The sequence below is a fragment of the Mesoplodon densirostris genome, chromosome 7 (genome assembly GCF_025265405.1).
Source record: "Mesoplodon densirostris isolate mMesDen1 chromosome 7, mMesDen1 primary haplotype, whole genome shotgun sequence".
Taxonomy (NCBI): Eukaryota; Metazoa; Chordata; class Mammalia; order Artiodactyla; family Ziphiidae; genus Mesoplodon; species Mesoplodon densirostris.
Genome location: NC_082667.1, coordinates 59,660,875 through 59,731,850, shown reverse-complemented (window position 1 = coordinate 59,731,850; position 70,976 = coordinate 59,660,875). Strand labels below are relative to the sequence as shown.

The 70,976-nt window shown below is 50.5% G+C and overlaps 1 protein-coding gene across 6 annotated transcripts; it reads left to right on the top strand.

Annotated features, from left to right (window-relative positions):
• Positions 1–46,821: 46,821 nt before the first annotated feature.
• P2RY2 (purinergic receptor P2Y2) lies at positions 46,822–64,111 on the top strand. Of its 6 annotated transcripts, none has more exons than XM_060104029.1 (3): positions 46,822–46,906; positions 56,941–57,222; positions 62,187–64,111. In XM_060104029.1, the coding sequence occupies exon 3, from the start codon at positions 62,191–62,193 to the stop codon at positions 63,319–63,321; it is 1,131 nt and encodes a 376-aa protein (XP_059960012.1). In that variant the 5' UTR covers positions 46,822–46,906; positions 56,941–57,222; positions 62,187–62,190; the 3' UTR covers positions 63,322–64,111. The 6 variants fall into 6 exon arrangements, with proteins under 6 accessions (XP_059960012.1, XP_059960013.1, XP_059960011.1 ...); XM_060104030.1 differs by having other exon boundaries at positions 46,866–47,067; XM_060104028.1 differs by having other exon boundaries at positions 46,866–47,142.
• Positions 64,112–70,976: the final 6,865 nt, after the last annotated feature.

The window sequence follows — 70,976 nt, the reverse complement described above, 5'->3', positions numbered from 1 at the left end:
GTTGTGGCTGTGAGATCAGTATTCTGGCCTGATCACGAGTGGATTTTTCAAGAGAGTGTGGAGATAAAGGAACCCTCCTACACTGTTGGGGGGAAGGTGAATCGGTGCAGCCACTATGGAGAACAGTATGCAGGTTCCTTAAAAAACTAAAAACAGAGCTACCATATGATCCTGCAATCCTACTCCTGGGCATATACCCAGAGAAAACTCTAATTCAAAAAGACACATGCTCTCCAATGTTCATAGCAACACTATTTAAAATAAAGATATGGAAGCAACCTAAATGTCCATCAACAGATGAATGGATAAAGAAGATGTGGTATATATATGTAATGGAACATTACTCAGCCATAAAAAGAATGAAATAATGCCATCTGCAGCAACATGAATGGACCTAGAGATTATCATATTAAGTGAAGTAAGTCTGACAGAGAAAGACAAATATCATGTGATATCACTTATATGTGGAATCTAAAAAAAATTGATACAAATGAACTGATTTACAAAGCAGACGTAGACTCACAGACATAGAAAACAAACTTATGATTACCAAAGGGGATAGCAAGGGTGGGGGGAGATAAATTAGGAGTTTGGAATTAACATATACACACTACTATATATAAAAATAGTAAACAACAAGGACCTACTGTATAGCCCAGGGAATTATACCCAATATCTTGTAATAATCTATAATGGAAAATAATCTGAAAAAGAATATATATATATGTATAACTGAATCACTTTGCATACTTGAAAATAACACAACATTGTAAATTAACTATACTCCAATAAAAAAAAGAATGGATTTTTCCAGAGGTATATTAATCAGGATCCTTTTGGTTGCAAATTATGGAAGTTCATCTCTAATGTATTAATCAAATAAGCAAAACCCAAAAACATAAAAAGGGAGGGTGGAATTATTGGCTCACATAAATGTGAAAGCCAGGAGTAGGTCTAGCTTCAGGAATGGCTAGATCCAGGCATACAAATCAAGTCACCAGGAATTTGTCTCCATCTCACCACTCTGCCTTCTTCTGTGTTGGCTTCTCTCTCAGTTTATGTCCCCCATGTGGTGGCAAGATGGCCCTCAAAAGTACCATCAGGACATCATCAGCCCTACGGGAAGGAGCTTAATTTCCTAATAGTTCTGAGGAAAGTACCAGGGTTGAGTCCTATGGGACTGGCTGGGGTACTTCCCCAACCCTGGAGCTAGGAGAATGGGGTGAGCCACACAGGAACTCCTTGAACTGAGAGCACAGGCAGGAAAATCTCCCAAAGGAAATCAAGGTGCTGATACCAGAAATGGGAATAGGAAAATAACAGTCAGTGAAAAATGGAGATATGCACCCTACAAAATGAGCTCAATAGACTGATGTCAAACCCCCTCCCCCCCAAACATCCTTCTGTGACCCCGGGCTGGAAATTGATGTTTAATCCAACCTTGAAGGACACATGACTTATTAAGAAACCAGAGTATCTCCAGGAAGGGGCGAGGTGGACTGGGGCAGATACCCTTGGCTGATTTGGGCCCCCACTCCCTCCCCTTTTAGCCTGAGGTTCAGAGACAGGATTTCCTGGAGCTGGAGCTGCTGCTGTAGAGCTGGCTACCAGATAAGCACTGAAACCTCTGGTCAAGGTTACGTGCTACCAGAAAGGAGAGACATTTGCAGGGAGTGCAGTCCCAGGGAAAAGAGAGGAGGGTGCTGAGTTGTGGTTAGAGCTTCCCAATGAAACGTTACAGGATGGTGGTGGAAAGAGGGAGAGAATTGGCAAAAATTAAGAGGTTTTAGGCTCTAGCAGTAGGGACCAAACATGGATTCAAAGCTGCAAATCAATGCCTCCATCTCCGTGCAAGACTGACCAGTGCCACTTAAAGGGATATGCATTGCCAAGGGGAGGTGCCAGGATTCATATGTCTTAAAGACAACAGGAAAGAGACAAGTGCTCCCCACATGCGTTAAGACTGAAAACTTGTGCTGTGAGCCATGAGCTATAGGACAAGATGTGCTTGACCACGGCTTGGAGAATCTGGCCCTGCTAGAACAGATAATCATGGGTACAAGTGATAGGGAAGCCTTACAGAAAAAGGCAGAAACTCCCCAGACACTGGATTCCCTATGCTGGATATTTTCCATTCTCTAGCCTTCTCCACTCTGCTTTCTGCCTCAGGAGGCTGATCTGTGGGGACTCAATTAACAGGAGTCCTGTGTTTCTGGCTTCAGGCTGGACTAGGCCAATGGAGATCCCAGGAAGGGAGGAGAGTGAGGTCAGGGTATTTATTCCCTTGACTCCCTTCTTGTGGCAGTGCCTTGGCTCTGTCCCTCAACTAAAGGTCACTGCTCCTCTCAAAGAGGCTGACTCCACATGAGTCTTTCTCATTCCAGGTTCCAGTAACTGCTTCCCACCCGCCTTGGCCATTCAGGCCATTCTGCTATTACTAGTTTCAGGATATTGCACTTGAAGTTCCCCTACACTTTGTAAATAGGCCCTTTATAAATAAACCTCCTTCCATTTTCCACTGAGCAGGCCATCTGTGACTTGTTGGGACCGTGAATGATGCTGTTCCTGAAATTCTCCCTGTTAACTAAGTGGGAAGAAAAAGAGGGAGAGGTGAGTTGGGCAGTCCTCAGAGAATAAGAATGAGCAGCAGAGTTCTGGCTGGAGGAGCCAGTACCAACTGGGGAGGCAGAAGGGATGCAGATATACCCAGCCTCCTGAGTCTGCATTCCTGGCAGGAGACATAGGCTGATGCAGGCAGGAGGCTAGCAACCAATAGAAAGTTCTGCAGAGCCAGTCTGAAGCTCAGGCTAAAGCCCTGGGCATCCTCTCTTCCACTGAGGAGAGTCTGGTACCCAGGAGGATTGGCACTTGGGGGCACCTAGCTGGTCCCTGCACTTGCTAATCAGATTGAGGGGCAAACTAATGAATGCCAATGACTCATGAACTTGAAACACTCCAGCACTTATTTTCACTGTGACCAGGAAAGCCATCTTGTGGTAGATGTACCTCTGAGGAAGCTCAGTAAATGCACCATTTTTTTCCCTTTACAGGAGATGAGGGGCTTGGAGCTGAGGCAGGCAGGGGCTTACCTAGTGCTGGGGAGTTGGCGGGAGGTCAAAGATGTGGGCACAGGGCTCTTCTCTGAAGTGAGAGAGAAGATCCAGGCTGAAAGCCCACTGTCTCTCCAGGCCCCTTTTAATACTAATGCTTGCACATTTCAACCAACAGTGGCTCCAAATCTCCAGAATTTCTCTTCCCCATCAAAGCTAAGTGTGTGTGTATGGGGGGCAGAAGAGGGAGAATGGAGGCATCCAAGAGGCTCCCTTGAAGAGACTGGGGTGCCTGCAGAGGGGGAGAGGGGCTTCTCCCCCCTGGACACTCGCTGAGCTAGAACCCTACATGCTCATCCTGGCACTACTGCTGGAATAAAGTGTAGTGAGAAAGCTGGGCTGTGGGCAGGGAGTGCCTGGGCCATGTTACCATGAGACTGGGGTTGTTTGTGAACACAGATAGTGGCTTAGAGAGTTCTGAAGATAAGAATCTCATGGAAGGGCCTGTGTCAGCCAGCTTGTCAGGACCAGGATGTGGCAAGGCTGGGAGGAAAATAGGGCCACCTCTCCCAGTTCCTCAAACTTCCCACGGCTCCATTGTGAAAGAGCGTGAGGGTTAGAGGTGGTGCAGGAACCAGAGGGCCAACCAGCAGCCACTAGGCCAAGCAGTAGGACTCCTAATCTGGGAGAGGGGCTCGGGACAGACCAATGGTAGGGACAAAGGAAGGCCAGGTGGCCCCTATCTGTGGGAGTCCTTGGCAATGAGGGGGCCAATGTAGAGCTGAATAGCACCCAAGAAACCACACATATCCCCTCCATGGAGACCACCATATCACAGAGGCCACCAAGGCCACTCAGAACCAGAGGAAGACCAGGAACCCCTCTCCACTGCAGAGTGAATTTGGGCTGGCAGGAGATCTCATCAAGCTTCCTCCCCAACCTCAGGAGCTAGTGACCAGAAAAGAGCAGAGTGTGTCATTGGCATATCATAGTTCATTCCCATACCAAGTCCCTCTAGTCACAAGTCTAGCCTGGGTGGTGTAGAAGAATCACTAAGAATTGGATAGGAGATTGAAGTTTTAAACTGGGCCGGTCTAAGTTTAAATAAATGAATGAGACCAGAAAGTTATAAAAGTCTACCCATGAAGAAGAAGGAGGAGGAGGAGGAGGAGGAGGAGAAGAAGAAGAAGAAGAAGAAGGAGGAGGAGGAGGGGGGGAGGGGGAGGAGGAGGAGGAGGAGAAGAAGAAGGAGGAGAAGGAGAAGAAGAAGGAGGAGAAGAAGAAGAAGAAGAAGAAGAAGAAGAAGAAGAAGAAGAAGAAGAAGAAGAAGAAGAAGAAGAAGAAGAAGAAGAAGAGGAAGAGGAAGAGGAAGAGGAAGAGGAAGAGGAAGAGGAAGAAGAAGAGGAAGAAGAAGAAGAAGAAGAAGAAGAAGAAGAAGAAGAAGAAGAAGAAGAAGAAGAAGAAGAAGAAGAAGAAAGAGTAAAGGGAGTAATTAGGAAGGAAAAAAGGCCCATAATTGCTTATGTGTTTACCTCAACAGATTGAATGAAACTCTTCGACAACCAGTTGCGGTAACAAAATGGCCACAGGCCTCCAATCTCCATAGGGATGCCTTCCACCCCCCTGAGCAAAACAAAGCACCCGTGAACCAGAGCACCTGCAAAAGTCCCGAGCTTCACTCTGACTGGACCACCTTGGGCGACAAGCCTCTCTTGAACCAATCACTGTGGCCAAGAGATGGAAGGTGCTGATTGGTCAAGCTTAGGTCACATTTCTTTTTATAAATTTATTTATTTATTTATTTATTTTTGGCTGTGTTGGGTCTTCGTTGCTGTGTGCAGGCTTTCTCTAGTTGCAGTGAGTGAGGGCTACTCTTCGTTGCGGGACACGGGCTTCTCATTGCGGTGGCTTCTCTTGTTGTGGAGCACGGGCTCTAAGCATGTGGGCTTCAGTAGTTGTGGCACACGGGCTCTGTAGTTTGGCTCACAGGCTCTAGAGCTCAGGCTCAATAGTTGTGGCTCATGGGCTTAGTTGCTCTGCGGCATGTGGGATCTTCCAGACCAGGGCTCGAACCAGTGTTCCCTGCGCTGGCAGGCGGACTCCCAACCACTGTGCCACCAGGGAAGTCCCTTAGGTCACATTTCTACCCCTGGAGTTGGCTTCCCTGGGACCACAGGGTTCCCAAAAGGGATGTGGTAACTGCAGGAAAGAAAGAAGGGAGGATGAATTTGGGGGAATTTTGTGTTGGGTATTTTCCCCATTCACTCCTCTGAGAGCATAACTTTTTTGCCCCAGGAAGAGAGTGGAACTAAAACTAAAATTTCAGGTGTTTTATAATTCCCAGAATAATAGTCACTGACATGCATAAAGATGATGTTAAAATGGTGGGTTGGAGTGGCAGGGCAGAATTAAATATCCCTGCAGTAAGGAAAAGGAGGGAAGGGGAGACATGAGATGGACGGGAGCTCCTTGGGGCATCCAGGGGCCTGAAGGCTGGGAGAGGCATCATGGTGAAGGGAGAACAGGAGTGGGCTGCTCTGGTGAGAAAAGTCACGTCTACGGGGATTTTCTGAAGTGAACTTGTGAAAGTGAAAGTGAAGGAAGCCACGAAAAAGTCCTCTCCTCTGTTTCCCCTGTGAAATCATCAGTTAAAAAGTCAGTCTCTCCTGCTATAGACTGGAGTAAGGGACATGATGACTAAATGCAATGTGGTACCCTGGATTGGATCCTGGAACAAAAGAGGACATTGCTGGAAAAAATAGTGAGATCCAATTAAAGTCTGGAGTGTAGTTAATAGTTACTACCAATGTCAATTTCTTAGTTGTGTCTGTCCCATAGGAATGTAAGATGTTAATGGGAGAAACTGGGTAAGGGGTATATGGGACCTCTCTGTATTATCTTTGCAACTTTTACATAAATCTAAAATTATTCCAAAATAAAGTTTATTTTTAAAAGAGTTAGTTTCTTATGGTGTAAATTCACTTTCACTATGTGGAGGAGTACTACATCTATGATTATAAATATAAGTAAACACTAGTCTGCCTCTAGGTATCATGACATCACTGGTACAGTGTGGGGACAGTGGAAAGAGCCAAGTGGCGCCCTAGGTCCTCTAGGATCCCATAAGCCAGGCATGGGTGGATCAGATGGAGTCCATGTTGCACTTGGCAGAGGGCTGGGCACACAAGTTGTGCCCAGAGGAGGTTAGCAGTCTTCACTCTGCCTGTACCTGGAGATGTTATAATGTGCCTGCCCTCTCTCCTTGGCCTCCCATATCCCTGGGCCACTCCTCCCTGTGCCTGGGAGGTGAGGTGAGGTGTTCAGTTGCTTAGCGGAGCTTTTCCACAGGGCTGAGAACCCCAGCCCAGAGGCCCCTGCATCTTTGGTGCAGGTTGGCTATGCCTTACCTCCTGCCACGTGTGTAGACAAGTGCAATGACTCCGTGCTGGGTTCTGACCTGACTAATTTCATCTAATTCTCATATCAACCTGGAATGGTAGGGATTGCTGTCCCCATTTCACAGATGGGGAAACTGAGACTGCAGAGGCTGGTATTTGCTTTCTCTCAGAGCAGCCTCCTGAGACAGATAAGACAAAGAGCACTAATAGCTCTGGGGCCAGGTGAGCTGATAAGCAGAAAAAACTGGGAGAACATGGAGAGGACAGGTCACCTCTGTGTCCCACAGTCAGTAGACTTTGGAGCCAGGAGGGTTTCCAGAGAAAAGGAGATGAAGAAAGCGTTCAAGAGGAGGAAATAGTGAGAGGCCTGGCACTGAGATGGTACACCTAGAAATCTGGCAGTTCACAGGCAGTGTGTCTGGGTGGGCTGGAGCCCAGGACGCAAGCAGAGAGTGGGTTGAGACCAAAGCAGAGAGACTGTTGGGACCCCATAGTGCTCTTTATATCCCACTCCACAGTCCCTACTTCCCCTTCAGGATCTGCCCTGAGGCCAATGTTAGCTTTCCATCATTTGTAGCTAAGGACTGCCCACTCCAAGGCCTCTTTGTTTCTCTTGGAAGGAGGTCCCTGCTAGGACCTTTATGGGTCAGTGCTGGTAGGACTCAAAACACGGCATAGATGGGAGAAATGATTTAGTATCTATTTTTTGCCAAGCCCTAACGTGGGCCATGGGGATCAAGATGACTCAATCCCCTTTCCCCAGAGCACTTGAGCTGGGGAGTATGCTGACTGCCATGCACAATGCGGTCAGCTAGTCCATGAGGGCTCAGGACTGTGGATGCCCAGAGGAGGCCCCCGGCCTTGGGGTTGGGGGGCAGGTGTGTGTGGAATTCCTGGCCAGACCTCACCAACCTGGTAGCAGTAGCCAACACGGCCAGCAGACTCAGTGGGAAGGAGAACCCCAAGTTCTACCTCTGGCTGCCTCTCCAGGAGGAAATCAGATGCAGGAAGTGGTGCGCCCAGCAGGGTGAACCAGGCCTCCGCACCTGGGCAGCCGTCTTCCTGCAGGGGGGCAGTATCTGGGCACAGCCCCATGGTGACGCTGAGCAGGAGCTTGGCTCCCAGCAGAGTGATGGCCTCTTCCAGATGCCCTCTAGAGCCCACACATTGGTTGTGAGGCTGTGAACTTGCTATTTGCCAGCTGTCTGGAACGAGACCAACTTAGTCACTGCCTCTCACCTCACGTGCTAGGGCTCGTGATGCCAAGTGCAGGGCTCTCTCAAGTGCTCTGCCTACTTCTCCGAGGAGGTGCAAAGTGTAAAGTCCTCTGGGCCTATAGCCCAACCTGAAACATGCGTTTCTGCAGAGCTGCAGGAAAAAGGATGCCTCTGTGATGGTGGGAATTCAAGCAGTGTGCTTGCGTGCTCCAAAGTGCAGCCATCATTACTTGGGGGCTTTTCTGCAAGCAAGCATTCCTTCTATTCTTGTGAGATGAGTAGGAAGGCATCAAGATGATTCCCTATTGGAGGAAATCTCATGATTTCAGGGAAGAAGGGCCCAGAGAGGCCCGGTGGCTCATGGGACACTGAGCACTGAGAAGGAAACAGTGGGGTAGGAGTCCCAGTAGCTCTCAGGGTCTTAGAGGAGATGTAGAAGGAAAGACCATGAGGTTGAATACAGGGTGGATTCTGCCACGGAGAATGCGGGACTTGAGATTTTTGCTATAGGTGGGGAGGCGGATGGCAGTGCCCATGGACAGGGGACCTGCCTGACCCATGGGGATCACTGGATCCTAGATCATCAGAGCCAAAGGGGCTACAGAGCCCATGGCATCCAATCCATTACACTAAAGGGAAGACCAAGGTTCAGAGGAGAAAAGGGCATGTCCTATATTATCTGGTGTGTCAGGGCAGGGTCCAGACTCAAACCAGAGTCCTGCCTCCCAGCCAGAGCATTTCCCATCCATGCTCAGGAAAATCAGTGCTCTCTCTGGGTCTGGGGAAAAGGAAGGGCCCCTAGAGAGATGGTCTGGTGTCCCTGCCTTATTTCTCAGGTAATGAACCAGTGTCAGAGAGGGCCAGGGACTTGTCTGAGGTCAGGCAGCCAGTGAACAACAAAACCCACTCACCAGACCCAGAATGTCCTGACCCCCAGTCCAGGGTCTCTCACTACACCAATGTCTCCCAAGGAGAAGAAAGGGTGAAGAGAAAGGAGCCCACATTTGCTGAGCATTTGTTATGTACCAGGTCCTTAGCACATATTCTTTCTAATCCCCACAACCTTGGAAGCAGACATTCTTGACCATGTTTAACAAATCATAGAACAGAGGTTCAGAGAGGCAAAGCTACTTGCCTAAGGCCACACAGCTGGTAGATGGTAGTGCAGAAACTCAAGCCCAGGTTTGTTTACTCCAAAGCCTGTGTTCTTGACCTTACCCAGGCTAGGTTGTGTTTGAGACCCAGGGCTGACAATGCAAGGAAGTAGCAGGAGGGGGAAAGCCAGGGGCCAACTCCAGGCACTGCCCCGGCTCCCAGCTGCCTGGTTGTACCAGTGACAAAATCAACAGAAATGACCTTGGGACAGCAGGAACTTGCCTCCTGCTGACCGGTTTTTGTTTTTTGTGTGTTTTTTTTTTAAGGTATATTGATCCACACCCTGCAAAACAAACAGAGGTGATGGCATGGTTTCTTGTGTTGCTGAGATATTCACTACCAAGTGGCTTTAGGCCAAGGCACCACTGACCTCAGAAACTCAGATTCTTAGAGTGATTCAGGAACTTAGACTCTCTCAAAGCCCTACTATGGAGGGGCCACTTAAGTTTTCAGTCCACCCAACCAGGAGAGGAATCCTCTCCACACACTTCCCATATGGGCTCATCCAACCCCAGTCTCACACCCTCACTGCCTATCTCTAGAAGCAGCTCCTTCTGCTATGGGACTGCCTTTCTCATTCTGAGCAGAGACCAGCCTCCCAGGACCACCCCAGATCTTCTATGGGGCCCAAAGTCAGTGCCCTATGGCTCCGAATGGCCTTATTAAACTGGGAGGACAGTGACTCTGCATCTTCTCTGCTCTGGGTGTAAAACTACCTGGGCAGGGGCATCAGTGCCGAAGCCTTTCCTGAGAAATGGGCACAAAGCTACATAGAAGAGCTAGTTGGTCACCTCCCACGTTCTAGGCTTTATGCCTCTGCTAATACAGCCAGGCATCAAATCCACCTTTGTGCTAGTCACGTTCCACTGTGTTCCTCTCATCTCAGACCTCAAGCCTTTATAAATCTGATCCAGGTACAAGGTCTTTTTAAATTTTCCATCTTGTAAATATTAGCAATTCATGGTGGCATATACAGTTTATGTACAACCTCTTCTCCTGCATCATCTCCTTTCATGCTTAGGGCAGTTTACTGGACCTCACAAAGATGGCTGATGTGAAGTGTCCCGTGGGGAGCCTGGTCACGGCAGGGGTCCCAGCAGCAGCTGCTGAGATGACCATGAGCATTAGGTGGGCAGGATCCTGTGCTCCAAGTAGTGATGGATATAAGACCATGGGAGCCCAGAGAAGGGGAGGCTGTGCACAGCCCACATGAGCGTCCAGAAGGGCTTCCTGAGGGCTGCCTCAGAAGCAGCTCAGAGCCTCAGGCAGGGTTCCAGGGGCAAGTGTGATTGGGAGCCCACAGGAGGGGAGAATGAGTGGAGACTGTCCGGTTTAGGTGGAGTCCTTCCTGAGGCAGACGGGGAGCCAGATGCATTGCAAGTCCTCCCCACCAGCATTTGGGTCCCCTCAAATGAGTATTACCACCCCTCCTTCCCTCTCATTGGCAGAGGAGGAAATGCTCAGCCAGGACTAGAGCCAAGGTCTCCCAGATGGGCTCCCTAGCCAGCAATCTTTGTCAGACCTGAAGCAGCCTGGCCCAACAGTCTGTCCTGAGCTCCCTTAGTTGGCTTGAGGAGGAGAAGACTTGCCCCTGCCCTCCTGAGGCTCCCATCTGGTTGGGGAGATGGGCTTTCTCATTTTGTGTGAGGTCATTTAGGCAAGCAGATTCCAGGAAGGCTGATGGCAGAAATTCAGGCACAGGCAACAAGCCTGTGGGCATCACTCTGGAGCTAGACTGGGATCCCAGTCTCTGGGTCTAGGCTGAGTTGTCTGGGAGCTGGGTCTGGCTGCAGATCAGAAAGCAGGGCCCACTCCAGCCCAGGGGCCAGGCACGCAGGTGGGTCCAAGCTAAACCTCCACACAAGGGTCCATTGTGGTTGCTCAGCTTGGCCCTGGGCTCCGCCAGCCCTTCCGGCTTGTGGAAAATGCTTCCCATCTGGCAGCTCCTGGAGCCGTCTGTCCTTGGCCAAGGCACTGGCCCCACACCCAGGCTTCTCTCACCCAGTGGGATCCTGGACTCCAGCAGCTCAGAGCTCTTGGGTGCAGCCCGCGTTTCACAGCCAGTGTCCCTGAGGCTCAGGGGTTGGGCACTGGCCAGTCAGCACTCCAGGACCAGAACCCAGCACTCTGGCCATGTTTTTAGCTCTCATTGGCCCACAGGAGGCTGTAGGACTTGGACTCAGAGAGGGGAAGGGGCTATCCCATCATATAGTTGATTGTGGTAGAGTCTGGGTGAAATGACTGTACCTAGGCAGCTGCTTGCCCACCCTAGACCTCTCAGGAGATCTGGGCATTCTTGGTTCAGCTGTGTGGCCTTGCAAGGATCGCTGTTCCTCTGTATCTGGGCGCAAGAAGGATCACCGCTGTCAATCTAGGCCTGACATCCTGAGCTTTTAAATCAGATATGGACACACTGGATAGGATGAGGAGAAGCAGCTCTGGAATTTGAGGGTCTGACAACCCTGCACCATCTCCGTGTGCCAGGTTGCACCAGGGCCAGAGGCTCCGGGGCTTGAGGGTTCTCAGCTCTTGCCTGGGCTGACAGCGCCACCTGGGGCCCAATTGGTGGGACCTGAGTCCAACTGGGGTTGCCACCTCCAGCCTTCACTCACTGAAGGAGCTCTGTGCTGCTCTGTGGTAGGTGCTGAAGGAATTCTGGCCCCAGCCATGGGAGGAGGAGGCCTGCTGAGAGCCACCACTGGGGCTAAGGGGCTGCAACAGCAGAAAGTCCAGGGCTGGAGAAGATGAATTACTGTCATCCCAACTCCCATTGACTCTCCTCTGGGCCAGGTCCTAGGGACCTTCTCAAGGAGTCAATTATGATCTCACAGAGAAGGATGAGAAAGAGGTGGGAGCCCAGGGCTAGACACTTGGAGCTGGGGCTTAGAGAATGATAGTAATTTGCCTTGTGAACAAAGGGCATTCTGGGCTCAGGGAACAGCCTGTGCAAAGGCACAGAGGAGAGAGTTTATGTGTGTAAGCTTGAGGGTGACAGGACTGAGGGGGAAGAGGAAGTGTCAGGATATGAGGTCAGAAAGGTCACAACCCTTTGAACCTGTGGTCATCAGAGCTTCCCCGCAATTCCCTGCCCCCCATGATCACCTCCTGCTTTGACCCCTTTGCTGGCAGGTACACAGTCCCTACCTTGAACTGCAACCCTATCCCCTCTGGTTCAGGTTACCCAGCATCAAAGGCCCTGATTCCTGGAGCCTCCCTTCTTCCCCAAGGCCAGGGGCCAGGTCAGGCTTCTCACAGGCTGATCCCAGGGGATACAATCCTGTGACTTCTCTGGCCTCCAGGGAGCCCGGGCATAGCCCTTGGATCAGGAGAAGAATCTCCAAGCAGTTACTGAACTCTGGCCTCAAGTTCCTCAACTGTAAAATGGGCATAATCGTAGTGCCTATTTCATGGCGATGTGGTGAGGATTAAATAAGAAAATGCATATAAAGTCACTCATTAGTACCTTGCTGGCATGGGTTGATGCCAGAAAAAGAGGTTTTTCCCCATTGCCCATCCCTCTGGGAACATCCCTTCCAGAAGGGGAAGCTGGAGGGCTTCAGATCCTGGCCCTCCAGGCTGCCCAACCCCCAGCCTTAGCTCTGCTAAGCTTTTTTTCATAGTAATTGCACCATTTCACATTCCAACCAGCAATCTATGAGGATTCTGATTTCTACACATCCTCACCAACTTTTGTTATCCTATGATTTTTTAAATTATGGTCATCCTTGTGGGTATGATGTGATATCCCATTGTGGGTTTTTTTGTTTGTTTGTTTTTGCTGTACGCGGGTCTCTCACTGTTGTGGCCTCTCCCATTGCGGAGCACAGGCTCCGGACGCGCAGGCTCAGCGGCTATGGCTCACGGGCCCAGCCGCTCCGTGGCATGTGGGATCTTCCCGGACCGGGGCACGAACCCGCGTCGCCTGCATTGGCAGGCGGACTCTCAACCACTGCGCCACCAGGGAAGCCCCCCATTGTGGTTTTGATTTGCATTTCCTTGATCACTAATGATGTCAAGAATCTTTTCTTGTGTTTATGGTCTGTTTTTCTATTTGTTTAATTGTCCATCTTATTTGGAAAAATGCCTAGTTAGATCTTTGCCCATTTTAAAATTGAGTTATTTGTTTTTTTACTATTAAATTGTAATAGTTTTATATAGTCTAGATTCAAGTCCTTTATCTGATACATGGTTTACAAATATTTCTCCCCATTCTGTGGATTGTCTTTTCACTTTCTTGATGGCATCCTTTGAAGCAAATGTATTTTTAATTTTGACAGAGTTCAATTTGTAAAGTATTTTTTTTCTTTTGTCGATTGTGCTTTTGTTGTCATATCTAAGATTCCACTGCCAAACCCAAGGTGCTGAATATTTACTCTTATGTTTTCTTCTAAGCGTTTTATGCTTTTAGCTCTTAAGTTTCTGTATTTGATCCATTTAAAATTAATTTTTGTATATGGTGTGAAGGAAGCAACTGACTGAATCCTTTTTCTTGTGGCACCAATTGTCCCAGCAACACAGAGCTGAGACAATGAGAAATGCTGGCAGCCTGCTCCTCCTACCATAGCCCTCAACTGAAAGCTGGAGAAGAAGGAGACCTGTGTTCTTAGCTTCACCTGTCTACAGTGGGGCTTCCATTACACTGAGCCAGCTGGTGGGGGCAGGGAAACGGTCATGGCTCAGATGCTCCAGACTCTTACTGTCCTTACCAAGATTTAGTAGATTTTCTTGAGTAAACATTCTGTCCTTTGCTGTGTGCTGTTAGGGCAATTCCCAGAGAATGGTGTATATACATACATACATACATATATATATATATATATATATATATATATATATATATAAAATTACACACATATATATATATATGTAATTTTTCACAGTTATGGTTGTTCCACTGGGGAGAGGGTCTGCAGGGATCCTCATACCACCATTCCAGATGGTGTCCATCAGCTCATTCCTTTTTATTGCTCAGTAGGATTCCATTGTATGTATGTACCACAATTAGTTTATCCACTTATTCGTTGATGAACATTTGGGTTGTTTCCAGTTTGGGACTATTACAAATAAAGATGCTTTGATTATTTGGGTACAAGACTTGGTTTTGACATATGGTTTCATTTCTCTTGAGTAAATACCTAGGAATGGAATGGCTGGGTTATATAGGAGGCTTATGTTTAAATTTTTAAGAAATTACTAAACTTTTTCCCAAACTGGTTGTACCATATTACATTCCCACCAACAGTGTATGAGAGTTCTAGTTGCTCCATATCCTCATCAGCAGTTGATATGGTCAGTCTTTTTAATTTTAGCCATTCTAATAGGTATGTAGTGGCATCTCGTGGTTTTAATTTGCATTTCCCTAATAACTAATAATGTGTTTGAGCATCTTGCATCTATGTTATTGAAAGATATTGGTCTGTAGTTTTCTTTTCTTGTAATGTCTTTGTCTGGATTTGGTATTAAGGTAATGCTGGCCTCATAGAATGAGTTAGGAAGTATTCCCTCTGCTTCTAGCCTCTGAAAGACATTACAGAGAACCCGTGTCCCCTGCATCGGCAGGTGCACTCTCAACCACTGCACCACCAGGGAAGCCCGATTTCTATTCTTTTAAATTTGGTTAGGTGTTTTATGGCCCACAATGTGGTCTATCTTGCTGAATGTTCCATGTGAGCTTGAAAATAATGTATATTCTGCTGTTGTTGGATGAAGTAGTCTATAGATATCAATTATACACAGTTGATTGATGGTGTTGTTAAGTTCAGCTATGTCTTTACTGATTTTCTGCCTGCTAGATCCATCTTTTTTGGCTGCACTGGCTCTTTGTTGTGGTGCGGGGGCTCTTTGTTGTGGCTCACGGGCTTCTCTAGTTGTGGCATGCAGGCTTAGTTGCCCAGCGACATGTGGGATCTTAGTTCGCCGACCAGGGATCAAACCTGTGTCCTCTGCATTGGAAGACAGATTCTTAACCACTGGACCACCAGGGAAGTCTGCTAGACCCATTTCTAATAGGGGTGCTGAAGTCTCCAGCTATGATAGCAGATTCTTCTATTCCTCTCTGTACGTCTACTAATTTTTGCCCTTTGAGCATCTTTCCATGTGCTTATTTGCTATCCATACACCTTCTTGGTGAAGTAACTGTTCGTATCTTTTGCCCATTTTTTATTGGGTGGTTTGTTTTCTTATTACTGAGTTTTCAGAGTTCTTTATATTTTTTATAGTTTTTTTGTTTGTTTTTGTCTTTTATAGTTGTTCTGGATACAACTCCTTTTATGGATAATGACTTGCAATAGCTTCTGCCAAACAGTGGCTTGTCTTTTCGTTCTCCTAACTGTGTCTTTCAAAGAACAGAAATTCTTAATTCTTATGAAGTGCAATTTGTCAACATTTTTCATTTACAGGTCATGTTTCTGGTATTGTTTCTATGAACCCTTTGCTTAACTCAAGGTCAGAAAGATTCTGTTTCTTTGGTGTTCCTTCCTTCTAATTTTTGGTTCACATTTTATGTATGGTTTTATATGTTGCATTTTTTCCCCAAAACTTAAAATAATTTTTTTCTAATCTATGGAAACATTTAAAGAGTAGTACCATGTCCACCCACATACCCTGCATCTACAGTGCATTCATTGTTAACATTTTGCCATGTTTGCTTTATCTCCCTGGATATGGTTTCCCCCCCCAGAAACATTTGACAATAAGTTGAAAAATCTTGTAACATTGACTTTTTACAAAGTCTAAGCAAGCTGTTCTGGAAATATTCTTTAAAATGCAGCACCAGGGACTTCCCTGGTGGTCCAGCAGGTAAGACTCTGTGCTCCCAATGCAGGTGGACCGGGTTCGATCCTTGGTCGAGGAACTAGATCCTGCATGCATGCCGCAACTAAGAGTCCGCACACTGCAGTGAAGATCCTGTGTGCTGCTACTAAGAGCCGGTGCAGCCAAAATAAATAAATAAATAAATAAACGAATAAATAAATAAATAAATATTTTTTTTTTAAAAAGCGGCAACAGCCACTTGTGTCATTTATTACAGGGACAAAGACAGCACTAGCCCAGTGTGGAGGGCAAAAAAGCCCAAAACAAAACAGGAATAAAGAAGAAAATGAAACTGCCTCCTCTCTTTATTCCAATTCCATCCATAATCCCACGGGGGCCGCTTGTCTGAGAGGTGGGTGGGGAGGACACACAGGGATCAGGAGCAAATCCCTGATTCCCACTGCAGTCCACAGTCCTGGGGCCACTTCCTGCAGAAGAGGCCTCGCCTGAGAGACCCCAATCTCCCTGTGTGAGCTTGAGCCTCTCTGGGCTGGCTGGTAAAAGTAGATAAGCTGACTGCTTGGCAACCCTCCCAGGGGAGTATTTGTAGCTTTACTGTGGTAACTTCTCTACTGTCAGAAAGCTAGGTGCTCCTCCCTCCAGTATCCCACCCACAGTCGGCCTGTCCTTTAACCCTTTGCCTCTTGCTGGGGACTCAGGATCCCAGCTGCTTTTGCCTGGAATGTCAGCCCCCTCCTCAACCAATCCTTCATCCTTCAAGGTCCAGTTAAGTGTCCCTCGCCTCAGACTTCCCCCTATATCATCCCATCCTTAGAGTTAACCTTGCATCTCCCTATTTCCTTGCAGTAAATCACTCACTTGCTGTGGGTCAGGCCTGTGCCGGTGACTGCTTCACACTCCTATCTCATTCAGTGCTCATGATAACTCTCAAGGAAGGTTATCATGGCCATTTCAGAGAGTAGGAAACTCATCCTCAGCATACTGGGCAAGGTCAGTCACCCCAAATTAGGGCAGAGCCAGATTTGCTCAGGTCACCGTCTCTCCTATAGAGACACTGGAGTCCTTGTCTGCAACCCCAGCAGTCTGTGCACGCAGAGGTCAGGCCTATGTCTGATATCTGGGATCTGTAATCTATCCCCCCACTTCCTCTCCATGAGTCTAAATCTGCCTCTTGCTTCAGAGTCCATATAGCTGCAGGCTGCCTCCTCCATGAAGCTTTCCCTGATTCCTACTGAAAGTAATGTTCCTTTTCTGGACACCCCTACACCCTAAAATCTGTGGCCTGACTCTTCTGCCTCTTCCATCCCCACTCAGACCCCAAGGTCCTGCATACTGACACTTAATCACTTTCATTCGATAGATTTTTGATATTTTATTTTAATTTATTTGCATTATCTCTTTCTAATATTTACTGGTTTTTTAAACTTCTTTTATAATATTGGCTTTTTTTCCCTATGAAAGCATGTTCAAATTGTCAAAAATTTAGGAAAGAATAAAAATCACGCAAAATTGTCCACAGATAACTAAATTAACATTTTGGTAGATTATCTTTTAGTCTGATTTCTGTAGAAATTTATATTATATAGAGTTGAGATCACACTGTATAACAGTTCTAAAGTCTACTTTTAAAAAATCTAACATTACACCAAGGACTTTTTCCATGTCATAAAAAATTACATGGGTCACACCCACCAGGATGGCTAGAATATTAAAAGGACAGATAATAACACATGTGGCAAGGATGTGGAGAGATCTGAACACTCACACAATGCTGGTGGGAATGTAAAATGATGCAGTCCCTTTGGAAAATAATCTGGCAGTTCCTCAGATAATTAAACATAGAGTTAATATATGATTCAGCAGTTTCACTCCTAGGTATATATTCAAGAGAAATGAAAACATATATCCACACAAAAACTTGTACATGAATGTTATTAGCAGCATTATTCATAATAGCCGAAAGTGGAGACAACTTAAATGTCCATCAGCTAATGAATGGATAAATAAAATGTGGTGTATCCACAAAAAGAATGAAGTACCAATACATGTTACAACATGGACGAACCTTAAAAACATTATGCTATGTTAAAAAAAGTCAAACACAGAGGACCACATATTATGTGATTCCATTTTCATTAAATGTCCATAATAGGCAAATCTGCAGGGAGAGGAAGTAGATTTGTGGGCTGGGTTGAGGGGAGGGGGAGGTTTGGGAGCGACTGCTAATGGGTATGGGGATTTGTTGGGGGAGACGAAAATGCTCCGAAATTGATTACAGTGATGGCTGCAAAACGTTGTGAATATGCTAAAAACCATTGCACTGTACACTTTAAGTGGGTAAATTGTATGTTATGTGAATTATAGATCAATAAAGTTATTATAATTAAAAACAAAAGAACTCCATGGCAGCATTTTTTTTTTACATCTTTATCGGAGTATAATTGCTTTACAATGGTGTGTTAGTTTCTGCTTTATAACAAAGTGAATCAGTTATACATATACATATGTTCCCATATCTCTTCCCTCTTGCGTCTCCCTCCCTCCCACCCTCCCTATCCCACCCCTCTAGGTGGTCACAAAGCACCCATGGCAGCATTTTTAATGCCTCTAGACACTATTCCTTTACACAGCTGCATCATAATTTATTTAGATTTCTATTGTTAGAATTTTATGTTTTGTATTAATTCCTTTGTTTCAAAACATTTCAAACACACACTAAAATGAATTGAATAGTATAATGGACCCCTGTACCCATCACCCACTTCAACAATAATCAACACAATTTTTGCTTTTACAGACATGAATTTGGTGAACACTCTTGCGCATAAATCTTAGTCCACATTCCACCCTGTTTCCTTCCATGTATACTGAATTCAATTCAGTTCAAACCACTTCCTCAAAGCTTCACAATGCCCTCCCAGCATATCCGAGGGATGTGATGGATCAAACCCCACCCTGCTCCTGGGGGGCTCCCAGTCTGGTGGGGGAGGTAGCTATTGGATTGGAGTAATCAGCTGGGGCAGGGGCTGTGTAACTGGAGAGAGTCCTCGCCCTGTATCCAGGAAGGGTACTCCCCACACAGTGGGATCACTCCACCCAGGGAACCTGTTTCCCAAATCTCAGCCCAGCCCTGTCTTTCTTCTCTTCTGCCACATGGGGGCGCCAAAGCCAGAGTCTTTCGCAGCCTCTTCCCCGCGCTCTCCTATCAGCAACGTGGGTGGGGTGGCCTCTGCGCCCCTATTCCTGGCGACCCTGGCCTGGTGATGGCCCTCTCTTGGCCTTAGGATCCTCACGTGGGAAATTTAGGAGGTGAATGCTGTGAGCCATCTGGACTCACCAGTGCTGTTTCAGTCTCCCTGATGACCTTTAAGCATCTCTCATCAGCAATGCGTCCTAGACTCCATTCCCCTTCTCCATTCACCTGAGTCCCAGGAGAGACTAATGCCCACCCAGGCGACTTCCCACTCTTTGAAGAGTCCTACGGGAGGCAGCTTATTACTCTAGGAGTGACTCAGGCAGCAAACTTGCTGACAATGCATGGTTGGTGGGTAAGGGGTCTGCCTACTGATGCCTCACAGCTGCCCATGCTGGGAGCTACCCAGGTGTGGGCAGCATCAGGGACACCACAGCTCTGGGAGCAAGGTTAGGGTGTGGGTGGAGGAAGAGAAAATGAGTCATCAGGGACTTACAAAAGGCTGACCTAATAGACATCCGGCCCAGCCCAGAGGAGACTTGGCCCCCACTGGGGGCCAAGGTCTGTACCATGAGGACTGATGTGCCTGGCATAGCTGAGGGCTGAGTCAAGGTACACGGTGTTTACTTTCCTAGGAGGGCTTCTCCTGAGTTGTGGGAGGAGGTGGTCTCCAGCCTTGCAGCTCTCCTGTCTCAGCCAGTGCAAGAGGCAGTGGGCCAGGCTCTAAGCTCTGTCTGGATGTCTGTCTCTCTCTGGGGGGCTCTCTCAGCTGTGAGCCCAACACCACCCTATTGGCCTTGTCCCTGCTTGTCCCTGGCCCTTCCCAGGATGCCTCCTTTTAATCCAATGAACTGGCAGCAACCAGCCAGGCCAGAAGCCACTCCCCAGATTGCCAAGCAGTTCAGTCATGGGGGGATGGGGGAAGGAAAGGCCAACTCACATCCTGAGCACCTACTGTGTGTCAGGCTGGCTCTGGGTGAGCCGCTTTGTACATATTATCACATTTTTTTCTCACAGCAGCAGCCTCATGAGGCAACTCTTATACATTCATTTCACAGAGGAGAAAGTGGAAACTAGGCTTGGCAGGGGGAGGGATCAAGCCTAGGTTGGTCTGACTCATGCCTGTGTCTCCTTCCTCCTCCCCACCTGCCTTCTGCACATGCTCTGATCGTTATGCACTGACTCCTACCTCCCCTACTCATCCTTGGTGTTGCTTTGCTCCTGCACTCGCCCATGTCCACCCAACTGCACACATGTCCTGCAGCTCACAGGCACCAAGGTGGGTGCCCTGGTCGACACTTGGGCACATGTGTAGCCCAGCCCTGACAGCAACCCTGACTGGTGCTTAACAGTCGTGTGACCTTGAGCAAGTCACCTAACCTCTGTGAGCCTCAATTTTCTCATCTCATCAGAGTTGTTATGAGACTTAAATAAGACATTGTATGTAAACTTGTTAGTACCTGGCCTGGGCATAGTGCTCAATAGAAGTTGGCTATTTTTTAATTTTTAATTTTAATTTTTTGGCCACACCATGCGGCATGTGGGATCTTCGTTCCCCAGGGATCAAACCCGTGCCCCCTGCAGTGGAAGCGCCAAGTCTTAACTGTTGGACTGCCAGGGAAGTCCCTTGGCTACTTTTTTTTTAATGTTAGCAACTTTTGTTTTTATTGTTTTTTTTGTTTTATTGTTTTATTGCTTGCATTTTTGAACACTCTCTATACATGCAACAAGTCACAAGCTGGATGCACAGGGGCCCAAGGATTGCCATGAACGTCTACATGCCCACACAGGAACCCACAATAAAACAGTCAGCCACCTGCTATATCATGTGCCCACATGCCGGTGCCAGGCTCTGCTGGGGTTGGTTGGGGAATACCTATGAAACAGAAGACAAGGAGCCTGGCCTTGGGGTCCACCCAGGCTGGCTGGGAACTAAGATCTGGGATCAAAGTAGTGTGCAGACCAACCCTGCGACCTTGTTAGAATCCTGAAGAATCTCACATGCCACCCTAGAACTTCTGAATTAAAATCTGCATTTTAACAAGATCCTCAGAGCACAAGGCAGAGAGGAAGGAAGTGGGCAGAGCTGCTATTCCTAAGTGGGAGGGGCTGGCTTTGGGCCTGTCCCTGGTATCTCCAACCTACTCCCACAGCAGGCTGATATACCTCCTGGCTCCTCCTCTGGCTTGGGAATTGATGCTATGGTGTGAGGCTGTCCAATTCAGCCTTGGGAAGAGAGGCTGGCTGCCTCAACCTTGTTCTGGAAGAATATAAATAGCAACGTCCTTCCCTGGACCCTCCCAGGGTTCTGATGGGCTGGGGAATGGGAACTACATCAGGGCCCAAGCAACTGGCAGAGGGTGCCCACCCTTCATCCCCTCTCCTGAAATGTGTCCATACTCATTTGTGACTCTCCCCACCCAACATCATGGTAGGGACACTGCCAGAACTCTGGCTGACCTCTCCCGCCTTCAGTAAAGTGTGGGCTCAGTCCCTTGGGGCTGTTGGAGCCAGAAGCCCGGGCCAGGGCTCTCTCCCTATCCCTGTTGGGGCTAATTTTAGGGCTGCCTTGACAGCTGCCTCAGCTCAACCTGGGTCAATTACCAGCCTCTCAGTGTTGGGGTCAGTTGGGGACGGTTGGGGAGTGGGCCAGGCCAGCCCCAGCTTTGGCTGCAACAGATGAAACTAGCATCTGTACCCCCTGGCCACCATCCCCACTGCCTGGAGAGCCCCCTCAGGGATGACCAGCAGGATGGGATGGGAACTGGTCCTGCTCTCAGCCTGGCACACACTCTGCAGACAGACAAACCAAATCCAGGGAAATCTGAGTCAGGGAGCTCAGAGAGCTCAAGACCTTGAAGACCCTCTAGCTCAGCAACTTGCCTGCAGAAGGCAAAGGGCAGAGGAGCTGAGGTCTTGGCCAGAGCCACATAGCTAGTGATGGCAGCAATGGGGCTGGAGCCTGGGCTTCCTGGTGCCTGGCCAGGTTCTATGCCCTGTGCACCAGGGCTAGGTAGAAATGCAGAAGGGCCCAGCGACTAAAGTAGCCCACGAAGGTTAAGCCCAGGTATTGGTGCCCCCTGGCCTGGAGGGTGCAGTGAGGGGAGACCCTTCTCAGGGACCCTCCCCGATGCCAACCTACTTCTTTTATTTATTTATTTATTTGTTTGTTTGTTTGTTTGTTTATGGCTGTATTGGGTCTTCGTTGCTGTGCGCGGGCTTTCTCGAGTTGTGACGAACGGAGGCTACTCTTCATTGCGGTGCACAGGCTTCTCATTGTGGTGGCTTCTCTTGTTGCCGAGCACAGGCTGTAGGCACACGGGCTCAGTAGCTGTGGCTCATAGGCTTAGTTGCTCCGTGGCATGGGGGATCTTCCCGGACCAAGGATCGAACCCGTGTCCCCTGCATTGGCAGACGGATTCTTAACCACTGGGCCACCAGGGACGCCCCCAACCTACTTCTTGAGCTCCCTGTGCTGTGCCCAGAGGATTCAGGAGCAGATGGCACCTGGAATAGTTGACAGAAGAAGGATTTTAGCCTCTGAGGACGGAGGGATGGAGTCTTTGCTCTGTCACCAACATTCTGGTCTTTGGTTTCCTCTCTGGTGAAATGGATACAGTGATACATAGTCACAGGCTGGTTGGGAGATGAACTGAGGATGGAAAGCGTGCTGGGAACTCCGGAGTGTGCTGTGACCACAGGGCTGCTCGTTGGCTGGGAACCAGAGTTCCTTCCTGAGGGGAATCTGGAGCCTGAGTGGTTCCTGCAGTTTCAGCCCCCACTACCTCCATCGCCACCCTGTCCCCCACTGGGCAATGTTGCAAGAGGGAAGGGGAGGAGATCTTGAAGCCAACGTGGGCAAAAGGGAAAGGAAATGCAAGCAAGGGTCACAGAAGGAAGCTGTGGTTCTCCTCCCTCCCCCACCTGCAGCCTTTGCTCCTTCTGTTCCCTCTGTTCTCACCTCCTGTCACGCCCTTTTCACTGTTCCCTCCTTCCAAGTCCCCCCACCTCTCTAGCCACCCTCCTTCCTCTTTCCCAACTCCTCTGAGTTCCCTCACCTTGGAGCCCTGTGCCCTGGCCCTTGCGGTTCCTGGGTCTCATGTCTGCCAGAGGGAGTGTGGATGCACATGCGCACATGGAGCTTTGTGGCAGTTGGCTGCCACTCAGTAAATATGTAATGGTCCACCTCAAATCCTTTTTTTTTTTTTTTTGTGGTACGCAGGCCTCTCACTGTTGTGGCCTCTCCTGTTGCGGAGCACAGGCTCTGGACGCACAGGCTCAGCGGCCATGGCTCATGGGCCCAGCTGCTCCGCGGAGCGTGGGATCCTCCCGGACCAGGGCACGAACCCGTGTCCCCTGCATCAGCAGGCAGACTCTCAACCACTGTGCCACAAGGGAAGCCCTCAAATCCTATTTGAAACAAGCCTATATATACATGAATAAACAGATAAACGTTGACTGATGCTAAACATACACACGTGCCCTGAGAAAAGTCTTGTTTATCCATCCTCCCTGGATAACCAGTTGATTTCCCGCTGCTGTGGACTCTCTAGATGATTGAAGGTGAAGGAATCTAAGGATTAGGAAGGAGGGAGCATTCCAGGTGGAGGGATCACCTTGAACCAAGGCTGGGAGCTGGAGAATGCTCAGCAGTCAGTGGAACAACAGTGTGAGGTGAGCTGGTGAGGCTGGCAGGGTACAGATCATGAAGAGCCTCAAATATCAGGGCAAGGAGCTAATTTTATCCTGAGGGCAATGGGGAGTCATGGAAAGGTTTTGAGCAGGAGAATGATGAGGGGGGATGTGCTGCCAGTAGGATTCCTCCCTGCTGCTGCATGGAGCACGGATTGAGGGCAGAGACTGAAGGAATCCACTGCTCAAGGTTCAGATGAGAGAAGATGAAATAAGAACATAGGTGAGGCTAATGAAGGTGAGAAGTGGACAATCCCCAGTGTATCACTGAGGGATGGCCAGGACTGAGTGATTGGAGGAGGGCAGGGAGGGGGTGAGAGGAGGCTCCATGATTCTCAGGCTCCTGGCACAGGTGACCAGCTGGCTGGAGGTGCCCTCGCTGAGGTTGAGATAGCAGCAGGTTTGGGGAGAGATGCAAAGCTCACCTTTGGACATACCAGGGAGATCGTTTGACTAGAGGTGGAGATGTCTAGACTGGCCAGAGGGCTGGGGCCAGACAAGTCTGGACAGACCTCTCTGAGTAACATTCTCTGGATGACATTGAAATGTTCCAAGTGCCCTTAAGACAGGCCCTGAGGCCCCAACCATCCATGGTCTCTAAGACAGATAAGGCCTGGATTTGAGCCCCAGGGAAGGACAGGGAATAAGGTCAGCAAAGGGCCTGACCAGGATAGAGGGGAGGGTCTTGGACCTAAAGATAAGGGACACCCTTAGGGTAGTGGCTGGCCGCAGTGGACACCCCCAGGGTATAATACATAAACAGAGGTTGTTGTTGGCAAAGTTGCCTACAAAATAAACCTTGAGAAGAATGTGACACCAAGGTATTGTTTCTTCAGGGTTTTGAGATTACTCAGGGAAGCTTTGCTGCTGACAGCGAAATAGACCCATAGATATTATTAGAGGAACAGAAGGTATGTTTGTGACAAATGTCAAAGTGATAATCAAAGAGAGGGGAACAGAGCATGTTACTCACTGTGGCGAGTTCCTTCCCATCAGTACATGCACCATTCCTGCCATGAGAGGACTCCAGGATTTTACTGAGAGGTTACTATTTATCCATACATTAAAAGGGAAGTCTGTTGTGCAAACCTGCCATGAGAACATAGCTGTTAGCTGGAGCTGGGTACCTCTACCAAGTGGCTTAGAGTGGCTGGTGCAGAGGTCTGGGGTGGACATGGAATAAGAAGAAACCAAAGACAGGCTGAGCTGGTGGGCCTTAGCGATCAGTCAGCCCAAAGCTGCCATCGTACAAAGAAGGAGAATGAGGACTAATAAGGGGAGGGGAAAGGCCAGGTAATGTGGCAAGGCAGACACGTCATCAGCTCTTAGCTCAGTGCCATCCCCTGGGCCACACTGGCTGGGAAGTTCAGCTCAGTGTAACTCTGGGATTGAGCCCCCCAGCCACGTCTGTGTGGTGTCTGGTTCAGAGGGTACGCTAGGACAGACAGGTGAGAGCCCAACCCCTAAGCCATCCCAGCCCTCTGCTGTTACTTTCTCCTTCTCCAGACCCAGGCTGGGCTGCAAGTGGAGGAGGGAGCCACTGACCCAGGCCGGGGGGCTCACAGACCCATACAGGGCTGCGCTCCTGGCAGAGGCTGTGTGGCATGCCTGGGGCTGGGGGGACTGCCGCATCATGCCACGTGCTCCACACAAGGAGAGATGTAATAGCGGCGCTTTCCTTCAACAAAGGCTTATTCAGCACCTACTCAGTGCCGGCTACTGTTCTGGGATCTCCAGAGAGTGAACAAGATTTATGTTTTAACTGGAGACTGATAATAAACAAACACACACATAATATAATATCAAGGAGGGAAAGTGAGATGAAGAAACACAGAGCAGGGAGGGGAGTGAGCAGTTTCAGCAGGGAGCATGGAATGACAATTTGATAGAAAAACCTGGGCCTGTGGGTCTGACTTGCCTGGGTGATTTTTTTTTTTTTGCGGTACGCGGGCCTCTCACTGTTGTGGCCTCTCCTGCTGCGGAGCACAGGCTCCGGACGCGCAGGCTCAGTGGCCATGGCTCACGGGCCCAGCCGCTCCATGGCATGTGGGATCTTCCCGGACTGGGGCACGAACCCGTGTCCCCTACATCGGCAGGCGGACTCTCAACCACTGCGCCACCAGGGAAGCCCTCCTGGGTGATTTTGATCAGGTTCCTGCCTCTATCACGCTCTTCTGCCCCTCACCCATTTTCTTCATTGGAGTGAAACTGAGTCATCTCTGAAGTGCCTGAGGGGGCTAGCCAGGCCTCTCCCGTGAAGTCCAGCACCACCCACTTGCTCTCGCCCAAGAGACCCCCCTCCCACCCAGCCCCCCCATCCCTTCCCCGCCGCCCAGCTCCTCGGGCAGCAAGCCCAGGAGGAGCTGAGCAGCCAGGGCCTTGGAACTGCTCTAGATGTAGTCTGGCAGGTGGTGACTCACCTGGGGTGTCAGGATCCAGGAAACTGCCTGGGGGTAGGTTAACCTGGAGGCTCCCTGCCCTGCCTTACCCAGGAGGGCCCTGGCCTTTCCTAAACCCCTATCCCCAAGGGTCCTTCTGCTCTCCAGGAGGCCCAAGTTACAGTCAGGGAGTTGGGAGGGGCCCAAGGACTTGCCAGTGCCTGTCCCCTCTGGGCCTCAGTCTCCCAGTCCATGGGGCAAGGGATGAGACTAAATAATCTTCAGTATCTCTTCCATCTAAATTCTGCCTTTGTTGAGTATATTGCAAGAGGCCTAGGATCTCTCTGATGGCTCCCTGGAGGCTCAAGGCAGGGGTGAGTGCGGTGGGGAAAGGGTTGCCAGGTTTAGCAAATAAAAATTTGAATTTCAGGTAAGCAATGAATAACTTTTTAGTATAAGCATGTCCCCAATGTTATTTATGCTAAATAATTACTCATTGTTTGTCTGAATTTAACTGGGTGTCTTGTATTTTATCTGGCAACTCCAGGTGGGAAAGGTGACTAGAGCCGGGACTTCAACAGAGGAAGGTCCCAGACGCTCAGATGACCAGAGTTCTGGTCACCTACCTTGTTGCTCTCTGAGTCCCTCATCCCTCTTGATGCCTTGTTAGAAGGTAGGGGGATGGGGGAGGGAGAACCAGGAGTTGGGGGAAACCAAGAGCTGTGTAGAGAGGCAGAGAGGCCCCAAGAGGCAGCCCCTGAACTCCTCCTGCCCCGGATCCAGCTGACGTCACCACCCCTCCTCCCAATAAGGCAGGCAGGTCTCCCCACCATCTCCGGCACAGCCCAGACTCATACCTACCTCCACATCCTTGCTCTATTCCTGCCCCCTTCCCTCCTATACAAACTCTACCCACTGCAGGAAGCTCCCTTAGCTGTTCTTTAGCATCAGGACCACTTCCTCTGAGTTCCCAGAGTGCTGTCAGACTCACTGTCATAGAGCCATTCAATCAGCCAAGTGCCCTCTATGTAGCAGGTGCTGGACACGCAACAGTGATCAGGACAGACACAGCCCCTGCCTCCCTGGAGCTCAGTCTAGTGGGGAGACAGGCACACAAACGATCACAAAACAGGAGGATGATCGTGCTTTCACAGGACTGACTGGTCCATGTGACTAGAGGCTTTGTGCCAGTGGGGCCTTACCTGTTCTGTTTTATTCGGGCCCTACCACAGCGCAGGCTTCAATCAGTGGAAAAATTGAAAGTGCTGGGGGAGAACAGTGGAGGGAGGGCCTCCCAGGAGACCTTCCCCATTGGAGTTGGAAGAAGGGCCTTCCAGACGGAGGGAAGAGGGCAGGTGAAGGCCAGGTGTGTGCAATGAACTAAGGGGTGAGGGGTGTGGATGGTGTGGAGGATCAGTGCAGAGGAGGCTGCGAGCCAAGAGCTCCAGTGCTGTGGTCCTGTGGCCTGGGGAGGCTTAGCGTCATGACGTGCCATTGCTCTTGTCCTGCGAGATCCTACATTTCCAGAGGGCAGGGGCTGGGTTTTTCTCTTCTCTCATGCTCTCTAGAACTGGGCTGAGAACCCAGAACAGAAGATTGAAATGATAGAGAGCTGAGGGAGGGTACGGCTGCTCCCGGCTGGCTGGGAGGACCAGTCATACTCAGGGCATCAGGTGTTGCTGGGGCAATTTTTGTAGATGAAAACAGTCACTCAGCAATATTAGGTAAGGCGAGTGGCTTTCTGCCCTACATGGAGACCCCTGCTGCTTTCAGCGTCTGCTTGCCCAGGCTGCTCACAGCCATGATCTGGGGCAGTGCAGTGACAGTGACAGACGATGTCTACCTACCAGGCACTGAGCCCCAACTCAAAGAGCCAGGCCCCTACCGATACCATTTCCAATACCTAGATTAAAGAAGCAGGGAATTCAGGTGCTAGGAGTTTAGGCTAAACCAGGATTTTAAACCAGCTTTATCCAATGTTGAGGCTCAAGCTTTTGTCACCCTGAGCCGCCCTTATCTTTATTTTTATTATTATTTTAAAATTTTATTTATTTTGGCTGCACTGGGTTTTAGTTGCAGTATGCAGGATCTTTGTTGAGGCATGTGGGATCTTTGTTAGGGCATGCGGGATGTATTTGCCCAACCAGGGATCAAACCTGGGCCCCCTGCATTAGGGAGCGTGGAGTCTTACCCACTGGACCATCAGGGAAGTCCCCGCCCTTTTTTTTTTTTTTTTTTTTTTTGCAGTATGCGGGCCTCTCACTGTTGTGGCCTCTCCCGTTGCAGAGCACAGGCTCCGGACGCTCAGGCTCAGCGGCCATGGCTCACGGGCCCAGCCGCTCCGCAGCATGTGGGATCTTCCTGGACCGGGGCACGAACCCGTGTCCCCTGCATCGGCAGGCGGACTCTCAACCACTGAGCCACCAGGGAAGCCCTCGCCCTTATTTCTAAAGTACTCTCTGAGATGTTGCCTATTTTCAGCCTTGAGAAACTCACTCCAGCTTTATCCCATTCTGATCTTTGCTACTCATGCTGCAGATGCCAGCAAAGCTGTTGCTTGTTTCTGAACTCTTCAGCAGCCTTTGCCCAGAAACAATAAAGGAGGGAAGGAATCAGGAAGGCAGAGATGAGGCTGGCTCCTCCTGGGGTTCACTGGCACTTTCCCAGGGTGCTCCACCCTTCCTCCAGCCTGCAGCCCTGCCCTACCCTGAGTCATGAACTCCTCAGCACTCTTGGGGTAGCTGGTCCCCTTGCACAGACACAGCCTTCCTCCTCCGTGGCCCAGGCTCACACCATCCTACCACGCATCACCCTGCAAGTGTTTCGCTCCCTCAAGGTATTCAATGGCCACCGTCCAGGCTTACTTCTGGGCAAGATGCTTCATGGGTCTGTGGTATGCCATGTCTCCTCTGCTAGACTGTGAAGGACTTGAGGACAGGTACCTTTCATTCTCTCATCTGTGTGCTCAGTAAGCACCTACTGTGTGCCAGGTACAGTGCTGGGCACCAGGGTGCAATTGGGGCTGAAACGCCCAGAGGCCTTCTGACTGTTCTGCCACCCTGGCTGCCCCTGGTGTACCACACAAGCCTCCTCATGTTCCTTCAGCTAGAGGGCTCCAGGAGCTCAGGCCACATCAAAACCCACATCTTGGACCTCCTGGACTTCACTGGCCTCTCCAGGTATGTACCCGGTACAGGGCAAGTCCTCACAGGGGTGGGTGTGGGGCAGTTTTCACGATGATTCATCTTATGATGGCCTCGGAGAATATAACATACTGTTGGATACAGACATGCCTGAGACCTTGAGAGCCACTCTGTGCCAGTCTCCTCACCAGCAACCTTCAGAGTCGAGTTTGGCTGTGGATAGATCCTTTGCTACCCCTTCCTTTTCTCTCATTGGTTCCAGGATCCAGCCAGTCCTCTCTCTCTATTCTGGCTTCTGTTTCACTCACGGACTAGTGGCCTTGGTGGCAGGTGCCACTTCTCTGGAGCCTGTGGACTTCTCATCAGCTCCATCCAAGAAACTTGACAGGAACCTGAGACCTTATATCAGGTTCTATGCTAAACACATTGCATGAATTATCTCTTCCTCCAACAATCCTATAAAGTAGACATTATTACTATCATCCTTATTTTACAGTGGGGGAAACAGGGTCACAGGGTTTAAGTAAATTAACAAGTGATGGAATCAGGGTTTGAATCTAGGGTTGTTTATTCTAGACCATTCCTCTTAACCTCTACAGTGCCCTGCCCTGCATTTGTATTTGAGAAAGGCCTCGTTCAAAGGCATCCATGATATCACATACCAAATGGAGGAATATTTGCTCAGTAGAGAAGGAAATAATCCCTGATTAATGGGTGGGAGCATCTATGGATATTATGTAGGATTAAAATATCATTCTACTTTTGATTTAGAACAACCATCAGGCCTCGAAACCACACCTGTGAAAAGGCAATGAGGCATCTCACCTAAATTTCTTCCCCGTATAAGTCCTCTGGAGAAGATGTGTGGTCCAGGATCTGGAAAGCAGAACCGCTATGGGGTCCTTGGCTATGGAAGAGAAACCCTGACTCCTAGTCTGGATTTTTAAAGGTATTGGTGTCTACAAGGGGGCTCCCAAGTCAGGAAGAGGCTGGTGAGGAACTTGGAAAGTAGGGTTGCAATCAGACAAGCCCTTATTTTTCTCCCTAGGGTCACTTAGCACCTGAGAACAAATGACACCTGTTACACCGAACTGTTTAGCAGGTCACACTCCACTCTGTTCATTTCTCCATTGTCACCTCTATCTGAACAGCCTTGTTATAGCCCTTGCAAGGATTTTAGAAGGATACATTTTTAAGATAATCTTTTAAAATAAATAAAGTTTTAAAAAGAATAGCTTTTGGGCTTCCCTGGTGGTGCAGTGGTTGAGAGTCCGCCTGCCGATGCAGGGGACACGGGTTCGTGCCCTGGTCCAGGAAGATCCCACATGCCGCGGAGCGGCTGGGCCCGTGAGCCATGGCCGCTGAGCCTGCGCGTCTGGGGTCTGTGCTCCGCAACGGGAGAGGCCACAACAGTGAGAGGCCCGCATACCGCAAAAAAAAAAAAAAAAAAAAAAAGAATAGCTTTTTTGTTGTTGTTTGTTTTTTGTTTTTTGCCATGCTGCACAGCATGCAGGATCTTAGTTCTCTGACCAGGGACCGAACCTGTGCCCCCTGCAGTGGAAGTGCAGAGTCTTAACCACTGGACCGCCAGGGAAGTCCCAAGAATAGTTTTATATTTACAGAAAAGTTGCAAAGATTGTTCAGAGGATTCTCATATACTCCCCACCCAGTTTCCTCTATTGTAACATCTTGTATTTGTCACAACTAACGAACCAGTATTGGTACATTATTGTCAACTAACTAGAGTCCCTACTTTATTTGTATTTCCTTAACTTTTACCTAATGTCCTTTTTCCGTCTCAGGATACTTCCTCACATTTAGTTATAATGTCTCCCTACCCTCTTTCTGGTCTGGACAGTTGATTAGACTTTACTTGTTTTTGATGACCTTGACAGTTTTGAGGTGTATTGGTCAGGTATTTTGTAGACTGTCTCTCAATTTGGGTTTTCCTGATGTTTTTCTCATGATTAGACTAGAGTTAGGAGTCCTTAGGAGTAAGACCTCACAGCTGAAGTGCTATTCTCATCACGTCAGATCAAGGGTACATTCGATCAACATGACTCATTACTGTGGATGTTAACCTTGATCACATGGCCAAGGTTATGTCTGTCAGGTTTCTCCACTGCAAAGTTACTAACAGGATGCATTCTGTGTTGTACCAGCCCAGTCACTAAGATGGGAGGGGCAGCACCCCTGGAAGTCTGCACGGTGGTGATAATAGTAACCAATGAGGGAACCCACAAAAAGGAAGATGAATCTCAGAGGGTAGCGCCCTGTTAGTGTCAAAGGCTTTGGGCTCTACCAGGCCAAAACAGGGAGCTGGTCTCCTTCATCTCAGTGTCCCCGGTACTTGGCACAAGGCTTTCTGATGAATGCATTGGATTTTTTTCTTTTGCAGATGCATTTGTTTTCGTTTTGCAGTTGCATTTTTTAAGTTGAGGTGAAATTCACTTAACATAAAATTAACCATTTTAAACTGCACAATTCAGTGCCATTTATACATTCACAGTGTTGTACAACCACCCCCTCTATCTAGTTCCAAATGTTTTCATCACCCCAAAAGGAAACCCCATAGCCGTTGAGCAGTCGCTCCTTATTTCCCTCTCTCCTCAGCCCCCATACCTATTCTGGATATTTCATATAAATGGAATCATAATATGTGACCTTTTGTATTTGGCTTCTTTCACATGGAATAATGTTTTCAAGGTTCATCTGCACTGTAGAATGTGTCAGAACTTCATTCCTTTTATGGCTGAGTAATATTCCATCGTATTTATATACCACATTTTGTTCATCCATTCCTGGAATTTGGGTTGTTTCCACCTTTTGGCTATTGTGAATTGTGCTGTTATGAACATTCATGTATAAGTATCTGTTTTAATACCTGTTTTCAATTCTTTTGTGTATACCTCTGCATGATTAGATTTTTAAAGAAGGTGATATATCTTCACAGGTTTTTAGGAAGCTGGTCAAACTTATGTAGCAGCTCTGGTTATGGACTAGGGCCTGTGGGAAGGGGATTTCTGTCTTGGGCCTGTCAAGTTATCATCTTATCAATAGGTTGGATAAAGACAGCACACATGTATCAAATTCTCCTACAAGAAGCCAAGAGGAAGAGTTGAATCACAATTCAAATACATAAAGAGAGCAAAGAATCAAGTCTTGCAGTAGATTTCTTCAAATGATTGTCCAAGCACAGGATATGGGTGAACTGATTTACCAACAATAATGCAAAAACGAGTTCGGAGTTTGAGCTGAGCACAGCTCTATGTGAGCCAAGGCAACAGCTACCAAAGAAGCAAATGAAGGAGGCATTAACAGAGACATAGCATTCAGAAGAGAGGTGACTGCCCTGCTCTGCTGCACACTCAGCCAGACCCACCTGAGCTCTCAGGCCTCTCTGACATGTTGGGGTATGCTGTGGGTCAGGAGAAGGTGACCAGACTACAGAGGCCTGGAAACCAGGTCACGTGACAAGTGGGCACAGGATCCAAGTGTAGGCAGGGAGGCTGGAGCAGGGTCTTTGTTGTCCAGGGTCTGAAGGACTGGTGCCCAGGAAAGAAGGCTTTTGATCCACCAGGGAGTGAGCTCCCTTCCTTTTAGGGAAGGGTGTATGGAATGAGCAGGGGAAAGATTCAGAAGGACATCAGGTATGCCCAGGTGACTCTGGGGGTCAGATGACTCCCTGGGGTTTTTCAATACTGAGAAACAGATTTAGCCTGAGGGGGAGAGAGGGGCAAAGAGAATGAACCTCCAGTGGGGTTGGTTTTTTTCTCTTCACCTCCCCTCCCCTTCCTCTCCTCCTCCTCTTTCTCCCTTCTCCTCCAGGCTGGCACCCAGCACCATTCTATCCGGGGAAGAGGCAGCTAAATCTCAACACAAGTTAAGGATTTTTGTAAGAATGATAAGCTGAAATCAACAGGGTAGAATTTTACTGGCTAGGTTATAGGGAATTCTCTGGCAGTCCGGCGTTGAGGACTCTCCACTCTCACTGCTGAGGGCAAGGGTTCAATCCCTGGCTGGGGAGCTAAGATCCCACAAGCCGTGTAGCGTGGCCCAGAATAAAATAAAATAAAATAACTAGGTTGTAAAATCCCAGGAAAATGTTTGTTTGTGCCATGATGGTGAGTGAAAAAAAGCAGAGGATACAATTAAATGTGCATTATGACTAAGTTACAATGCACAGAAAACTCTGATACAAAGCACACCAAAATCTTAACATCACTTATCTGTGTGGATTAGGACTGTCAGACCTTTTATTTTGTTTTATATTTTTCTGTATTTTTCAGATGTTTTTTAATGAAGAGACATTATTTCTATAGTCATTAAAAAAAAAACTTTGTCTAATACGTACTTGAGAATGAATTTAACTGGGATAGCTGTGGGGTTCCATGGAAGCTGCCTGCAGTTTTCACCTGGCCACTTCCTGCCTTGCCTGGGGCTGGCTGTGTGGCACTCCCCACTTCCCTGGACCCACTCTCAGCGGTTCTTCTGGGCCCCTGGACCTCCCACACAGGGCTCTGTTCCCAGCAGGCACTTGGGAAACTTCAGTAAACACATGACATTTTGCTTGAAGAGCCACACAAATAAGTGACTCAAGAGTTGGAAGGAGAGCCCTAGCCCACTTTCAGGTAGAAAAGACCCGAGGGGTGGGGAGACCACAAGACGGGCACAGCCAACAGCACTGGGCAATTGCCAGGATGGAGCAGGCCTCTCTCCTCCCAATGGCACTGCAGTTGGCCATCAGCCTGGACGGACTCTGAGTCCTGAGGAGCCAGGGGTGGTGTTCGGCTCACGTGGTCTCCAGACATCGCCATGTGAGAGCCCGGATTCACTGAGTGCCTCCTTAGTGCTATACTGGGCTGACCCTTTGTGTACATTCATTTAATCTACACAGCAAGCCCACCGGGTCAGTGTCCCATTTTACCTACAAGAAAACTTAAGGCCAGAAAGATTAAGCACCAGGTCATACAGCTCATACGTAACGGATGTGCTTTTAACCACTATTGCCCACGACCTTAAAATAGTCTGCAACACTTCAGCTTTCTGCTTGGTAAAGTGGCCTGTCTCTTGTCCTACTTGGCCTTGATGCAGCCCCATTGATCGTTTGGTTATTGCATGTGATGACACTTTAACTGTGGCCTTGGAGAAAGGATCTCCTGCTTACTTCCTCCTCTCTTGGGGATGGCAGAGAGCTGGAGGTAACAGTTGCAGGGACCCCACTCCCATCCCCAGCCCTGGCTCTGGTGGCCCGTTCTGGGCCCTGGGGGCAGCTGGGGTTTGTGTGGGCTTGAAGATAGAAAGGAGACCCTAAGGGAAATCACATAAGGCAGGTCTCAGATCCCAGGTTGCGGTGAGTTCCTGTTGCCAAGGGCACTGTGATCAGGGCCTGGACAGGACAGTTGGGATTTCACAAAAGGGCAATTGGAGGTCATGACCACAGGGGGCCTTTCTGTCCTTCAGATTCTAAGAGTCTACAATTCTAAGACTCTCAGATATTGATAGGCTCAGGGGGGAGTGGTGGGGCAGTGGGTTGGTGCCTTTTCCTACCTGCTCAGATGCTTTCAGAGCCTAGGCCTACCCACTCAGGGATATAACCATAGGCATCCTTTACTTTTGAAATGAACTTTAAAATATATTCTGGTTTATTTTTTAATTTTTATTTACTTATTTATTTGGTTGTGCTGTGTCTTTGTTGTGGCAGGCAGGCACCTTAGTTGCAGCACGTGGGCTCCTTAGTTGTGGCATGTGAATTCTTAGTTGCGGCATGCATGTGAGATCTAGTTCCCTGACCAGAGATCGAACACAGGCCCCCTGCATTGGGAGCGCAGAGTCTTAACCGCGGCACCATCAGGAAGTCCCACCATGGGCCTCCTTGCCACAGGCCAAGAATGGGACTGGTGTTTGTGTGGCTGCTAGCGGGGCTTCTCCTGAGGGTCGAGAGGACTAACCCCTGGGGGTGAAGGCATAGCACTACGAACTAACTCAAGAAACATTTTCTATCATGTGCTGGGGAGAAACGGTTGTTTGGGCTGGGTGCTGGGGATACAAAGAGTGATCACCCAGTCCCTGCCCTTGGATGGAGGCAGATAGACCCAGAGATGGGGTCTCGATGCTGAGACAGAGGGCACACAGGGGATGCGGGAGCCAGAGGGGACACATGTACCCAGGGACTTTGCAAGGCTGGTTCTCTCCTCCCTCAGTTCTTCCAACGCTCTGTGGGGCCCAGGCTGATGGCCTCTGAATAACCAAGGGCTATGCTGAGTCTGCCTGCTGCCCAGGCCCCAAATATATTGAGTCATGGCAGCCCAGCTCTGGTTGCTGGACATCAGGAGAAAGTGACAGCTGCCGCATGTGGCCCATTGGGTAACTGAAAAGAGGTTAGTGGTTTGCAGGTATTGAGTAACCACTGGGCTTCCTGAAACTTCAAGTTTCTTTCTGGACCACTCCCCATCTTCCTCTTTCAGGGTCAGGCTGGGGGCTGGGGAGTATCCACAAGCCCTCATCCATTTATTTATTCATTCAATGGTCATTTGCTCACCACCTCCCCTGCTCCTGCGTGTCCTGGGCTTGGGGGACTCCAAGAGACATCCATGGGGTTCTGCCCTCCTGAGTTCCCTGGCTCAAATAATGATACCACCATCTACTTCTACAGCCAAGGCAGAATTCCAGGCATCAGTCTGGACTCCTCCCTCACACCCCCCATGTCTCCCCTTCTGTTATTCTGTAGTGTCCTGTCACATCATTTATTATCTTTTATTGTAAAAGCTCCAATTGTCTATCTTTTCCTTCTAGACTGAATGAAAGCAGGGACTGTATCTATCTTGTTTTCTGCTGTATTCCTGGCACCTGGCACAGTGCCAGCACTTAGTAGCTGCTCATTAAACATTATTGAATGAATGAGTAAATCCCTTGAATTCTATTCCCTTAATATTCCTTGGATCCATACCCTTCCCCCTTCCCCCAGCCACAACATTTGCTCAGATCTCATCCTCCACCTGAACTATTGAGCAGCCTTCTCATTGCACTGTCTACCTTACCTCCCCCATCCAATTTATTTTCCACACTACATCCAGAGATCTCATTCTAAAGTGCCTGTCTGTCCTACTCAGAACCCTTCCTGGCTCCCCATCACTCTCAGGAACAAGGCCACCTTTCTTGGATGGAAAAAAAAATTAGGGTAGACATGACTGATCATTCCACTATCATTTTCCCTGTGAAATGATCAGAAAGATAAGCAATAATACAAAAACTTGCCATGATACTATATAAACTAAAGATAAGAGAGGATCACAAGGCAAAGTGTGAGGGAGAAATTGCACTAACTAGCTGGTAGAAAGGGACAGATTGAGAAACACATTCCTGGATGACACACCACTTTCTCCTCCCTCTGAAACAGAATAGCATGTGTCATACTGTGTCATTAACTGACCATGTGCCTCCCTTCTCCTTTACTGCAAGCTCCTTAAGGACAAGAACCATGTCTAAAATTTATCTTGATGTCTCTGGCACCTAGCACAGGCCTTGGCACGTAATAGGCACTCAATACATATTTGTTGAATGAATGAATCATAGGATTAAATGAATTAATGAATGAAGAACCAATGGTTCCAAAGTAAATAAAACAGACTAATTCCCACTGCCTACTCTTCTCTCAGGGACCAAGGGGCAGCAATGACTAAATGGACTTTTGGCCATACCCTAACCATCAGGGTTGTTGAGGGCATGGATTCCAGCACCAGAAAGTCATGGTAGAGTCCTGGCTCCATCAGTTATTAACTGTGTGAGCTTGGGCAAGTAACCTAACCTCTCTGTGCCTCACCTTTGTCATCTGTAAAATGGGGATAGTAATAATACCAATTTAGAGAACTAAATTTACGTGCATGTGTGTAAATTTAGTGTGTATATATTTAGTATATATATGTATACACATACATATATATAAATAAATGTACCTGTATATACTATACTATATATTATACTATATATGCTATATACTACATATAATATACACTAGATATAGATATAAATATAGATAGACAGTGATATTTAAGTTCCAGCTATTATTGATGATGTTGGTGATAATTCCCTAATAAACCCCATCAGCTTCTCTTTTTTGGGGTCTACAACATCTGTTTCACGGTGGGATTGAAACTTCCACCATTATTAAGCAACGCAACGTAAAGCTGAGAGGGGCAGGAGACGGTGCCTGGCCTGGCTTTTTCTCTGCCTGGTGGAGCAAGAGTGAACAAAAACAATCAACATGGGACCTGTGAAAAGATCCTACACACAGGAGGAAGAAAATTGTTCTGAAGATTCAGATGAAGAACTTATTATCTCTGAAATGATTTTCTATAAGAAACGGAATAAACCTCTAAAAGTCATCTGCTGGTATTCTCAAAACAAACACATACCCCAGGAAGCTTTGATATAGCGGTTATTTGCTGGATACCTCCCAAGTGGGCAAAGGATGTGAACAAGCAGTTTATAGAAATGGAAATGCAAATGGCTTGTAAACATGAAAGGTTGCTTGTTTCCCTCATAAGAGAAATGCAAACCCAAACTACAGGAAACATGATTTTTCACCTATGAGACTGGCAGATATCCAACAGTTTGATATTACAGGGTTGTGAGGCCCTATCGAAATCCACTGTGGGGATTTTTGAATCCTTTGGGGATTTGACTTCGAAGAATTTACTCCTCCTTCCTTTTCAGCCATGTTGTTTAAGTGAGATTTCTTCCATTCCAGCTCCAGGGGTGGCCCTGATGGCCTGAAGCCTACTAAATTTCGTATCATCCAGAGGAGATCATCGAAAATTGGGCAGGCTATTTAGGCACTCTGAGCTTTGGTTCCTTGTCTGTAAAATGCAGACAGTAGTAGACACTCAGGGAAAGCAGCCAGCACCGTGTCTGGCACATAATCAATAAGTGACACATATTATTGACTTTAGTAACTGGGTACATATGAGTTTAAATATATGTGCTTGACAATCTGAAGGCTTATAGAATTATAAACTGGAGCTCTACTTTCTAAACCATTATAGAAGATAAAAACAAGAAAAACCTAGAATGTATAGCAGAGAAGAAAAAACAAAGCAATAAGGAAACACGAAAATAAAGAAGTAAAATGAGACTACATCAGTTATGAAATAGATATAAATAAATTATGCTATGCTAGGTAAAGATTCTCAGCCTCACGTTTAAAAATAAAATTCAACTAGACTATATTCTGCTTATAAGAAATACTTCAAATACACATAATGTCCAAGTGTAGTAAAGATATATATGTAAAAAATAGGATATGAGTATTAAAAGAAAACATGGGGAAAAGATCTTAGAGTAGGAAAGGATTTTCTAATTTTGGCTCAAAATCCAGAAACCATAAGAGAAAAGATTGATCCATTCAACAACAGAAAAATAAAAACTTCTACAATTAAAAAAGAAAAACCTAAGTAAATTCAAAAGACAAATGATAAGTTGGGAAGAACTATTTTTATTTTTTTTTATTTTTATTTTTTTATTTTTATTTTTTTATTTTTATTTTTTTTATTTTTTATTTTTTTTGCGGTATGCGGGCCTCTCACTGTTGTGGCCTCCCCCGTTGCGGAGCACAGGCTCCGGACGTGCAGGCTCCGGACGCGCAGGCTCAGCGGCCATGGCTCACGGGCCCAGCCGCTCCGCGGCATATGGGATCCTCCCAGACCGGGGCACGAACCCGTATCCCCTGCATCGGCAGGCGGACTCTCAACCACTTGCGCCACCAGGGAGGCCCGGGAAGAACTATTTTTAATTCAGATAACAGAGGGATAGATAATCTTCCTAAAATATAAAAAGTTAATAGGAATCAATAAGCCCAACAACCTAATAGAAAAATGGTTGAAGGATATAATAGAAAAAGAAAAGCACATAGATCCCAAATGCCTCTTTTGTTATGAAAAGATGTGCTCAAAATAAGAGAAATGCAAATCCAAATACACCGAGACAAGATTTTTCACCTATCAGATTGGCAAAATTGCTAAAGTTTGCTATCACGGTGCTGGTGAAACTATGGAGAAATAAGTGCTCTCATACAGTGCTGATGGGAGGGTAAATTGGTACAACCCAATGACATGCAATTCAGCAGTAGTTATCAAATTTACAAACGCAGAATCCTTTTGATTTAGTAATAATATTTCTGTGAAATTTTCCTTCATGGACAAAAAGTATGTACACAGTTATTCAATGCAACATTGTTTGTACTAGCAAAAATTGGAAACAATCCAAATGTCTACCAACAGAGAATTGGTAAAATACATTCTGGAACCTCTATACAATGGGATACTCTGCAGCCCCTAGAAAGAATGAGGAAACTTGCAATGTGCAAGTTGAAGAAGGAAGATTAAGAAAAATCCGCGAGGTACAATTGAATGATAAAATGCAAGATTCTGTGTATTGTATATGTTATGTTTGCATTTTAAAAAAAAGGAAAATAGGGCTTCCCTGGTGGCACAGTGGTTGAGAGTCCACCTGCCGATGCAGGGGATGCGGGTTCGTGCCCCGGTCCGGGAAGATCCCACATGCTGTGGAGTGGCTGGGCCCGTGAGCCATGGCCGATGAGCCTGCGTGTCCGGAGCCTGTGCTCCGCAATGGGAGAGGCCACAACAGTGAGAGGCCCACATACCGCAAAAAAATAAATAAATATAAAATTAAATTAAAATTAAAAAAAGGAAAATAAGTAGAAATATTTGTATTTGCACAGAGAAACTCAAGGATACACAAGAAAATAATAAAACCACTTTCCAGCTTAGGGGTGAAGGGAGAAGTGGGAACTGGGTAGATGAATAATGGATAATGAAGGGAGGCTCTTCTCTGTATATCTTTTTTTCTTGTATTTTTAATTGTTGAAATGTAAATACATTATTCATTCAAAATTTTAAGTAAAAAAGTTAAATGACAAAGAAAATTTACATTAAAAACCACAAACAAAGCTATGTTAGGTAAGTGCAAAGTAGGGGATGGTAATAGTGATATAAGAAATAATAAAAATTGTTGCTAAAAGCATTAAATGGGCTAAAAGGGGGATACTTTTATTCATTTAAAAAATACAATCCATGGACTTCCCTGGTGGAGCAGTGGTTGAGAATCCACCTGCAAATTCAGGGGACACAGGTTCAATCCCTGGTCAGGGAAGATCCCACATGCCGCAGAGCAACTAAGTCCTTGCGCCACAACTACTGAGCCCACACCCCACAACTACTGAAGCCTGTGTGCTCTAGGGCCCACGTGCCACAAGTACTGAGCCTGCGTGCTGCAACTACTGAAGCCTGAGCGCTAGAGCCCGTGCTCCGCAACAAGAGAAGCCACTGCAATAAGCCCTTGCACCGTAACAAAGAGTAGCACCCATTCACCACAACTAAAGAAAGCCTGCCTGCAGCCAAAAAAAAAAAAAAAAAATACAATCCATAATGAGGAAGGCTTTTATATATTGAATCATAGAGCATCAAAATAGATGAAGTACAAATAGAAGAATTAATGTAAATAAAAAAGTATTAAGAGATACATCATTATCAGTCTGATGGGTTACATAGGCTAAAAATAAATATGGATATACATTATTTTAAAATATATGTGTGTGTATGTGTATGGTACAACTAAACTAATAAAATATCAAAAGATGGATCCTATAAAAAGTGAGCACACATCTCCTTTTAAAAAATCCATAGAACACATAAAGAGTAAAATCTAAAAAATAAAATATACATAAACTACAGACTTTAATTAAACCAAAGTCCCCCTATACACCTGAAATAAAACTAGAACTTCATAACACAATATTTCTATTAACAATTAAAACAAACAACTCCTGGGCTTCCCTGGTGGCGCAGTGGTTGAGGGTCTGCCTGCCGATGCAGGGGATGTGGGTTCGTGCCCCGGTCCGGGAGGATCCCATGTGCTGCGGAGCGGCTGGGCCCGTGAGCTGTGGCTGCTGAGCCTGCGCGTCCGGAGCCTGTGCTCCACAACGGGAGAGGCCACAGCAGTGAGAGGCCCGCGTACCGCAAAAAAAAAAAAAAAACAACTCCTAAGCCTAAATATTCCCCTAAAAAGACTTTTACTGAGTCAAAGAGAAATAAAAAATTCAATGACCAACTATTTATAAAATAATGATAAAGAAGACTTTACATATCAAAATGTACAATGTGCAGCCAAAGCTAAATTCAGAGGGAAAACATAGCTTTAAATGCTTATGTTATTTTAAAAAATGACAAGAAACAAAATAGACATTCACTTTAATAAGCTTGTAGAGAAAGAACAGAAAAGCTACCCCAAGGTAATTAAAGGGAAGAAAATAATAAAGATAAAAGCAGAATTACTTAGTAAACCATAGAGCTGAGAAATAAATTCAGGTGTATTTTAAACAAGCAAACAAAAAAAGTCCGTGGTATGTCATATAAAACCTGTCATGACTTGGCCCTTGCAGTTTATCTATCCCTTGACCCGACTTCCCACACTCATCTCCTGCCATTCTGAACTATGGATCCCTTGCTATCTGAACCAAATAGATTGATTTAAATAAAATGTTTGAGAGAGAGCTGGTTCTGTGAGCTCTTGTTGGTTGCTTACCACTGTCATCCACCAGTCAAGTCCACCTACCCTTTAAGGCCCAGCTCAAATGCCCCCTCCTCCAGGCAGGCTTTATGGATCCAAACTACAGCTCAAGCCAGACTGGGGTAAGCTCTGCAAAAGAATGGGTGAATCCAACACTGGGGGCAGAGAGGAGGTTACATCCAACCGTGGGGGTAGAGGAAAGCTGTCTGGTAGAGGGGGCCTTGAACTGGTTAGTGAAGGAGAAAGGATTCCAGTCAGCAATGAGCAGGGGGAAAGATCTCTCCAGGAGGAAGGAAAAGCATGAGCAAACGCAGGGTTGTCTGTGAATGGACTGAGTGATTTGGAAAACTGGGGGATGTCTCATATGACTAGGCTGTGGAAGGCTGATAGGGAGTGGGGACAGGGGGGTGTGGAAAGGTCAACGGGGCAGGTCACGAAGGACCTTGAATGACACATTGAGGGGCTTATGCTTCCTCCCCCTGTGGGTGATGGAGAGTAGCCAGAAGTTTCTGAGCAGGATTGTGAGGTTGGAGCTGTCACATGGTCAGCTCCCTGACGAGCCCCACTCTCACTGAGGTGGGGGAAAGCAAGGTGGTGGGTTGTATGAGGGGGGGATCCCTTCAGCTGGCAGGCTGCCCAGGAGAAGCTGGGGAGAGGCAGAGTGGGTAGCTCTGGCTCTGGTGGCCTGGGCCTGGGGTTGGGATAAGGGGCCTGGCCCTGAGTCTGTTTCTCCTCCTTGACCCATTTCCCAGCTTCTGTGTGCCACCTCCCCACCCCCATCACGACCAGGGAGAGGCTGGGAGGCAGCTCCCGGCACCTCCCCCAGTTGCCAAGGGGCTCTTCTATCCACCCATCTGGCCCAGCCCCTGCAGGGGCCTCTGTGGTCAGGTCTTTGTGTCTGCACAGTGGCCTTCTTTGTCCTGAGTAGCAACCCCCTCCCTCTTGCCCTTCTCTCTCTGCCTGTGTTAGAAAAAGCAGCAGTTTTGCAGAGAGACTGGCCAGGGCTCTGATCTTGGCTTCCCCCACTGAGTCTCTGTGTGACCCTGACCAAGCCATTTTGCCTGAGCCTTAGTTTTTAGTTCATGAAAAGGAGCTGTGTGAGGAATCAAACTCCTGACAAGAATTGGTCTGCTAGTTAGTGCTGAGAGGTAAACAACAAATGATGGCCACACGGACCCCTACCCAACCTCAGGCTGTTCACTGAAACTCCTGATTACATCTCCCGCCTCATCCTCATCACTGCCTGGCCAGGTGGCCATCATTTACCCATTTGACAGATGAAGAAACAAAGGTCTGCGGATAGGACTGGCTTCACAGGCATTGACCCATGCTTTGAAGGTCCCTGTACTTGATTTAATGCTCTACTATCCCATCTTGAGATTCATACTAATTTTTGAATAAGGGGCCTGCATTTTCATTTTGCCCTGGGTTCCTCAAATTATGTAGCTGGTCCTGCTGGTAGAAAGGTAGAACAGAGGCTTGCTTAGGCCTGGACCAGGCTTCCTGCTTCTGGGGCTGCCTCCCCTGGGTGCCAGCATCTTGGCATGCCAAGAGCCAGAGCTTCCAGGCCGCATTTGACATCAGAGGCCTGGCCCCTGCCCTGGAAATCTGAGGAGCACAGTTCCCGGTCGGTGAGGGAGGCAGGGATGGTCCAGGCCGATGCAGCAGTCCAGAGAGCTAGCAAGACAAGGCTGCTGGAGCCAGCCCAGCCCTGTGTAACCAGAGCTGCAGCGTGGGTCCCAGTGCCATGGCTCAGTCATCACTCCGGGAACTCAGCAGGGCCTTCCTTCCCAGCCCATTGCAGTTTCGGGGCCAGGAGACCTACCGCAGACTCACTGTGTGATTTGGACATTCACTTCCACTTTCTGCACTTCAGTTTCCCTATATGTAAAATGATAAAGATAACACCTACCTCTTAGGGTTCTGGTGAAGATTAAATTAGATACTTTAAGACAATGACTAGGGCTTCCCTGGTGGCGCAGTGGTTGAGAATCCGCCTGCCAATGCAGGGGACATGGGTCCGATCCCTGGTCCGGGAAGATCCCACATGCCGTGGGGCATCTAAGCCCGTGCGCCACAACTACTGAGCCTGCGCTCTAGATCCCGCGACCCACAACTACTGAAGGCTGCGCGCCTAGAGCCCGTGCTCTGCAACAAGAGAAGCCACTGCAATGAGAAGCCCGCGCACCGCAACGAGGAGTAACCCCCACTCGTCACAACTAGAGAAAGCCGGCGCACAGCAGCAAAGACCCAACACAGCCAAAAATAAATAAATAAAATAAATTTATATAAAAAAAGAGACAATGACAAGCACAAAGAAGGCGATCAGTAGAGTTCTTACTCATTTACTCATACAATAAATATTCATTGAGGTTGCCCGGGTGACAAAGACAGTGCTGTGTGCAGGACATTTAACTGTGAACTGGAGGGACCCTAGCCCTGCCCTCAAGTAGATGCCCATTAAAGGAGGAGATAGATATCGACAGTGATAAGGCTGTGGTAAGTGACGTGACAGAGGGAGGTACCTGATGGGGCACCTGGGCTGGGACTTAGAGAGCGATGGTGGGGAGTTAGGAGAAAGGGCCAAGGGTGGAGAAGCATCAAGGGGCACAGGCAGAGGGAGCTGCAAGTGCCAGGCAGGAGGCGAGTGAGGGCTCAGCACTGCAGTCTGGCTGGAGCAGAGGCAGGAGGGGAGGTGGCGGGGGGAGGAAAGGCCTGGTGTGGTAGCCTGCAGAGCCAGGATTTATCTTGAGGGTGGTGGTGGCCACCAGAGGGTGTAAGGCAGGCAATGGCTAAGGGGGGTGATGGCGCCTGTGAAGGAGGGCTTGGAGGTGTCATGTCCCAGCTGAGCGACAAGACTTGAGCCGGGGCCAGGGCTCCACCCCCAGCACAAATTCTCAGAGTGGGTTTTCTCAGGGGAGATGAGAGCAGTCAGAGAGGGAAGATGAGAAGTCTTGAGAGAGCCAAATGCCTCCTCAGGGTTGGAGAGGCAGGAAGCCTCCTAATGCCTGGGGAGAAGCACTCCCGGGCTTGCCCTCCCCATCCTGACCTGCTGCTGCCAATGGAACCCTGCTCCCTGCTTCCTCTCATGGTCCCCCCTCCTCGTGGGGACCATAACGTGTCTGGGCCTTCGCCACTAGCCCGCCTTGGCTGCTTGGTTGCATGCTCTTCCACCCATCTGTAACGGAGCCTTGTGTGGGGCTTGCTATGAGACTTGCTGGGCCTCAGTTCCTAGCCGGATCATGGTTCATCAAACTCTTACAAGAAAATGTAAGTAAATACAAAGATAAAAGCAAAGGAGCTCAGATTGAAGTGGGATGGGGGCTCCTCAGGCTGCCCTATGTAGAGGAGACTCAGCTGGGGGATTCGGAGCCTGCTGGACTTGATGATCTCCAAAGCCCAGTGATGAGTGTCAGGGAAAGATGTCAGGAGACCTAGACTTCCAGCCCCTTATGAGAGGGGAATCCTAACCCTTTGAACCTAGGTCACTGGGGATGATGAGCAAAACCCTGAAAAAAGGACACCAGACGAGCCACTGAAGAAGGGATCGTTATTGCCATTTTGCAGAAAAGGAAACTGAGGCTCAGAGAAGCATCAAAGGAGGTGAGGCAAGATGGGAACCTGAACTCAAGGCTGTGGTGTTCAAGGGCCCTTGCCTCTGTGCCTCAGGCCTAAGTCACCTGTTGTGGTAGCTCAGATACTGTGTTTCTCAGGGATGCAGTTTCTTTTGCTGTAAAGTAAGGGACTTGACCAGAGCAGGAGCAGAACTCTGGGCTGCCCACCCTCCAGTCGACTGGAGACTGAAGCAGAGCCCTGGGTCCGCATACTGGTGTCAAAGGAATTTTTTCTCTGGACCTAAATAGCAGTTACAGTAGAGGGCTGATGGGAGGGGCAAGAAGGAGGTTGGCTGAGGCCTCCAGTGTCCAGGGGGCCTTCCCCACACTGAGACCCCAAGGCCCGGACTCCATAAGTAGGGGCCACAGAGATTCCTAGCCTCCTAGAAGCTGCATGGACCAGCTTGGACAATAGGTGGAGGAGGCTGGACAAGAGGCCTTTGTGTCTCCCGGGTGAAGGTCCCTGGGGAACTGCTGAGGCGGCTGAGCCACACAGGACTGTGTGTCCACCCTGCTCCTGCTCCTGGCAAGGCTGCAGCCAGGCCCCAGTCAGCTGATGTGGAGCCCAGCAGGACTCAAGGTCCCAGGGCCCTGGGCCAGCTCCTTGGCCACAGAAACAGACCTCCTGTGCACTGGTCCAGACACTGACTGTCTAAAGCCACACATGGAAGGTCACTGGTTGTTGGGAGGGTGAGTGTAATTGCCTCTAATTCACAGAAAAGGAGGCCCTGAAAGGGGCTGGAACTGGGTCAAGGTCTCCCAGAGTCAGTGCTGAAGCTGAGCCAGAACATGCACTCCTGACGCCTAGACCAGAATGAGAGAGAGGGGGGCATTCATTCATTCATCCGTTCAAACATCCAACAAGTATTGCACAATTCCTGGGACCTCTGCGACCAGTGAGAAGAAGGCAGACAGACCTGGTCCCTGCTCTCCTGGAGCTCACAGTCCAGGAAAGGGACAGACATAGGGTCCCTGGCCACAGGAGCCGTGGGAGTGGGGTTGAGGGTAGAGAAGGGAGTGATGTCTGTGGCTAGAGTCGTCTGAGAAGGCATCTCAAGGGAAGCAGCTGAAGATGATGGACCAAAAAAAGCCGAGTGTTCAGGAAATTTCTAGTGACTCTTTCTGGCTGAGATTAAGCACAGAGAACACAAGGGAGGCTCCCCCCACCCTCCTCTCCAGAGCTGGAGAGTCAGAACCCTGAATGCCCGGATTTCCTCCTGGAAATAGGAGGCGAGTGCTCTGAGCAAGGTGCCTGGGAAGAGTGGACACAGGTTCGGGGAAGGTCTCGCGGTGGACAGTGACAGGGGCCACAAGGATACCAAACTTTGCAAAACTTTAGCGTCTCTGAAGACCACTCATCATCCCGTATGAGGAAGCCCAGGGAGCCTCGGTGCCCAGGAGGTAGGACAGTCGCTGCCAGCCCCTCCCCGGGCAGCACCCGAAGCGGACGCCCTGACCCCGCGGCCCTATCGCCCGGCAGCGTCCCCAAGTGGTTGGCGGAGTGTCTGTCGGGACGGGAGCTGGTGATGGCTGTGCCTGGGTCTGTCCAGAGTCCGTCCCGCCCCCGGCCTGACCCGGCAGGGTAGGAAGCCGGGCGGGGCGGGCGGGGCTCTCAGGCACGTGGGTCACCGCCGCGGCGACTGGACGCCGGCGCTGGCAACTGGGAGTAGCGGCCGGGGCACTGCGGGCTGACGAGCGCCCTGCGAGGTGAGGGCGGGCCGCCTGCAGGGCCCGGAGACGAAGAGACGGCGGCGGGCGGGCCCGGGTACGCGGCCGGTGGCGGCTCAGCCGGCACCGTGCAGGCAGAGCGGAGCGCGCGGGGCTGGCCGAGGAGGCGCGGTTCCCAGCCGATGTGAGCGCTCCGGCAGGTCCGTGGTAGAGCTGGGTCTCCACCGGAGCTTCGATCTTGGGGAATGTGGACGGATACCCGCACGGATACCCGGGTGAATGTGCGTCCGCGTATTTGGGAAAGTCTGTGTGTCACTGGGTGAGTGCGCGCGCCCCTGCAGGGTCGAGTTGCTGAACCTGTGGAACCTGTTTGTGTTTGCGCTCTGGTGTGGGCGCCCCGGCAGCGTGGGACCAGGGCCAGAGACAGGCCAACCTTGGAAGCCCGCTGAGCCCCCTCCCTCCAGGGGCGCTCTGGGGGGCAACCTCGCCTGGGCATCGGCGAGACTTGGGGGTGGCAGAGCAGTGGCCTAGAAGGACAGTTAACCCTCTGTCAGGGCAGTTTTAATCTGGCAGGCTGCGGTACGGAGGGTCAGTCTGGAGAAAGACAGTTCCCTCTCTCCCCACCCCAACTAGGGCCGCAGGTGTCAGGCTTGGGGTCGCCAGGAGCCAGACCCAAAAGCCAGGCCCTGCTGCGGACCAGAACTGCCAGTTTGGAGTCTGTGGGACTGATGGTAGCTGTTCCTTTCATCATGCATCCCCAGCTTCCCTGGGCCCACAGCCTGAAGTCCCTACTCTGTTTGGGATCTAGGCTGGAATAATGGGGAGCTTTTGAGGGTCAGGGTGGGGCCCAGATAAAGTCTCAGCTATCTATTGGTGGGAGCGGTTGGGAAAGAGAGTCTTTGAGCAGACAGAGCCCCCTAAAAGCTCTCTGGGTATACTCCATCGTGCCTTGTACACTGTGTGACCGTGGGCAAGCCATGTCCCTTCTCTGAGCCTCAGTGGCCTCGTCTGTAAAGGGGGAGTAATAATGATGTGGAACATGAGGACTGTTGAGGAGCTGGTGTGTGGGTCATGTTCAACACAAATATCCTCCTGGGCAGGCTCAATGCTTGGGGGTGGGGAGATCAGTTCCTGGAGGGAACTTCCTGAAACCCAAATCCCAATCATTCTCCTCCTTGGGCTAAACTTTCACAGGACTTCCACTGGACTAAGCCTGAGCCCCTTGGCCTGGGACTCAAGGCCCCTGAGAACTGGTCCTTGCCACCTTCTCCAGCCACCTCTCCTGACTGACTCTTTACCCTCTAGTAAATGCATGTCATCTGCTGTGCACAGTAGTCAGTTTCTTGCTTCTGGACCATTGCATATTCTATACTCACTGCCTGAAATGCCCTCCTACTCTCATCTTCTTCAGTTGGAGAACTACCCAGCCTTGGAGACCAGCTCAGATGCCCCCTCCTCTGGGAAGCCTTCCTTGATTCCCCCGGCTGGGTTGGAGCCTCTTCTGGGCTCTTGCAGTCCTGGTGCTGACAGCCCTGGTCCCACCTTGTTATGGTCTCTGTCTGTCTCCTCCTTCCCTCTCCCAAGGTCTGGGGACCCCTGGAGGGCAGGAACTGGGTCTCACTCATTTTTGTGTTGCCAGGACCCTGCACAGTGCTGAGCTAAACTGGGAGAGCAGCAGCAGTCCCTAACCCCTGCCCCCTGTCCTCAGCTTCCCCAGTGAAAGCTTGTCTACAGTGGAGCTCCATGTCATTACAAAGAAGGGGAAACCAGAATCAGGTCACCAGAATGGGTGCACAGATTGTCAGAACAGTGTGTCCTGGGGCACTACAGGACTCAGGGTGTACAAGCTGAAAACTTGGATTTCATCCAGAAGGCAATAGGGAGCCTTGGAAGTTTTGTGAGCAGGGCATGGTCAGAACAGCATTTCAGAAAGATCTCTCTGGTTGCAGCGTGGAGAATGGATTGAGTAGTGTTGAGTACGTGAAGGTTAGGGCATTTGTGAGATTGACACCAGAACCATCCAGGCATTATTTAAAGTTGGAGCCCTTGTCCCCTTGGCCAAACACTTCTCTGAGTCCTCAGATGTTCTTGCTGAGGAATTTGGGGAGAGTTAGGACTCCCCCTCCCCTAGTAGGAGCCAGGAGACTTGAAACTGATCTCATCCCAGCTTTGCTCCCAACATGCTGGGTGACCTTGGGACAGTTCTTGCCCTGCCAGCCTCTAAAAGGAGGCCAGAACCAGTGAAGTCTTGAATTGAGAGTATTTGTCGGGGTGGGTGGGGCAGCTGGCACGAAAGGCTTTTCACCCTCCACTTCGTCTTACCTTGGGCTGTCCTGGGGTCTGGTTGGAGGGGTTGGAGTGTCACAGTGGGTGACACTCACAAATGGTTGCCAAGCTTGGGCTGCAGAGTGAGGCTATGGCCCCTCCTTTCTTGTCCTCCTCCTGCCCAGGGTGCACAGAGCTTTGAGGTTTCTGGATCCTCCAAGGACCAGCTAAAAGAGTGTGAGAACATCACCAAGTCCTCATAGGTGACCCTGTGAAGTCTTTGATTTGGTTTCTTTCCTGGCTGTGAGGAGCCACTGTGCCCCTTTAGGTGTCAGTTTTGCCATCTGTAAATTGGGCATGATGGTCCTTGTGTCTTCGAATGCAGGTTGCTATGAGGATTCTTAAGACACTGTCTAGGAAAGGGCCTTGTAAGCTGTAAAATGCAATGCACAGGGGAGGCGCGTGATACTTATAGACCTAAATGCATTTTGAAGACGATACAAGAACACAAATGCAATAGTGAGGGATTGTGCTGGTTATTGGAATTTTAACTATTGACAGCCTTCCTCTCCTTGCCCTCTCTGCAGAGACAGCTTACTAGTAACATTTTATAAATGTACTTCGTTTTATCTTCCACCAACCCTGTAAGGGAGGAATTATTACTCGCATTTTGCAGATAAGGAAATAAAGGCTCAGAGAGCACCTTGACCAAAGTCACAAAGCTGGTGAAAGCTGGGATTCCTGCCTACCTGCCCTATCTAGCTTATCCCTCCCCATCCAAGACATAAGCCCCATCTGGGTGAGGCCAGGTCCTCTAGTTTTCAGGCTGAGGGAAGTTTGAATTCCATCCTGAAAACATGTCTTCAGTTCTTGCTTGTGGCCTGATTACCCAACTTCTGGTAAGATAGTATCTGCTCAGGCTGCCCACAGGGCTGGAGAAGCCTTGCTGATCTGGGTGAGAGGGGGTGCAGTTACCCCGCTGAAATCTTTCCTCTCCCCAAACTTCCTTCTGTGGGTCTGTCTGGTGTACCTTTTGACCCACACCTTCCTCTTAGGCCTGCCTTTGTGTCCTCAGGTCTGGCCTCTCCCAACCATTGGGGGACTGGCTATGGGGGCCTTCCCTGACCTCTGTACTCATCCTAGAGGTCAGTTGCAGGACTAGGCCAGGCCAGGCCCACTGTCTCTCTCTGTCCACATCACCCAGCACAGGCTGGGTACAGAGAAGGTGCCAGTGAGTGTTTGGGAAATGAATAACCAGGTGAAAGTAGGTGTATAATAGAAGAGGAAGATCTTGCTCCGTGGAAAGATACAGTTGGTTCTTGAGCAGAGGGTTCCTCTATGCCTCTGTCATGCCACCTCCAAGGCCTGAGTTGTGTCTGGTCCAGTGAGTAGCTGGAGTCCCTGCTGGGAAGGTAGGCAACCTAGGCCCTTCTGGGCAGCTGCTTCCTCCTTGGTGCTCTACCCTGGTGCCCTGTCATCACAGTGACAATGACACTGCCTGGGTACTGGAGCATGGGAGGAGGGCCTCCCTCAGACTTCTTGAGGCCCTCTCCTCTCCTCTTCCCCTGCCTTGGGGAGGATCCTGGTGTTGCTACAGCTTCCTGGTGAGCGCCCAATCTCCCCAGCCTCAGCTTGTGGGAGGAGTCTTGCTGTGGCTGGGCTATGGGCCAGCAAGGATGCTTTCCATCTCACAAGGAAATCCAGGGCCAAGGGATCAGCTCCCCTCACTGGACCATTATGTGTGTAGTCTCCTTCTCGATCCCTCCTTTCTGACCCCCCTTTCCTATCCAAATTCCATGTGGCACCATCTTTGCAAAGATCAACTCCTACCATGTCCTTCCCTGCTTAAGCCCTGCCATGGCTCCTCATTGTCCTCGGGATTGAGGCCTCAACCTGGCCTTCAAGCCTTTTCATGTGAGACCTGCAGGCCCTCCCACATTCTGTGCCACCTAACCCTCCACTCCAACTTCCCATGACCCCCCAGTCTTCCCCCAAGAGGCCACACTGTCACACCACGGTGTCTTTGCACATGCTCCCTTCTCTGCCTTCAGTGCTTTCCTACCTTTTTGTCTACCTGACAAACTCCATATCATCCTTCAAGTCCCAGCTCAAATGACCCCTCCTCAGGGAAGCTCTCCCTGACTGCCTCCCCACACCAGTTAGAGGTTACTCTGGATTCCATATCCCCAGGGCTTCCCTTAGTCATGGCTTAATCACTCAAGCGGACTTGGTCCATGTCTGTGTCTTTCTCCCCATACGGACTGGAGCTCCTCAAGGGCCTGACAGAGTCTGATCTGAGTCTGGGTTTGCAGGGTCTTTCCGAGGTTGGGCATATGGGGGTATTAGCAAGTGTTTGTTGAGACACTGTGGCTCCTGGGAAAGCGATTTGTGATTGTGTTACTCTGAGGGTCTAGACTCCTGTGGTTCTGAAAATCTCAAAACCAAAGCTATCAGAAGCAATGAATAACAGAAGTGAAGAAACATTTAGCATTCACCCCTGGAAACAGAGACTCTTGGAATTGGACTGTAAGAACCAATGAACTCCAAATCCTGGAAGCACTCTGAGTGAGACAATCAGAATCACAGGCTCACGTATATCCTGGCCAACACTTTTGTCCCTTTTTCTACCTTGGAGTCTCCATTCTCCCTCTTTCCTCTGAAACTGGACCCTTCCTGCTTCTCCACAGACCTGATCATGGCCCCTTCTAGGAGGCTTCCCTGACTCCTCTGACCATGACCCCTGCTCCTCTGCTAGGTCACCTGGTAAGGCCCCCTGCTGAGAAGTGTTTCGGGGTCTCTTTGCCAAGATGGGCAGATACAGCCTCTACATTAGGACAGCGCATGATCTGCTAGCCCCACGGAGCACCCACCTGCCCCCCTTATCTTGCTCATTCCTCATGAGCTGTCTTATGTAGCAGTGATTCTCCCTGTCTGACCAGTGAAGAACCTGAGGCTCAGAGAGTGGAACTGACTTGACCAAGGTTGCACAGCATGGATGGTTCCAAGTTGGAGCCTGAACCCAGGGTTCTTGCCTCTTGAGTATGGCTGGAGGCATTCGGGTGTGATGGATTGGGGTGGAGTCCAGGGCATTGTGGTTCTGAACTTGTTCAGTTTAGCAACTGTCCAGGGCTGTGCTGTGTCAGAGGTGGATCAGATGGCTTGGAGTCCTGCCCTGGAGTGGGTTTGGGGGTGCTCAACCCCACACTGAAAATTAGAAGACCAGACCTTGATAAGGCCCTTCCTCTTCAGGAGTCTCAGTTTCCTGATCTGTATGGTGGGAGGACCAGCCGAGCTGACCTGAGACCCACACACTCAGATGCTCTGAGCTCAACCCCAATGGGTGGCTCCCACGGTCAGGATCCTGAGGGCTCCCAAGGGGGAGAGAGATTCCAGAAGGGGCTACAGAGACCCAGGGCCTCCAGAGGAGGCTGCAGAGGCTTCACACTACAACAGCACCTGCTGATAACATCTGAGGTTAGCCCTTAGCTATTTCCCCAGACAAGCCCCAGTGTTTGTGGTGCAGAAAGCACACCAGGCAAGGCTGGGGGCCTATTGGCCTTCAGCCCCATGGAGGACATTTGGGAGGGGACAGAGGATGACTTCCAAGATTCTTCCTGTCCTCCAACCCCGCCTTGCCCTCTCTACTCCCCTCAAGCCACAGGGATGACTGACAGTTTCCCAAACATATTGCCCCAGTTTTCGCTCACTCTCCTCCTCTTCTCTCTCCACCCTCTTGACTCCTACCCATCTTCCAAAGGCAGGTGTCCTCTCCTCCAGGAAGCCTTCCCTGATCACTCCCCCCCCATTCCCATTAGCGGCCCTCTTGGTTCCTTCAGCTCTCATCACCTTAAGTTGTCGCTGACTATTTCTGGTTCTTCCCCTGTCCTCTTCCCTCCACCCTCAGCCTTGACAGTGAGCTCCTCAAGATCATGGAAGGGTCTGACCCACCTCAGAGTCCCTAAGTGCCCTGCACAGGGACAGGTGTAGGTATGGCAGCCGCTGTAAAGGGTGAGTGAGTGATGGGGTATGGTGGGGTGTAAGTCCTGCTGGGGCTCCCTAAGCTGCCCTCCCTTCTGAGGATAGCCTTCAGTGTGGGAACCTTGATCTGTGGTCAGTCTGGCTGTGACCTTGCTACTCTGCCCATAATACCTGTGGGTTTCCTGCCCCTCTTATCCTCCTGGGACACTCCCATCCTCCCTGCCTTCTTCATGTGCTAAAATCATATCTCTTTCAATTATTTCACAAAATGAGTCTAAATCATCTCCTTTAGTTATCTCGACAAACTTACGAGGCAGGTACTGTTCTTAGATTGCAAGGAAATTGAGAGTTAAGTTGTGGAGCTGAGGCTTGTCCAGATCCTATAGCTGGGAATGGCAGAACTGTGATCTCCCACCTGCCCAGTGCCCTCCCCTGCCCCTCAGTGGTGTTCTGGATCCAGAGCCTCTGTTTTCCCTTCACAGCACTCCACCCCCAGCAGAGGCAGGCAGCAGGCGTTTCCAGAATGGTGATGGGTCACTTTCCCCTGCCAAACTGGACAGGGCCAGCCAGGTGGGTGTCAAGCAGGCAGTACATTCCAGAGCCACCCTAGTAGAGAAGCTGGAATGTTGTCCAACCACCTTGGAAATTCTGCAACCAGCCTTGGAACTGGCCCAGCCACTCCTCCTGGCTTTGGGCTCACTAGCCTGGGACCACAGGGAGAAAGACCCAGTGTGGGATAGAGGCAGAGCCAGGTTAAGGGAGAGGGTAGTCAGTCTGCATGCTAGGCTTGGCTCTGCCCTTGGCTTATCGGTGACCTTGGGTGAGATCTTGGGCTACCCTTTCTGGCCTTGATTTTTTTTTTTTAACTGTAAGATGGGTACAGTAACCATCATGGCTGCTTCACAGTGGGGAACTACCAGGAAGAGTAGATCTTGGGCCCTGCCAGTAAGACATTCCCTCCGGTGGAGAATTAATCAGACAGGCAAAACTGTGAGGCTCAAAGAGGGCTGGTCAGGTAGCTTCCTGGAAGAGAGGATCCTGGCTTTGGAGGGTATGAGGTAGTTACTCCAAAACTGGGTTCACCTCTTTGTGGGCATCAAGCCAAAAGATACAACCAAGCCAAAGAGCGGGAGAGGGAAGTACTTACTACTTGCAGCAAGTAAGGAGAACACCGGGGACCTTTCCCAAAGCAGTGTCTCACCGAACAGCAAAATTGGGGGAGTTTTAAGCTAAGGGTACATGCATGTTCACTTGCAAGGGATATGAGCAGAGAACTCAGCATATAATTGGGGCAAAAGTTGACAGGGTCCAAGCTTTAGTTGACTGAGGGCTCAAGTCAGAAAGGGTCATCATCATCATTCCTTAGGTTCCAGTTGATCTGGTGGTTGAGCCCTCAAGGGGGGTTTAAATTTTGCAGAACTGCTCAAGAAAGTGCTTCAGGCTAATCTTTTTTTTTTTTTTTTTTTTTCTTTATAGCTGTGTTGGGTCTTCGTTTCTGTGATAGGGCTTTCTCCAGTTGCGGCAAGTGAGGGCCACTCTTCATCGCGGTGCGCGGGGCCTCTCACTATCACGGCCTCTCTTGTTGCGGAGCACAGGCTCCAGATGTGCAGGCTCAGTAATTGTGGCTCACGGGCCTACTTGCTCCGTGGCATGTGGGATCTTCCCAGACCAGGGCTCGAACCCATTTCCCCTGCATTGGCAGGCAGATTCTCAGCCACTGCGCCACCAGGGAAGCCCTAAGGCTAATTTTTACCATTCAAACAGAGCTGGGAATCTTTACAACTGATTTACTGTATTTGCTTTGCTACTTCTCTTGCCCTTAAGATCATTAATTACTGAGACCTGTTCAAGGGCAAGCATTTTTGGCCAGGCTTAAATCCTAGGCCTAATATGGCTTCTCTTATGCCAAGAAAGCCATGCCTGGTTTTCTTTCTCTGGGGAACCCCTACCCTATCTGCTTACAGTCAGGGGCATAGCTCCTAAAGTCAGACAGACCGGGGCTGCTCTGCCATTTGCTAGCTATGTGACCCTGGAGAGGTCATTCAACCTCTCTGAAATTCTCAGGACTAAACGAGAAGAGGTTGATGGAGCCATCTAACATGGAACTTGGCACAGATAAGGCATTCAATTCTTGTTATGACATAGCTGTTAGAAGATAGGGAGGGTATCCCTAAGCAAAGATATGACCATGGGACTGCTTTTGCTGTGTTGGAGACAGAAAGATGAGGGTGGAGGCGGAGAGGGAGAGTAGTGTGGAGGACGGCAGGCACCAGATCAGCAGGGCCTTGAGTGCCAGGCTCAGGAACTTAGATGTCAACCTGAGGGCAATGGGGAGCCATGGAAGGATTTTGAGCTCCATAGTATGTGGTCAGATGTGTGGTTTAGGAAGACCCATAACTGCAGTATGAAAGATGGACAGGAGGGGCAGGGATGGAGGCAGGGAGACCAGTAAGTAGGCTAGTGCAATGGTCTGGAGGAGAAATGCAGGCCCCAAACCATGAGGTCGGGAAGAGTGGCACATCTAAGCCACTGCATTGGTCGAACTGACAGGGCTTGGTGAGTGATGGTTTCACATGTGTGGGAAAGAGAGAGCTTGTCAAGGGTATACTGGAGCTTTGAAGCCTGGAAGGATGGATGGTAGAGACCCTTCTCAGAAATGGGAGAGTGGCTTTGAGAACGTGCGTTGTTCTACCTTAGTCTTTTGAGTGAAGATATCTCCCTAGGAGGAGAAGACTGGGTGTGACCCTGGGTGGAGTTGGTGAAAAGGTGAAGCTCTTTCTTTCACTTTGTCACTAGACTCCAGAACAGACTGGCAAACAGCCACCAGCCTGCTGGCCAATGTCAGCCTGAGACTCCTGGGGCAAGGTGCACTGGGAAAACGGTGGTCCAGGGCCTTTCCAGTGCCCCCTCCCCCGCCCTACTCCTGCAGCCACCCATCTCCTCTCCCCTCTTTCCCCCATGCTTGCATTGTACTTCCAGCCTGGGGACCTGGCTCAGCTGTTTCAGACCCCACTCTCCCATTGCAGGGAAATGAAACCGGGAGAAAAAGGAAGGGGATGTTCTTCTTCTCTGAGATGGGTCTGAGGTTCTGCTGGGACCTGCCCACACAGAGGCGTTCCTCCACCAGGTCACCATCCCCTCACTGAAGCACTGTGCCTGCTCTGTGGGAGGGGCTCCAGGCAAGACATAAAACTAGGGCCAGAATCCAGACCTGGGTTCTGCTCTTGGCTCTGTCCCTGGCTTATTGTGAGGTCTTGGGCCTTGGTTTCCTCCTCTGTCAAATGGGAGGTTGGCAGAGGTGATTTCTAAAGGCTGTTCCAGGCCCTGACTGTTTAAGACTCTGGGTATGTGAGAGAGAGTGTGTGTGTATACTGTGTATACATCTGAGTATGACTGTGTACATCTCTGTGTAATCTGTGTATCTAGGTGTGTCCATGCCTGTGTGTGTCCTTGTGTGTTTACAACACCTATGGAGGAATGGTTAGAGGTGGGATGAGGGAGGAAGGGTATTCCAGATAGAGACCCAGCTTGAGCTGAACTAGGTTGGCCAGAGTACTGTCGAGTGTACACTGGGCAAGGAGGGTATTGACTGTTTCCAGACCAGGACCAAGGGAGGGGGCACTGGAGGCTCAGCTCAACTCTGCAGGGTATGGGGGAGACCCTGCCTGGCAGAGCCACCCTCCCGTGAAAGGGGACCTGGGCCTGAAGGCTGGGAACAACCGTCCCTAGAACATGTGAGCTAAGGGTGGACGGCTAGGGGGTGAGGGTGGGCAGAGGGCACTCCGGCCTACCGCGACAAGCACACCAGCTCACCTCTTTGCCTCTTTCAGACCAAGATTGGAGCAGAAGAGGCAGCCCGGGGAAGGCTCGGCCTGGCTGACTTCCCGTGACCCAGAGCCCAGCTGTCTCCACCTCCCTGTCTCAGGAGCCCAGGCACTGCCTGCCCTGAGAAATGCTGGAAGCTGGGCGAGGCCCCAGGCCAGGGGACCTGTTTTTCCTGTTTCCCACAGAGTTCCCTGCAGCTCAGTCCAGGGGTCCAGGCGGGTGCATTCATGAGTGAGGAACCTGAGCCTGCGCTGAGCATCCTGACAGCGACAGCAGGGGCTGGTCAGGTATGGGCGTGCAAGGGCAGGGTCTACTGGCTGGGAGGCTGGGAGGCTGGGGCTGATGTACTCGTGCATGTGTACACACTGAACTGGGGGTAAATCGAGGGGATCTGTGCCCTGCTCCCTCCGTCCCAGGCTGTGATGAATTCAGGCTTCAGAGCCAGACAGCCCTGCGTATCAAACCCAATCTTTCCAGTTCCTGGCAATGTGACCTTGAACAAATAGCTTAACCTCTATGGCGGCATCTGCCAAGGAATGAGGTGAGGGATGAAATGATGATGCTGCAGGGAAGTTGCTCAGCCCAGACTTGACCCCTACAAAGTGAAGGGAGGCGATGATCTAGGATCAGGAGCTCCTGATCCAGACTGACCCATGACCTGAGCCAGAGATGGGTGAGGTAAAGGGATGTGGGTCAGAGAGCTGACCCATCTCAAGAATGCCTGGGTCCGGTTCCCCTCCCTCTGGCATTTCTCTGATGTGTCCAGAGTAGAGCAGGGCTCTTGAAAGAGAGACAGTCCAGGAGCCTGCCTAGGGCAGGAGCAGGCCTCAGGTGGGCTGGGCCCCTGGAGGGCTGGTGTGGCCCCTGGCCACCTCGGATCAGCAGCTGAGAAATCCTTCAATGTCATTGTCCTCTGAAATGTCCTCAGAGGGATAAGAGAAAGGAGAGCCACCATCATAAAGCTTAGCCTCCTCTGGCCTCCCATAGCTCTTGTGCTTGCTTCACTTGTTCATTCATTCATTCACTCACTCATTCATTCATTCTCTCATTCATGTCATACCGGCTTTGGATCAGGCTTCTTGCTGGATGATAGGGCCAGAGAAAGGAATCAGAGAGACCCAGTCCTCCGGGAGCACCTGGAATGTGTTGGGGTAGAGAGTGGAAGGACAAATTCCCAGCAGGGTGTGAGGAATGCCCTGGAGGATTAGTGATGGAGGGGGAAAGCTTCAGAGACAGGTGACATTTGAGAAGAGCCTTGAGGGATGGGCAGGATAGCGTGCAGTGTGTGTGGGTCTGGAAAGGCTTTCTAGACAGAAAGCACAGCAATACACAAAGGCAGGAAAGCCTGGCAGGCACTTACATGGCTGACATCTCCCTCCACACTAGGAGCTCTTGAGCGCAGGGCCAGCCAGAACTGGACACAGAGGGGCTGGGTGAGTGGTGTTGGACAAAGTTAGGTGGGAGCTGGTCCTGGGGAGCTGGGAGTGAGGCCCCAAGGGCATCAGGGGTCAGGAGAGGCAGTGGAGAGGGCTGAGGGAGAGGGCTGGGCACTTGGCTGTCTCTATAAGCAGGGGCTGGTCAGAGCGGGTGGGGCAGGAAAGATGTACTCACAGGTTGGTGGGCCAGCCTGCGGAGGGAGAGGACAGGCAGGGTCAGTCTGGACAGGGAGCACAGTGATAGAGTCCCCAGCTGGCCTGTGAGGGTGGAGGTCAGGGTGTCTTAAAACAGGTGGAAAGGGCAGCTCCCTTGGCTCATGAGAGACTTAGGGAAGTTTCCGCCCCTCTCACCAGCGTCAGAGATTCCATCGTGAGTAATTAGCAAGAAACTGTGTAGAGCAATGAGATGTTGACCAGGAAGAGAAGATGAAGGCCCTGACCCCGACTCTGAGGAGAGACCCAGCAGGCCTCAGCTCCTGGGCAGGAGCAGAGCAGCAGTGGGGAGTGGGGGCTGGGGGGGTGTTGCCTGAGCAGGAAGTACAGAGGGGCCCCCCTCCCTGTCTCCAGCAGGCAGGGCACCTCATGGGGGAAGTGTGAGGACCACAGTTCTACCAGGCCAGGGGATTCAGCCCATGAGACGTCTGAACCTCAGGAGGGCAGGAAATACCTGATGTCATCTGGGGCTCTGTGGCAGAGCTGGACACCCCACGCCGGTGTCCCCAGGGGGAATGGCTCCTCCACAGATCCTTAGTCTCACACCTGGGCTTCCAGGCTCCTCCTACAGCTCCTGTGAGCCAGCAACTCTTGCTCATCTCCCAGTGCACCAGACCTGGTGGTCCCAGCCTTCGCCCTTCCCCACAGTCCATGATGTGCCATCTCACACTTACCATGCCTGACACTGAGTTCCCCCTCCTCCCGACCCCTGAGCCTGAGGCATCCTGGCCCCTCCTCCATCCAGACTCCCTCTGGGCCAGTCTCTCCAGCCTCCCTCCCAAACAGCTCTCAGACCTCTCCCCTCACGGGGTCCCCAGGCCTGACCCCAGCTTGGGCCTTGGAGTCATTCCCCTGGTCCACCACACTCACCTGCTTCACAGCCTCCAGGACCTTCTGTCTCTCCTCCACCCCTGGCCTGAGAGAGCTCCCCAAATGTTTCAGGAAAAAGCCGCAGGTAAGCTGAGCCTCAAAGCTCGTAACACACAGTGTATCTACTGCGTGCCAGGCATGGCTCCAAACGTTTTACACGAATTACCTAATCCTCACAGCAGCCCTGTGATATAGGTTCTGTTAATCACCTCATTTTACAGATGAGGGAACAAAGGCAGTCTGTGTCCGGAGGCCGGGTTCTTCTTAATCACTGGAGTTTGCTGCGCTGACGGATAGAGTTGTAATTTCAACAGGTGGAGGCGAGGGGTGTGAATGGATTCCAGATTGAAGGAGCAACATAAGGCTGGGAGGCGAAAAGCATTGGGTACGTTCAGGAAACTGCAGGTCACAGGGGATGCGTCTGGTGACAGAGGCTGGATTATGAAAACCTCTGGTACCAGACCGAAGGGCTGGGTTTTCTCCTGAGAGCAGACAGGAGCCACAGGAGGTTTCAAGCAGGAGAATGACTTTGTCTTTTCCAGAGACCCCTCTGGACTGGGGGGACTGAGGCTGGAGACAGGGAGGCTGATGCAGTGGCTCCAGCAGCAAGGGTGGAGGTGACACTGGGCTGCAAGGAGTGGAGTGGGATGTAGGAAGTGCTTTAATGCTGGGTCCTGAGTCCTGGCCCCAGGCCAGAGGGGTCCCAGCAGTTTGACCCTGCCAGCACCCCCCACCCCAACCCTATACCTACCTCCTCACCCTGGATCTGCCCCAGCTCCTTGGGGAGGAACCTGTGTCCGTGGGAGGGAGGTCTCAAGTGCAGGCTCCCTGCCTCCTGGTAGCATCTTTGCTGACAATAGGAGGCAGGGAAGATGGGGGAAGGGGAGGGTTCTGGGGAAAGAAAGAAGCTGAGGGAGCAGTGTGTCCTTCACCCCCCCTAATCTTAACTTCACGGGCCTCAGGCTGCTTCTGGGAGACCAGGCTGGGCAAGAAGCTCAGTGTCTAAGGGAGTGGATGTCACCGGCCCTGCAGAATCTCTGAGCCCCAGCCTCTCAGGACCCCAGGTTCCAAAATGAAAGGGATTTTACAGCCCCAGATTCTCAGGGTAGGGAGGACACACATGACATCTGCCCTTTCTGTCGTCCCAGACACACCCACACATAGGGCACAAGCCCTTCTGCAGACTCTGCTAGAGAGATGCTTGCACACCCCCATAAGCAGCGAGAGTTCACTACCTCCTCCTACAGCCCCTTCCATTGTGGGATGGACCCAGATAGGAATTGCAGCCTATCCCCAGCCTGTGACCTGGGCCAAGTTACTTGAATGATCTGTGTCTCAGCCTCTTTATCGGAAACCTGGGCATGATAACCTGGCTCCCAGAACTGTGTTGTGAGGATAGAATGAAGTCACATGAATAAAGCACACATAGTAGTAGTGGGGCTTGGATAGTGTCAGCTCCCCCTGCCCCTTCGCACTGCTAGAAAGTTATTCTCTGTGTTTGTCCCAAACCTGCCCCTCTGGGACTCCCGTTAGGATTTCCAGCCTACCTTCTGAGACCTTTGGGCACACCTCTGCCTTCCAGACTGGGATAGTCTGAGAGAGAGAGCTATTGGTCACGTTGGAGGGGTGGGGAGAGGAGGAAGGTGCCATCCTGATCTCCAGGTGCTCACTGTCTGGGTGGTCAGGCAACACGGCTGTGTTATATGCCCACTGGGGACAAGGTAGGAGAAGGGCAAGGTAGTGATGATGTGTGAAGAGAAGCTGGGCAAGCCTGTAGGAAGCTGAATTTGCCCCCCAGCAGAAGTCCCCCGATGCCCCCACTACCACCTACACCCCAGACTTCCCTGGAATCTTCAGGAGGGTCACAGCCCCATCTGGTAGCCTCATAGGCCAGGGAACAGGACTTCTGTTTACAGATGCAGAAAGTACCAGAATAGGAGTGCCTAAAAATATTTGCTGAGAGGTGAATGAATGACTGAAGAGGGAGACCCTTGGAAATACTCCCTCAAATACCAAAATACCAGGCACAGGACCAGAGCCTCCCCAGAGAGAAGAAAACTGAGCCAAAGGAAAGAACTTCCTAATGCCACCAGGAAGGTGTGGGCTGCCCACTGGCCACAAACAGGCAGTGGGCACTGGGTGTGAGTTGGACCCAGTCAGCCTCAATGGCCCCTTTCCGTGAATCTCAGATGGTACCCCTTTGAGACGACCAGATCCTCAGATTCTAGAGCTCAGAGTCCTAGATCTAGAACTCTGTGTTCCTGATGTTCTCCAACAGGGTCACTGATTTTTTTTTTTTTTTAAGGCAAGCTGATAAGTATTTTAGGCTTTGAGGAACCTATGGTCTTTGTCACAACTATTCAACTCTACATAAACAGATGGGCATGGCTGTGTTCCAATAAAGCTTTATTTACAAAAACAGACTGGTAGGCTGGATTCGGCCCTCAGGGGGTAGTCTGCCTCTCCCTGTTCCAAAGTGTGAGAATTATATGATCCTGACACTCATGGATCTCATGCATCCTTAAGGTTCCTGGGTTCCAAGGTTCTGGGCCCCCTGGGTCCAGGGGGAGAGGCAGATCAGATGCAATAAAAGCCTTGAACGTAGCTGGGCAGATCTTAACCGAGGGAGTCTGTGGGCACTTGGGGTCCCGCATGGCCCTGGTCAGGTGGGGGTATCAGGCTTCCCTGCTGGGTCCTGATGGCCGTTCTCCCCACCACCCCCTTCCCTTCAGGGCGATGGCCACAGGCCCGGGCCTCTGGAATGGCACCATCAATGGCACCTGGGATGGGGATGAACTGGGCTACAAGTGCCGCTTCAATGAGGACTTCAAGTACGTGCTACTGCCTGTGTCCTACGGCGTGGTGTGCGTGCTCGGGCTGTGTCTGAACGCCGTGGCTCTCTACATCTTCCTGTGCCGCCTCAAGACCTGGAACGCCTCCACCACATACATGTTCCACTTGGCCATGTCGGATGCGCTGTACGCGGCCTCCCTGCCCCTGCTGGTCTATTACTACGCCCACGGCGACCACTGGCCCTTCAGCACAATGCTCTGCAAGCTGGTGCGCTTCCTCTTCTACACCAACCTTTACTGCAGCATCCTCTTCCTCACGTGCATCAGTGTGCACCGATGCCTGGGTGTCTTGTGTCCACTGCGCTCGCTGCGCTGGGGCCGGGCCCGCTATGCCCGCAGGGTGGCCATCGCCGTGTGGGTGCTGGTGCTGGCCTGCCAGGCACCCGTGCTTTACTTCGTCACCACCAGTGCACGTGGTGGCCGCATTACCTGCCACGACACCTCGGCGCCCGAGCTCTTCAGCCACTTCGTGGCCTACAGCTCCATCATGCTGAGCCTGCTGTTCGCGGTGCCCTTTGCCATCATCCTGGTCTGTTATGTGCTCATGGCTCGGCGGCTGCTAAAGCCAACCCGCGGGACCACGGGGGGCCTGCCGCGGGCCAAGCGCAAGTCGGTGCGCACCATCGCCGTGGTGCTAGCTGTCTTCGCCCTCTGCTTCCTGCCTTTCCACGTCACCCGCACCCTCTACTACTCCTTCCGCTCGTTGGACCTCAGCTGCCACACCCTCAACGCCATCAACATGGCTTACAAGGTCACCCGGCCGCTGGCCAGCGCGAACAGTTGCCTTGACCCTGTGCTCTACTTCCTGGCTGGGCAGAGGCTCGTGCGCTTTGCTCGGGATGCCAAACCACCCACAGACCCCACCCCTACCACCCAGCTTCGCCGCAGGCTGGGCCTGCACAGGTTCAACAGAACTGACACTAAGAGGACAGAAGACTCGGCCAGCAGTGAGAACTCTAGACAGACAGAGCCCACACCGCCTGGTGGTGAAAACACTAAGGACATCCGGCTGTAGGACCTGAACCCCTTGGGCCTGTGCCAGTTTGTGTCGGATGGGACTGTAGACTTGTTCAAATGGGACAGTCTCCCCAGATATGGACCATCAGTGAATCAGGCCGGATGGTCAAGGGGGCCGTGACCCCAGGGCTCTGTCATTTGACAGGAGCGCAGTTTGTTCTCTATGGTCCAGAGAGTTCAACAGTCCCCACATCCCGAGTCACCATTTGTATGTGAGATTTGGGGAGTAAGGTTTTAAGAAAGGCAAGGGTTTGGGGCCAGTTCTGCCCCTGGCCTGAATCCCACGTAAATACCTGGCTGTGCCTGCCAAGGTACCTAGGCTGGGCTCCAGACTAATCAAGTCAAGTGGAGAAACAGGCCCAGAGAGGAAAGTGACTTAACCAAGGTCACACAGCCAAGCCAAGCCTGAGCTACCTGGGAGGGACAGGGTCGCAAGTTGACCAGAGGACCCTGGTAAGGAGTCAGGGCTGAGCCAGAGGTTCCCACGATGAGTCGGAGTGGTCTGAGTGCCACCGTGGGCTCAGCTCTGAGGAGGACGCCCAGCCCAAGGGATGAACGTCTGGGAACTGATGTCATAAACCCATCTGGAGGCTGGGAGCCAGTTTGAGGCTGGAACTTGTACTAAAGGTGTTGTTACCTGCTGAGCCAGACCCCGTTGTGTAGTTGGAGGTTGGGGATACAGGCTGGGGAGCTCTCACCATCCACACTAGGGTCCTTTCTCCAACCTGTTCTCCTGCCACCTGCCTTCCCAGTAGCTGCCTCAGTGGTGGTCTCATACGAGGAATATAAATATACTCTCCAGACCCCAGGTCATCCTCCACTTTAAAGTTAACTGGCTTTTATGCCTGGTTTTGCTGGGTGCAGAGGGGAGTCAGGTGGGGTCCCAGTCCTCAGGATTCCCCAGTTTAGGATTTAATGATGATGACCAGTCATGCGCTGGTAAAAGTTCAACCATTTAGCTGACTCTCGGCGGGGGGTGCGGGGGTGAGGGGAACCCCTTATTTGCAGCATTGCCAGTTTCTGTGGTACAAATACTCCTGCCACAGCCAGTTCCAGACTACCAATGTGATATCAGCCTCGTGCAAAATTCCTGAAAAATTAACAGAGGGCTCTTGAGAGCAGGTACAAATTTCTCTAGCACACCACTGGATAATGCTGAGTGGTTGGGGCAGTGGACCAGGGCATCAGGGAAGGCTTCCTGGAGTGGGTGGACTTCTGAGAAAAGCACTTCATCAGAGAAGAACATCCAGGTGCCGGTGCATTCTAGGCAAAGACATGGGAGCAGGAGAGCAGGGCCTGCAGGAACTGGAAGCCGGCTGGGCAGTTGGTGCCCAGGTTCAAGGTAGGAATGGGGAGGGGGGGCGGGTCACAAGGAGGCCAAGTCAGGGCTCCCTCCTTGCCCTGACCATGAGGTTTCTTTTGCACTGGGGATAAGCGTGGGAGAGATTCACTCTTCCTGTCCAGTCCTCTGCCTCTTGGGAAAATCCAGCTACCTGGCATAATGGTTGGTGCTCAGGCTGGGTCAGAGCTTAGTGTGGGGGAGATGAGTCTCACCTGGGACAGGTTCTGGGTCTAGCCAGGACCACTCTGGACATCTGTGGAGTTCATCTGGACAGGGCCCAGCCCTAGCTTTGGGGCAGGAATAGGGTAAAAACTGACAGACCTCGCTTTGAACCTCAAGGGTAAGGACTCTCTCTCTCTCTCTCCCTCTCCCTCTGGGAGAGCCCTTGCCCGAGGGGCCCACTCTGCCTGAGAGAAGATCCTTCTTTCCCCACCCCACCTACACCTACCTCCTATGACTCCTCCACCCTTCCCACTCTGCCTCTTCAAAACGGCACCCCCAGAGGTTGCTCACATGGGCTCCCCCATGTGACAGGGACCTGTCATAAGCCATGACCCAAATGATTCCTCTGCATTGTGCCATGTGGGTGACTTGCCCAAAGTAGTGTGAAATGCTCACCTCCCACATTCTAGGTTCTATACTCCTGTTAATGTAGCCCGGGTCCTTATGAGCATTTCTGTGATGATCTCTTACAGTCTGTCCTTGAACCTTTCTTGCAGGCCTGAGCCTATCTCTTTCTTACCAGCTGCTGCTCAGGCTGAATCCAATGCCAGTTTATAAGGTGCCTCTACCCAGGTGAGATACTCGACTGGCCAGGAGTGTTAATGCTGAGCTCTGAACCCCTCAGCCCTGCTCAGACTCAGAGGCAGGGAGTTATACATTGTGACTTTGGGGGCTCTCGAGTGTCTATCTGTGATTGGGGATGGGGCTGTGTCCACCACAGGCCCAAGTTCCCCTATGGTCCCCATTGCTTTCATGTCCTGCCCAGTTACCCCTCCAGCAGCTGTCCTGGAGACCCCAAGAACTGAGAGCCCCACAGCACATAGAAACCACACTATGGCCTAGTGCCAGGACGCCTTCCTTAAACCAGCTGCCTACAGATTTCTAAGGACACAGGACCTAGGGGACAGGAGGGCCTGACTCACCATCTAATCCTGTGGCAGGCACTGGTGGGGGTGGGGAATGAAGACCCTAAGGGAGCCTGGGACAGGCCCAGGGCCCCTCCTGCAGACCCTAGTCAAACCATCTGGCTCTTCGGTGTGGACATCTGGCCTTGTTCTCAGTGCCCAGGCCCCCCGCCCGGTGGGTGAGGTTCTTTACCCTGTTGCCTTATACTATTTTCAGCCCAAGTAAGAACAGGATTTTCCACTCCCAGCCCCAGACCATTGTCCAGCAGTGACGTGAAGGGACCTGCCTGCTCTCAAAATATCTCCTCTTACTCTCCGGGCCTTGCTGCCCTTTCCCCACCTCCTCACCCTGACATCACTTCCTGGGGCTGTTGACTCCTGAAGGACGCTGTGAAAAGTCACAGCCCCTGACAGGGACCCCAGGGATTATCCAGCCCAGCTTCAGACTCAAGGCCAGAGAGGGGCAGGGCCTTGTCCGAGGTCACTCAGCAGGTCAGCGTGGTGCCTGGTCATGCGCCAGGGGCTCGGGCTGCCCCTGCAGCTCTGTTCCATTTAGTGCAGGTCAGTGCCTTTGTGGGAATCCTGCCATCACCCCCACCACCCCAGCTCTTCCCACCTCTGCCGGAGCTGGGGAGCTGAGGCCAGGGACCTGGGGCGGAGGGGGCGGGGAGAGCAGCTGGGAGGAGTAAATGCCTGCTGACTGGCCTACGGCAGCTCTTCTCAGTGAGCTCCGTGCAACGGGGGCAGGGGCCCTGGCACATAGGGGTCTCCGCCCCGGGTGGCATTTGTCCCAGGGCCCAGGAGGGACACTCTCACCCTCCAAAGGCTAGGAAAGGCCCTGGCCGACATGCCCTCCAGACACAGTTACTCCTATCTTGGTCCAGGTCAGGCCACCAAAGCTACCCCTCTGCCACCACCCTTGTCAAGGCAGATTTGGGCTGATCTGTTTAGAGCCAGGCCCCTGAGGAGGGGAGCTAAGATACTGACCCATGTCCCAGGCACCAGGCAGGGCCCTCTCACATCCATTATTATTTATTCTTTACCACCACCGTGTGAAATAGACATTATTACCCCCATTTAGCAGATGAGAGGACAGGCTCTGAGAGGTGAGGACTTGCTCCAGGTTACACAGGCAGTAAATGGGTGAGTCAAGATTGAGTTCAGGTCCATCTGATGCCCAGATTAGTTCCCTTTCCAGTATCCCATGCCACTTGCAACCCCTGCGGGGCAGGAGAGTTTGTAAGCGACCCTTTGTGCGATTCAAGATGAGAGAGGCAGTCTAGTGAGGATGGAGTTAAGAGCACCAGTTCTCTGCCCAGACCACCTGCGTTTGAGGGTTGTCTCCACTTCTTCCAGCTGTGGCACCTTGGGCAAATCAATCTTGCAGCACCTCCATTTTCTCATTTCTCGAAGGAGATACTACCTCCCATGTAGGGCTTTGGGAGGCTTACCTGAATGAATACACATGAAGCACTTAGAACAGGGCCTGGCGCATGATAAGCATTTACACACCAGGCACTGTGCCAAGAGGATACAGAGGCGGGCCAGCTGGACCCTGCCCTCAGGGAGTTGACATAACTTAATAAGTAACCACATTGGGATAAGTGAATTGAAGGAAAGGACAGTGTGTCCGGCCAGTGAGCAATAGAGTGTCCCCTGTGGCTGAGGCTTCCCCAGGGTGTGGGAGGAAAGAGCAGGTCCATCCTGGGGTGAGGCGTGGGACCACCCTCCGCCCTGCTTGGCACTGGGTGGCTCTCAGGCTCATGAGCTTGTGTGTGTTTACAGAACCTTGTCCAGATGATGGGCTGTGGAAGGGCAGTAAGGAGAAGTGATGGCAGGAGGAGGAAGAGGAGGATGCCTCTGATCTTCCAGAGCCTGCCCCTATGGGCTCGAGGGCTCCCACCCACCCATGGCAGCAGGCTTAGCCATTTCTCCCTGACTGGTGGTGCCCACCACAGGGTGCTGCAGCCTCTCCTTGGTTTATCCAAGAGTCAGAGACCCAGGGCTGGAGGACTGGCCTGGAGCTGGGCCAGAGCAGGCAATGGATGGGCAGTTTTTGCTGTGTGACCTGAGGCCAACTGCTTGCCCTCTCTGGGTCACTCTATAGAACCTGGAGAACTTGCTTCCCACATTCTAGTTCTCCCTACCTTAGGGCAGCAGCCACCCAGATTTTTCATCAAAGACACACTAACAGCTACTCCCCCAGGCACTCCCAAGACCCCATGAGCCCTCAGTTCTGAGGACTAGAGTGGGGCAGTGGGTCTCCCCTAGTGTCAAGTGACCAGAAAGGTGAAGTGACTCCATTGGCACCACACATTGCCTTGGAGCGGAGCCAGCTGAATGTCTGATGTTTCTGCCTCCTGTGGGGTGGAGGCTGGAACTTGGCCAGGAGTCACTGGGTTGCAGGATGAAGGATGCATTTACCTTCCCCAGGGGTATGTGCTTGAGGTGGGGGGTGAAGGGTGCGGGAAATGAGCTCCAGAAGCCAAACTCATCCTCCTCTGTCCTGATGCACCATGTGACGTGGTGAATACTTTTTTCTCTCTGGGCCTCAGTTTCCAATTTCCCCATATGCAACGGGCCTTGGCTCTGCCCAGCCACTCCAGCCTCTTCAGTAGGGCTTGCCTCTCTCTTCGCTCCAGCTCAGCCAGGTGTCCAGTCTCAGCCCTGTTCCAGCCAGGAACAATGGGCCAGACAGAGCCAGCCCCCAGGGGCTCACCTGAGACTATTTTCAGCCCTTGGAGATGAAGTCAGAAAAGGATTTTCCACTCCCAGCACAATGGCTGCCCTGCACCATTGTCCAGCAGGGCATCCGCCTGCCCCAAAGTATCTCCCCTGCTTTTACCCTCTGGGCCTCCCTGCCCTGCTCCTCACTTCCCAAACTTGACATCATTTCCTGGGCCTGTTACTCCTAAAAGCCACTGTGAAACAGCATGTGAGCCCCCTGGGAGACCTGACCAATTGGAATCTGTTTTCCCTCTTGGCAGGGACCCCAGGGATTATTTGGCTGCATTGAGAGATTGGAGACCAGAGAGGGCTGTGCCTCACCCAAGGTCATGCAGCGGTCAGCATAGAGACTAAATGTGAGGCCAGGACTCTCTGGCTTCTCCCGTTTCCTCCATCAGCACTGGTCTGTACCTCCTAGGAGTGACAGCTCACCTTGGAAGGCCTGGGGTGGACATCCTGGGGAGAAGCCCGAGTGATGTGAGTGAGAGGGAGTGTACCTTGGGTTCTGACCTTGGAGCTCCCGATTCAGTTCTGTTTGTACCAACTGTGGCTTTAGTGTGTGTTGAACTCAGAGTTACCAAGTAGCAGCTTCAAGGAAAGGAGGAGGTCTGGGGACACAGGGAAGCTGAGGCAGGAAGATCAGGGTTTTGGCCCAGTTTAGCCACCACTAGCCCTGTGATTGCAAACTCAGTTTCTTCATCTGTAAAATGGCACTGATAGTACCTCTTTTTCCAGTTTACTGAACAGTGAGCATACAGTAAGGCACAAACGTGCAACTGTTTTATTTTTCTCCCACCGACTCTCTCTGCTTGATGATGTCTAATTTCCCTTTTCCATCCATAACTGCATATTTGGTAAACTCCAAAACTTTGAGTCACTTTTGGATAACAACTAAAGTTCAGTCCAGTTTAAAATTCCAATCGCCTACTTAATTTACTGCTCCCTCCTCCTCTTCCCCTGTGCTGGGAGGACCCTGCTCCCTCTCCTTTGCGTGCCCCTCTCCTCTGGACAAGGTGGGGCAAGGTGAGGAGGAAAGGGACCAGTGGATCATCCCCAGGACCGTCACAGCCCCCCTTGCTGTCCTTGCTTCTCTGATCCTGACAACCTGACATCAGTGCCCCTCTGCATGGAGTCCCCCAAACACCAGACCACACTTTTGTAAGAGTCTCTTCATTAAACAATCCCAAAGTCACCAATTTGAGTGTGACCCATCTTTCCTGCTGAGACTCTAACTGATATACTCCAGTCTCCCTGAGTGATTTTCCTAGAGCATCCCTCACCTGGCTTGGGAGTGGGAAAGCCCTTGTCCAGCCCCCTCCCCCCTCCCACTAGGTTGTGAACTCACAGCTGCAGAGATGTCAGGTGTTCAGCTTGTAGAGTCAAGAGTGAGGGGTGGGGGACTTCCCTGGTGGCACAGTGGATAAGACTCCGTGCTCCCAATGCAGGGGGCCCAGGTTCGATCCCTGGTCAGGGAACTAGATCCCACATGCATGCTGCAACTAAGGAGCCCACCTGCTGCAACTAAGGAGACAGTGAGCTGCAACTAAGGAACCCTGGAGCTGCAACTAAGGAGCCCATCTGCTGCAACTAAGACCTGGTGCACCTAAATAAATAAATAATAATTTTTTAAAAAGAGTGAAGGGTGGTAGAGAGCTGGGGTAATAAACTCAGAGAAGGTATCTAACCCCAACTGTTTTCAGGTTACTTTAGTAGGTGGGTGTTTTACCCCTCTGTGTCCTCAGATTTATGTCCTGGAGCCAAATTCCAAATCAGCAGCCACATGAAAAGTCCTTCCTCACTGTGGGATTAAACTGTCAGACCAGCCTTTGTGACCAAAGCAATTGCAAAATGTGGGGGAGGAAATTAAAAGTCGTCACCCAGCCTGTGGTAGCGTGTGTGTGTGTGTGTGTGTGTGTGTGTGTGTGTGTGTGTGTTTATGTCTGTGTTTATGTCACACACAGTGGTCACATCTGTGTGTGAGGGAGAAGGCTGAGGGGTAGGGGCTGTCCCGGCAGGTACCACATAGATACCTGGAGACAGAAGGGCCACAGGTGGGTGCCTAGCCTGTGGGAGAAAGAGAGGGACCAGGAGGGGCTGCCATGGAGTCAGACTAAAACCAGGAGATGGAAGTAGACAGGGTTGGGGATGACAGGAAGAGATGGGAGTGGGGAGGGGATCCAGCTGCCAGCTCTGTAGACCCCCTTTCCTTCTCTCCCTCACCATTCTTCCTCCCTTTCCTTCAGTTTCCCTCCCTCCTTACTTCCCATTTCCCTCACCCTTTTGTCCCCTGTCCCCAGAATTCCTGGGAACAAAGGAAATCAAAAGGGGCAGTTCAGAGCTTCAGACATATCCCTCCAATCTGAGCGCTGGCTCAGCTCCCTTGCCGGGCTGTGCTTAGTCTACTGCGGGTCCTGGGTTCATGGATGCTGCCCTGCTGCCCCCTGCTGCCCAGAGCTG

Excerpts from the sequence above, each read along its gene's own strand:
- P2RY2 (XM_060104029.1), top strand. The coding sequence starts at position 62,191 with ATGGCCACAGGCCCGGGCCTCTGGAATGGCACCATCAATGGCACCTGG.